The 72089-nt window shown below is 41.9% G+C and overlaps 1 long non-coding RNA gene and 1 pseudogene across 1 annotated transcript; both read left to right on the top strand.

Moving 5' to 3' along the window:
- Positions 1–28494: 28494 nt before the first annotated feature.
- On the top strand, positions 28495–56319 carry LOC128096096 (uncharacterized). The gene is made up of 3 exons (XR_008213532.1): positions 28495–28583; positions 53223–53393; positions 56239–56319. It is a non-coding gene; the product is annotated as an uncharacterized LOC128096096 (long non-coding RNA).
- On the top strand, positions 46503–46602 carry LOC128098003 (uncharacterized; annotated as a pseudogene).
- Positions 56320–72089: the final 15770 nt, after the last annotated feature.

Here is a 72089-nt window from a genome sequence, read left to right on the forward strand (position 1 = left end):
TGGAAATGGACTTATAAAATGACTATAAGGGCTATTGATTATTAACTGATTCATACATTATTTTTAAGGGGCTAATGAGATGGCTTAGTAGATAAATATGTGTAAACAGGAGGTCCTGAGTTCTGATCTCCAGCACCGAGTTAAAAGCAGTGCACATCTATAACGCCGTGCGGTGCCGGGAGACATCCCGAGGGTTTACTGTCTAGCCAAGGCGGCAGAAATGGTGAGCTCCAGGTTCAGTGAGAGACCCCGTCTCACAATGTAAGGTGGAGAAGCAGGGAGGAAGATACCCAATGTTTACTATGGCCTACACGAGCACACACACACACACACACACACACCACATTCACACACATCACAATCACACACACATATACACCGCATTCACACACATCACAATCACACACACATATACACCGCATTCACACACATCACAATCACACACACATATACACCGCATTCACACACAAACATATACACTACATTCACACACACCTGTGCACCATATTCACATACACATATACACCACTTTCACACACACACACACACACACACACACACACCCCTACACCACATTCACACACACACATATACCATATTCACAGACACACATATACCACATTCACACACACACACACTTTGAAAAAGAATGCTTTAGAAGTAATAATCCATAAGTTTATTAAGCACTTTCAGCTGTTTAAAGTACTTAAAACACACACTAATGCTAATTCCTCAATCATCCTATAAGGGTAATAAGGCAGGGTAGATCTTGCTTCTAATGCAGAAAAGGAGACTGAAAATCCAAGGGCAATGTAGACTCTCAGGATCAGATGTAATTGTCAACAAAGGCCTGAGACTCCCCATTCCCAACCTAGTGTAGCTGACAGGACCAGATTCTGATTAATGAAGTTGAGCAGCAGTAAAAATCATCAGAGTTTGATATGGAGGGATGTAATAGCTAAACTCATATGAATATTCAGTCTCTTGTTAATTTATGAAGAATTAGGACTTTAAAAAGGATGCAATCTTACTACGTTATTAGGTTAAGCTCTCCTAAAACAAACCAGCAAACAACAAAGTATTGTAAATTAGGCCATTTTGGAATTTGTGCAATTTAAATGGTTGAGTTATTTTATGTTAGGAAAGTGACTGCACAATATTCATTAGCTAATTTTCATGATGTTTTGTTGTTGTTGTTGTTGTTGTTTTAAGCACATCGGGCCAAATTACACTTTCAGAGATGCTGACAGAATTTTAATTAACATAATAGGTCTAAATTCAGTTCTTTCTATGGTGGCTTCATTTTGATTCAGGGAGGTGTTGAGCATTATAATTTTCCTTTTTGTAAGGGAAGAAAGCCAGTCTTTCTAGGCTGAATCATGTACCCACAACCTGACAGTGAATAAGCCCAACACAGGTGTGAGTTTACACCAATGAAGTCCAAGTGTAACAGTGTGGCCAATGGTGGTGCAGCTGACGACGGCCACACCTGTCCTGCTGTGGGCCTTGGCTGTACCCTCTTCCCCAGCCCCGACCTGCTCTTTTTGTGGTTGTTATTTTGTAGAAGTTTTAGATTCATGGAAAAGACAAATATCTGAGTATATTAAATGGTTTTGTAAAATATGTCCTTTAAAAAATATTGCAAGATAAATATTTTATTGTGTGTCTTTCCATGGCAGCTTGTCCCTCCAAAGCTTTGCAAAGACTAACGTGGTTGCCACCCCCAGGGAAGAAAGCAACAGCGTTCATTAAGGGGGTCCCAGTGACCCCAGTGTTTGCACGCCTATGATCTTTATGCAAAGCAGTTCAGTGAGATAAACAACACGCTTTAAGCATTACCTGTCTGACGCATTCTGCTGTCTGCCGGCCTCAAGGATCACATGTGATTGTGTAGCACCACACAAACTGAATTCTAAGGTTATCTTTAACATCTTACAGCTATTATCACTTGTCTTGTGATCTGTGGTTTCAGAAAAAAAAATCTGTTAGCAGGAGCAAGGGGGCACTCTGTACTTAACACAAGCAGCTGTTAATTATAAAACTGCACTCATTTGTATTTTACTAAAAACGTTGCTATGACTCTCAAAGAACTTTTAGGAAGACACTGAATCCCCTTCATCTCTGCAGCTGATTTCTATACTTGCCACTTTCTTCCCCCCAAATAATGCCAATTCTCCCTGTGGAGTCCTATTAAGGATCATAAAACCCAATAAAATATCTTTTTGGAGAAAGCCAAAATATATTTGAGGGAATTACGGCTGATGAGGGAGATGCAATGCTGGATATTACAGCAAATTAGTTCTGTTAAATATGAGGAGGTTGAGCGTTCTGTACATCTTTCTGCAATAAACTACATGGACACATGTACGCACACACACGGGGTCCACTTACACAGAGAGATGCTGGCACCTACCCCTAGGTGTTTAATCACAGCCCTGCTGCAAGAGAGAGAACAGGTTGACCAAAGACAGGACAATTTCCTGTAGAAGCTGGAGACATCAATGCAGTGGAACATATATTTCTTGCATTCAAGCCTGTCTTTTTATTTTGTTTACACAACAAAGTTATTATGCTAATTACGTAGTGATATGCCGCCCCTGAGGACGTTCCACGATGATAGCATCTACTTTAGGATGCAGATTGGGAGCCAATATGTGATTATTGCTATTTCAAAATGATTTGATCAGTATGACAATTTTTTCCTTCGGAGGGAGTTCTCTGTCTGTACTGCTTGATATGGATTTAACAGCACAGTGTAGAAAAAATAATCAGTAGAATTTGGGTTTTTTTTAATGCTCTTCTCAAAGAATATCAGTAGATAATATGTTGGAGTGATGAATCAAGACTAAGGGGTGTGTGTGTGTGTGTGTGTGTGTGTGTGTGTGTGTGTGTGTGTACATGTGAGAGTGACTGAGAGCTTACGTTAATATGCGTACAACTTCGCTAGGGGGAGCTCTTGACTGGCTGTTCAGTAGCCTGACTATTGTCTGTAGGAGACAATTTTTCTTTGTTTGAAAATTTACAAGTCATCAATGAAAATGCCACAAATACAGTAGAAGTTTAGGGGATAGACACACCACTGGCTCCCAGTTCTGCATTCGGGTGAGGGTGGGTCGGCATTTTCCTTCTTAGTCCCTTTGCCCAGCAATTATATTTCCACATCCCATCATTGAGCAGATTTCAGAGCTACTGTAAGAATCTTTTTGCCACAGGGCTTTCTGTAGCCCGTTCCTTCTGGGAGTCTCTTCACTGAAGCTTGGCAATAACAACGAAGACTTTTCAAATGCCAGGTACTCACATCAATTAATTAAGCAACGATGCAAATGTGATTACAGTGACTGACATCGCATTGTTGGGTTAAAACTGGGAAGCTCTCTGGTCAGAGATGCACCCATTCCAAAGAATTACGGGGTGGGGGCGTTAACCAGCCAAAAAACCTGCAAATATTTGCAACATCTTCATAAGACAATGACTTTTAGAAGAATAGCAGAATATGCCAGCCCTAAGAGGGTGGTATGATTGGCTTGGACAATTCTCATTTTATTATCCTTATTCTGCAAAACTCCAACCTCTCACGCGTGTGTGTGTGTGTGTGTGTGTGTGTGTGTGTGTGTGTGTGTGTGTGTGTTTAAATCGGAGGAAAAGGAACTGAAGCCAAGTGCCTCTTTCCCTACCGGGTTCCTGCCTTTTTCTCCACTCTAATGACATTTGGCTGGCTCTGCTGTGTAATGCTTGACTGGTTTTATTGTTGTCTGTTCCCAGTGGGGAACAGTTGACACTGCTCTCTGTTTTCAATTGATATCCATTTTCAACAATATTGCTTTCTATTAGATTCCTGCACAGTTTGTGCCAAGCAAACTGAATATTTACTGGGCTGACCTCAAAGCCTTCAAATCAACAAACACTAGAATAAGCAAAAGTATGCATTTTTAAGATCAAATGTTTTTGAATGCTCCTTTCAAAATTATTATTTTTAAACGCACCCTGAACTACAGATTAAATAATACTAGAGTATTGGTTCTGTCAGCCCACTTTATTTATTTTCACATATTAAATAATGGTATTAAATGTTAGAAAAATGGTTATATATATTTTTTTACTTAGTCAGGGATGAAAGCAATTCATTTTTTCTGTATTTAGCAGTCCCCCCTTGTAAGCAACTGAGCATTTTTGCCCATTACCTTTTAGTGTAGACATAGTGTATAATGTCATATTGCACAGAGCAACTGAGTTTGACAAAACAGAAGACAGACAACCACCTCAAGACTCCTTTACTGCAGGGGCTCTGAGTTAGAGCTGGAGGGGCAGAAGATTGCATTTAACCATTGAAAGCCAAAGAGCTCGTCAATGACAGGGTTGTTTCTAAACATCTTTGCTTCAATGTGCCAAGCAAAGTTGTCAGAATCTTAATCATACGTACTACCCCCTATGTACAGTGCACCAGGCTGGACATGGCAGGTAGGAAATTTTAATTTTGGAGAAAAGAATTTGAAAAAGAAAGGATTTTGATATTTTGAGAAGTACCTAGAAATGATGGCAAATTTAGCCAAATATGCCCAATTACTTAAAAAAACAAAGCTTGTTCTTTCACATGTAGGTTAAAGTTAGCTGTAATAGGATATGTCTGCATAAAATTCCTCAGGTAACCCGAGGTAGCTATTGACTCTTCAGGCAAAGAACATTGCCCAGTGGGGTGACAGATGAGTGTTCACTGCATAAGCATGAGGACCTACGTTTGGATCCCCAGGACCCATGGCAAGATCAGGTGAAGTGAACAGTCACCCCATCTCTGAAGGTCCTGGGAGTTTGCTAGGCAGCCTGTATAGCTGAAATAGTGAGAGGCAGTCTCAATAAGAGAAACCCTCGCTAAAAAATAAGGTGAAGAGAGATAGAAAAGCCTGAAGTCAACCTCTGGCCTCTTCACATGCATGAATACACACACACACACACACACACACACACACACACACACACACACACACACACACACACACACACTCGCATGCGCTCCCATGCACACACTCACACACACATGCACACACGCACAGAGCTGGGGGTCTAAAATACATTTTCTAATAGTGTTCAGATGATCATAGCTACCATGTTACAGAACGTAACCCATTGTGTGTAGTCTGACTCCTACTCATAAGAAAAAAGGACAATGAGCTAAAGTTTCTAATGCAGACTTCTCTTTCCCAGCTTCCTTAATTTCATTCCTTTCACCCCATATTTATTGAGTCTGAATCAGCATCCCTATTTCTTTTAAGCAGAGGTGATGTCTCTCTTACCATTTCCTGAGCCCACAGTGCCCACCAGCATCTTAGAACCAAGCGCTTTCCAGTATGCATTGTTCACTCTCAACACAACCCTTGCCGTACTGTCCTTCAAAGTCCGTGTGCACTGCATATGACACACAACAGAATCTAGTGCTCAGCAGCCCTTTGGGGCATCTTTTCAGAAAATGTGGCCACCTAGACATTGGCTAGGCCTGGCAAGCAGTGATCTGCCAATGGTTCTGGGAAAACCCCTTACTCAGCTTCATTTCTTACCATCTGTGAATCAGTTTTTCTATTTATAAATCAGGCGTAATTAAAACTGCCCACTGGGCCTTTTCCAGGACTGTTGGGAGGCTTAGCAAGAAGCTGCTAGCTTCCCTTAGCTCTTTGAGGGAGCAATGCTATAAGATACCGAAGGCAGAAGCCTTGCATGTGAGGCGTTGGACACGTTTGCATTTAAACCTCCACTTTCATAAATCGAATATGGCATTCTTTGGCATGGACACAGAACATAATTAATCAGTAGAACTTCAGTCAAAAATACAATTTTTATGGATTCCAGGAATGCCTGGAAACTCATGGCCAGTATAGATTGATATGTGGCTGAGTGTTGATGGCTTCTCAACAAACTTGGTTTCAGGTCCAACCCTGTCAGTAACTAGCTGTGTCCACCTTGGCAGGTGATTTCCCTTCCCTCCACATCCTCATTTGCAAAATGAAAGGACTTTCTGATTGCCTTATGGGAATAAAAGTGAGTTTTAATGTGAAGAAGTGTTTAGAAAGATGTTAAGCATCTTTTCTGTATAACACAGGCTATGGGCTACTAGTGATTTTAAATATGGGCTGTGGTAACTCCAAACTCTCTTTTGGGCTAATTGAAATTACACACACACACACACACACACACACACACACACACACACACACACACACACACGGCACATACAGGCACAAGCAAACAATCTCTCTCTCTCTCTCTCTCTTTCTCTCTCTCTCTCTCTCTCTCTCTCTCTCTCTCTCTCTCTCTCTCTCTGCATTATAATATATGTTGTTTAATGAGGAAGGAATCCCATTCTCCCTGTTGTTTCTTGTGCGACTTTCTTGTCATTCTGTGCTGATTGTCTTCCTAGCTCACTATGGAGTCAGCTACCAGATGAGTATTTCTCCAACATTTTGTCCTGAAAAGCACCCTCCGATGAAAGACATTTCATTCCTATGAAAACTACATGATGCAATCTGAAAGTGTTTTATAAACCTTGTCTAGGAATCTTCAGATAAGATAGAGTACACTACACAAATTATTTTCTTAGTCTCTTTTATAACATCTTAATATTCTCACATCCATGTCTATATTTCCCAAGTGGCATCAAAATTCAATCATGTTTTACTTGATTTTTTCCTTCTGCAAATCTGAATGATTGTTTATCAAAGCAGTGAGCACACAAATGACAAAAAGAGAGGAGAAATTTCATTGCTATCCATTACATTGGAGACTGTGATTTAAATTGGATTAGTGAGATAAAAAGGTCCATTTTCTCTGCGTGAATTGCAGACTACCTTTAGAAATTACACTTGAAACAGTTACCTGGAAAGAGAGATGCCCCACAGTACCTGCGATCATCTGGGTGATGGATGGCGCAGGTACATTTGTGTAAGGACAAAAGAGAGGTAATCAGGCAAGGAAATAAAGACAGGAGAAATCACAATCCTTAGCTCCATTTAGGTAAAATTCAGGCTAAAATGGACCCCTCCATCCTAAGTACACATAATGTTGAGATTAATACCAGATCAAAATCAAGGGTCGGGGGAGGAAGAGCTGGAGGAGATAGATAGATAGATAGATAGATAGATAGATAGATAGATAGATAGATAGATAGACAGATAGATAGACAGATACACAGAGACAGAACACGTCTCTCACCTTCCCCTGCGTATGCCATGGTCCTGTATAATTCCAGTTTGCTGAAGTGTCGTGATACATCCAAGTCATGGAGGCTTGTTTCCATATTGTGTGTTGGTGGCATTGAGGGTCCCAGGAACCTCTAGGGAAGTTGGGAATGATAAGTGTTATGGAATATGTGAACTCACTCTATTCATATCATCCAATAATGTTGCTAGGTCCTGTAATGAAGCATTGCACTTGACAATTGCAGGAACCAGGAAGGGCAGCCCGAAAGGTCATCAGTTGAGGCAGCCCTCCTTGTCCTTGGTCATCAGGCTCATCTGTGGGCACTTGCTGTGAGTGTCTAGGCCATACCTCTTCCAGCTTCCCTCTGGCAGGTGCTGATGGGACAGTGTGCCCCAATTAATAAGGAAAGAGAGACTGTGGGCACATAACTAATGGTGAAAACAGCTAGGGGTCAGGTTTTTGAGATTGGACCCTGGAACCTCAGTCTTAAAAAAACCATCCAGGAGGGAAAAAAATAGATGCGTTTTAAGATGTTTTCACAGAGGAAGTCGTCAGTCTAGGGACAGGTCCTGTAACCACAGAGTCTAGTGTCTGCGGTTGGCTGGAATTTATAAAATAAGGAAAAACAAACCAGAGGTCTGTGTGCAGAGTTGAGGCAAGGTTGTATTTTTAGTTGTCTTAACTGAATAAATCCATCAGTTGACAAAGAGAGGAGTGTAGTGGATTAGACAGAGAAGGTATGATTGAAGACTCCTAGGCAGGGTCAACTTGAGACCCATTGATCATAGTCTCATTAGGCCTGGAACAGAAACAAAAATGAATTTGAAATGTGGGGGGAGTAAGCAGAGGTGGGGAGAAGAAGGAGACCAAAGGGAAATATTGGTATGCTTTCCAACAGTGTGATTCATAACACACTGCTGAACTCAGACACTGGGGGACAGAATTTTTCGGTAACCTCCCTGACAGACACTGTGCCAGGGCAAGCATTTCTAGCACCCCAGATCACTTGTCTTCTTTAGTAAAATGCCCCTGAATAATATTTATAGCATAAAAAATGGCTTATGCTTTAGAAAAAATGCTGCTAGTGTTGTAGTGCTGACCAATATACCCCAAGTAAAGCCAAATAAAGGAAGAGAACTGGGAGAGACCCCAGCAGGATCCCAGACTCTTTATTTCTACTCATGGGTCCTCTCTCTGATTTAGATAGTGAGAAGCATGTATTAGCACTAAAGAGATCCATAAAAGGGCTGATTGTGTATTTTATTAAATTGGAAGTGAGGCTGATAATAAAACTTAATATTAGAAGGAAGCAGGATAATTGGAGCAAAATTAAAGTAACTATTATTAAAAACTTAAATTTAGTCTTCCTGGCCCTTCATCAGCTCTTCCCCCATCAAGCTCCAGCCTTCGGTGGCTTCCTTCTCTCGGCAGGCTTAGCTCTATTTCTCAGACTCGTCTTCCTTGCTTGCAGTATCCTTCTTTGCACACGCTGTCTTTCTCAGCCTGACTCCTCACCCCTCTGTTCTTTTACCCCCTTCATTACCATCAGCAACAGGCAGAACCCTTTCTGATGGGGCCTTCTTGAGAAAGCCTCTCAGGGGTTCAAGGGAGCCCCACAATCAATATTGTCCTTCCCCACTTGAATTATAAAACAGTTGACAAATAGACAGAGTAAGGCCAGACTGTGAACTTGGTTCTGACAAGCTTAACATTGAAAATCCTATACAATATAGAGGAGGGTATGCCTGGTCTCAGGCAAAGCCTGAGCATATCGGGGTAGGCTGTGGAGGAGAGCTGAATGTGGGTCCATGGTGGTCATGGTCCCTCTCAGTGAAGGGACACCATTGAAGATCTTCTTCCTTATCTGAAAGTCATCAATAGAGAAGTGAGATCTGGGTGAGGAGATGGTTGGAGGGATCACTCTCAGAGCGCACCTCATGGAAGGAAACAGCAGCCGCGGGAGTATCAACTGTTTCTGCAATATTGACCTTGGTTAAGAACATAGAATCAGGGGCTAGCTCTGTCATGTATTTACATTCTTCATTCAGTTTCAGCTCAGCCATGGAAGAAGTGCCACACAGCTACTAAGGGATAGGGGACTTGCTGCAGATACTCGACCTTGTATAGCTACAGGAAAACTGTGACATGTAAAATCTCAGAGAAGGAGCCGAGGCTTGGAGAAAAATCACTAAGTGCTCAGCCCTAAGTACCAGGGAGAGTGAGTGGTCAGTCTGAGAAGCTTGGGCATCTCGTGGTCATGAAAGGGGTGCATGGAAGACCCTGAGAAGCTCTTGTCTCTGGGTGGTGCTACCTCTGGAGTTCTGTCACCCAGTATCAAGTGGGGGACCTGGGGCTGCTGTGGTCAGGATTGCTATCTGTCAAGGACAATGAGGCCTACACAAACCATCCGAGAGCCTCCCAGCTCTTCTGATATGTCCATCACTTCCTGAACTGTAAAAACTCCCGAAGTAATGGGGATTTCTGCTTTTCATCTCCTCCTCGGCTGTCTGTGAGCCACACAAGGGAGGGGATTACAGGAGGACCATATCTCAGCTTCAGTATGCTGACTATAGAATAATCTAACAAGGCTACACCTTGATAATCTAGCTTGCTAACAAAGCAAGGAGGAAACTCTGGCCTCTGTCTCACACAACACAATTAAAATCACTGAGTTAATTCTCCAAGAGTCAAGAGATCTTGTGTGTCAAGTTGCTCATTGGGGGATGTTCATTGTTTGATATCTTATGATGTACATATTGATAGAAAGTATTAACCACTTCAAACACAATTTATGATGGATAGTAGGATAACAGAGAGGAGAAAACTATCACCAAATTGAAGAAGAAATAACATCAATATAGCAGTCTTATTTTCTGTAGTGGCCACTTGGTTGTGGTAGTCTTCACTACTTCTTTTGTTCAGTAATTTTGCCTCATTCCCTTGCACAAGCAAGCTCCTTAGCTCATTATGATTCATTGGCTGCTGGTAGTGAGAAAACCCCATTTTCACTCCTGAAAGATCTGTGCTGTTAGCAGTCCCTGCTGATACTGGGTTGATGTCTGTTTACTGATTTTGTTGTTTGCTTGTTTTATTTGAGACAGGATTCATTGTATTGAGCTTGCAAGCTTCCTGCTTCTGCCTCCCAAGGTCTGGTTCTTTTTTACCTTTATTATAGAGAATAGGAGCTTTAAAAGGTCCCCATTCCCATTTTTGTATAGATTTGACATAGTAAAAATGGTTTTGTTTTCATCTTTAGTTTTGGATGCAAATTTCTTAATATCTTTGCATTTTTTATTCATCAGGAGTATCTTTTGTTCTAACTGGATGCCTCTTGGTAGGACCCTAGATGGGCGATCGTTGTCAGGCACATCATCCACAAGATTGGAGGTTTGAACCTTCATCCTGACTTCCCAGCGTTTTCACCCATGATCAGTGATTTAATCAACAACATCTGCACAGTGGACCTCTACAAGTGCCCCCAAATGACAGGGGTCAGGGAGCTTCTGGGCTAGTGGACACATTCATGACAGAACATGGCAATGTACCACAACTCCACTGGACAGAGGCTACTGCACTTGAAACCCTTCCAGTCTCATCCGTATGTATCTTCCCATGACCATTATTTTTAGCTTTTGCAATAAATCATAACTTAAGTGCAGCATTTTCCCAAGTTGGAGTTGTCGTAGCAAATAATCTGATCTGAGGGGTGTATCATTTTCTTTTTCATTGCCATGACAAAACACCAATACCAAGACAAGTTAGCAGAGAAAGGGTTTATTTAGGACTTACAGTTCCAGAGAAAGAAGAGTCTATCACCTTCATGGCAGGCTACTGATGTGGTGACTAGTCAGAGCTAGAAGCTGAGACCTGAGGGTTCACATCTCAAACTCAAAACATGGAGCAGAGAGAGCTAATTAGAAATGTCTTGAGTCTTTTGAAACCTCAAAGCCTGCACCCAGTGACTTGTTGCCTCTGGTAAGGCCACATGTCCCAATCTTCCCCCAAACAGCCACCAACTGTGAACTAAGAATTCAAATGCCTGAGACTTACGGGGGACATCCCATTCAAACCAGCACAAAGGGACATATGAGAAGCTGTGATTCCATTGTCAAGTCAGGCTGAAATATATGTGTGCTGAGGACCTCATACTTGTGACCCGAGTCTAAAGTGCAGGAGATCCTGAGCAACTAAAGTCCCCCAAACCTGTGACACTTAATGACTGATTATAGAATTGAGAGATGAATTAAATTTTATATCACTCAGGTAGTAAAATAACACCCAAGTGACTAAACAATTTCTTCTGATCAAGTCCATCACCCAAACCAATAAGGGAGCCCCCTCACTAGATTACTGGCAGGAAGCACTCATGTAAATCATCATCCTTCTAAGCTTCCAATTTAATAAAACTTTCTGTTGGTGGATAGAAAGTTTTATTAAATTGGAAGCTTAGAAGGTTCCTTCAAAATAACTCCTTAGCAACAAAACCTCTAAACTACCAGAGCCCAAATGATTTCTGCGGCTTGTAAGGGCATTAACTCAGCATCTTGAAATACTTCTCATATGTAAAAGGAGACAATAGCAAAAGCAATTGTAAGCATCTTTGTTGATAGAGGTAAACTGTAGACTGATCCTTAGGAAACCCAAAAAGTTCTAAGGAAAGGATTATGCTACCTATCATTATAAGAGACTAAGACAACTCAAAATTGAAACATGTCTTTGGGTCCCCTAATTTTTGGGGTGCAGGAAGCTGGATGACATAAGCTATTCATGTGTAAGCGAGGGTTATTCTGGCCATATAGACATGACTGCTTTTCTGAATTGCTTTGTGGCAATATCTTCACGCTTCCCCACTTTCCCTTTTGATTGAGTGTGCAAATGATTATCCTGTTCCCAACTCATCACTGTATGCTGCGAGTGGAAGAGGCGGGAATTTCATTGTGTTTGCTTGTCTGTGGAGTTCTGGAATAGAGAAGCCACTGCAGGGATCTCTGATTGAGGAAGCTCATCAGCTCCTAAGCCAGATGAAGTTCCTGAGATCTGGGACTTTATTTTTGATCACATAATTGGGTTTGAGGCAGTCTTGGGAGGAGGAATTCATCTGAATTATACAGTGATGACCACAGGGAAACTAAGATCAATCAAGGAGGGTCCCTTATTTTTTGTAGCTTGTTCTACCAAGAGATGGGGTTGGCTTTTCCACCTCTGAATTGTAGTTAACTCATGACTTCATTTGATCAACAGATTGCAGCAGAAGTGATCACAGATTGTGAGCATATCATCAGAATCCTGCCATCTCTGCCCCTACTGTCTTAGAAAGAGCTCACTCTGAATAACCCTGCTTTCTTTTCTAAGGATCCACCCACCTGAGACTTCTCAGCTCTTGGAACAGGGGCTGTATATGCAAAAAGGAACTCATCCACACAAAGTGAGCAGAGAGTGGGTGACTCAGCTAAGTTCAAACCAAGTTGCTTACCTGTGAGATCCCAGAAAAGCAAGTGATAGTTGGGAGCCATGAAATGTTGGGGTGGTTTGTTACATGTTCAAGCAGACTTACTCTAGCGGACATTTTATAAATAGGTCTTCTGTCTTTCTGCTGAGATTGTAAAATTGTTGGGATCTATGACAGTATTTCCAACTTTTGTAACTCTAACACTTAGCATAAGGCAGGGCACAATGCTGCTTCATGAGTGATTTTTCATGTGATAAAGCTCTTAGTCCTCTATTGGTTGTAGTATTAAGGCCACTCCACGTACTTAAAAGGGAAGTTTATTTTGTGGGGTAATTTACAAGAAAAGGGATAGGTTACAGGGCCTGGGAAAGGTGTAGCGCAGTCCAGCGGTGTTCTCTGGAAAACTCTGCTCAGTCTACCTCCAGCGTCCAGGATCCAGGAACCAAGAGAGCCGGCACATCCAGATCTCGGGTCTTAAGAGTTCCTGTCTCGGCCCCGCTTTGTAGACATGACAGTTACCAAAGCCTCAATGGGGGTAGTACTTTCAGGTCAAAGCTGGAACAGCTACCCACTACAGTCCTCCATTTGAAAAATAAAAGACCATCAGAAGAAAAGCCCTGGGTTGCCATAGATAGGCCATAGGCTCTTGCTCCCTGTTGTTTTAAACACCTGTACTCTATGATAATTTCCAACAAGCATGAGATTTGGTTTTCAACTGTCAGCTTCTCAGTCAATAGCAAGGACTGTCCAGTATTGAGGGAGGAAAATTAAAAAAAAAAAGCAAAGAAAAAATGAACTACAAAGGAGATAAGGTAAGAGCCAAAACTTTCTGGAGTCGGGGAGTATCGGGTGCTGCTCGAAACCTTTTAGCCAATATCCCCACCCATTACTGGCCTTACTAACCAAATCACCAAAGCAACCCAAGCAAGCAGAGAGAGCCAGGACAATTGCTGGAGATCATTCTGTTTCCTTCCTGACTTGTTACTCCTATTTCCTCCTGACTCCTGACCTCTGGCTTCGTGTCTCGTTTGCAAAGCACACCTTTCCTTTGCACTTGGCATTGCTGCTAGTGTCTGTTCTGACCTGGACCTCTAATGAGTTGTGCAGCTGCTGGCACAGCCACACCCTTCAGTTGCTTTTGATTTGTCTCAGATAGAGCACCCTAACCTCACTTCGCTCCTCATTGATTTCTCCCAGCAACGAAGATGAGGGGAGTCTGTCCACAATCCTTACAAAAGAAGGTGCGTTGGAGTGAGTCCCTGTCTGGGCCCAGCTCCTTCACTCAGGATTCCAGAAAAATCCATGTTGGGTACAAGCTTGAGGCTAGAATGGTAACAAGATGGGTGTAATTTAAATCTATTTTCTGTCTGTTCTTCCCAAGCACTTAGGGAAGAGATTCCCCCATCTTGGCTCTCTCTTGCTGACTCTGGAAGGGGCTCCAGCAGAGATGCTGGGAGAATGAGCGTCCCAGGACTGATTTTCTAAACTCTCAGGTTTTCCCGTTATCTGGCACTGGTTAAGCTGACTAACCAGACACAGAGAAGGGAAGAACTCTGCTAACACATCACAGTTAGGAAAGTGATGATTTCGTGAAATTATTACACGGCATTCGTAATGAATGCTGTCTACATTGAGAGTAGCTGGAGTTCAGAGAATTACTTCTCTGGCTCTTGGAACAGCAGCTGTCTGCAGAGATGTGCGGAGAGCCCCTGTCCTCATGGCACAGGCAGCTGTGTGGCAATCTGCTTTGAACACGAGTGATGCATAAAAGGTCCCCATGAAAGGATTCTACTGGCCTGGAGAGTCCAGAGAGAGGTCCAAGGCACAAATTTCCACCTGCTCCATTTCTCAAGGCCGGTGAGAGAGTTCACAAAAGCCTTGAGCGGCAAATACTTGTGGACCAACTGCTTTGGTGTCTTCCCACTCAAATGGCAGAGCTGCTTAAAAGGCTGCGCTGCAATTTTTAATTTTGTAATAATTTGGAGGGTGGCTCATTAGCTTTATGCTTGTCTGGAAGAGTCACACATGAATCTCTAAAGTAATAGTTACCAAAAATGTGGGTGGGCAAAATAAGTAAATGACAATATTGCCTTTCTGTGCGGGAGACCTCATTAATAGTTCCATGTTCACCTAAGGAGAGAAAGGTGTGTGCCCCGTCAATCCCCTTGCCTCCCATTAAGCTTGTGCTTGATGACTGCAGGTGTGTGAAAGCCTTTTCTGTGTGAGGCCAATGCCTCTGCACGGGAGCTTGGGGCTTGGGAGTACATTTATCAAATGCATGCCAACTCCAGAAAACTCCCAGAGAAAATTGTAGAGCACCTGCATACTAATGCTTTACTGTGGAAATTATTTTATTGCACAGTGAAAGCCCTACAGTCGTGCCACAGAAACATGCTACATGACTCCAAGTACAGAAACCGACTGTGAACTTCATGGCTGACACTTTATTTCTTGTAATTAAACTTTTACTTTTATTTCACCTATTTTATCCTATAAACAGGGAAAGTCAATAAAACATATGGTGGGAACTGCAGGGTTCGGTGGTTTATTCCACATTTTGGTGTTTTCAGCTGTTCCCAGAAAAACTATAGGCCTTAAGCTTGTATTGAAAAATATATCAAAAATCAGTTATTAATTGAGGAATATTGAGGAGCTGTTCATATATTTTATTTGGATTTTTTCATTTCTTTTTCTTATGAAAAGTAACCTCTCATATTTACCTACATTTTCTTTGCTCTTTGAAACTTCTGCTCCAAAGACCATGAACCTGAACTGAAAAAACAACTCTTTCCTGCTGGTGTGAGAAAATTCAGTCTCCGTGATGTCTTAATCCTGAGCCTCCCTTAATTGACTTCTAACTGTGCTGAACCAGAGCTGCTCAGGACTTTGATGTGGATTGCAATTTACAAGGTGCTAGAGTTGGTTCTCATCTTCAAATTAGTCCTGAGCTATAGTCAAGAGAGGGACAATGTGGGAGGAGGCTTCCTTGAGCTTTCTTATCACCTCAGAAAGGGTGATTGTCTTCTACTAACTTAGGGGTGGAAGGCAAAAACATTAGGCTGCCAATATCTGGTCAATCTAGTCTTAATAAGGTTTTCTCACATGGTTTATCTCATCCTAGGGAACTGGAGAGGTCCTAGTGCTTTTAAGAGTCCTTGTTTCAAAATCTTATTCTCTAGATTTTAACAGAGAGAAAGAATTACTACATTTTGCTTCTCCATGATGCCTGCAGCATGCATTTGGTAATTAAGAAGTCTTCTAGTTCTAAGAAGAAACTAGTAAAAGGAACACATTTCTTTTATGACTGGTTATGGTTATCTATCATTTATTTCTGTCTACATTCCCTGATTTCCTTTCTTCCATCTTGGGACCCCAACTTTGATGGCCTCAGTTTAGACACTTAGATACAGATGGTCATCTATCTCTGTGTGAGAAGTAAGATATGATAAAGTCCTCAAACAAGTCAATATAGCTGGGGTCAGAAACACATACATGACAGTGATGGTGCAATTGTAAAGATTCATGTGAAGAACAGTTGAGGAGCACAGGGAAAGGGCAGCTATCAGGCTGGGGGAATAAAGGGTAGTTTGCTTGAAGAGGTCATGATCTTTAACAATGAGTCAGACTCACCCAGAAAGGATATGAAGAGGTGATTGTTGGGGAAAGGAGATAGATGACAGATGTGTGTGGAGGTGGCTTGTGGAATATGAGCAAGAAGCAGCAACAGGTCTTAGTAGCAAACACAGAGAGGGAGGCTGCTGTGGGGACTGATATCAGAGCAGACTGGGCAGATCAGGGCCGGATTTGAGTGGTTCAGAGTACATGCCAGTGAGTTTGGACCTCATCAGGCAAAGTGTAGTGAGGTCCTCAAGCAGGAGTTGGGACTGATCTTGCTTCAGCCTTCCATTTGCTGAAGTACAGGGATGAGCAACCATAACCAACTTAAAACTCTGTGTTTTTTAATTTAATTTAATTTAATTTTATTATTGTACTGGTGGAAATTGAACCCAAGGCATTCTGTAGGTTAACAGTCACTCTACTACTGAACCACAACCCCAGACCAGATTTATAGATTTGTATATGCTGCTTAGGCAGATGAGCATCGGATCACTTTGGACAGAGGAAAACTAAGGTTGTCGATCAGCTTGGGGCCTGGAACAGTTGATCAGGACAAAGCCTTGAGTGATGATAGCAAGGTAGAGAGGGGTTAGAGTTGAAAAAGAGCTACCAGGTTAAAATGACAGGACTTGGATTACTAACGTGCCTAGAGAATGACCATACAACCTACCACTTCAAAGGACCTATGTCCTCAATTTGAGACCTGATGATGTTTGATGAATTGCTTAAAGCAGATGGAATGTCCATGGCTGTGTGGCCAGATTTTTATGGCTGGTATTGTGGAACCAGGAATTATCTAACAAATGTGCATTTGGGTATGAGATTGGCTAATATAAGAATTCCATGAACCATGACTCTTCTTGTTTTTAGGAATCATGGGACTGAGAATGAATAAGACCAGCTTTTAGCTATAGAGCCCAGGATTTCTCTTTTAAAGTGTTTCCTGACAGAATCCTACCTTGGTCATGGGAATTCCATTTGGCTACCAGAATAATACTTAAAGCTTTCAGGAGAAAGTCAGACCTGGATTTTGGACCCATGGTCCTCTGAGAATCTGTTCTTGTTTTCATTTGTGTCTTCTGTCACTTTACACATGAATCCTCTCTCCACGCCCTATTATGTCTTAATTTTTAGACCTTTGCCAGTATCACTCCTACTTCTGAAAATTTCTCCCACAGGTTGTCATCTAAATATCTTTCACTTTCCTTAAAAAAAAAGCCACTTGTTTTTAGGAATTTTTTTCCCCAAAGCCCTGATATTGTGGAATATTAGCTAAAGATACATTACATTCATTTATGCTGTGGAATATTTGTTTAATGATGCAAAGGTGTGTTGCATTCTTTTATGTTGCATTTGTTTAATTCTGTGAAACTGTGTTACTTTGCCTGCCTAAAGCACCTGATTGGTCTAATAAAGAGTTGAATGTCCAATAGCGAGGCAGGAGAGAGAAATAGGTGGGGTTTCCAGGCAGAGAGAATAAATAGAAAGAGATAAAGAAGAAAAGGGAGGAGTGAGAAAAGGAGAAGGAGAGGAAGATAACAGGGGCCAGCTGCTCAGCCACACAGCCAGCTTTGGAGTAAGAAGTAAAGAAAGGTATATAGAATGAAAAATGGTAAAAGCCTAGAAGCAAAAGGTAGATGGGATAATTTAAGTTAAGAAAAGCTGGATAGAAATAAGCCAAGCTAAGCCTGGGCATTTATAAGAAAGAATAAGTCCCCCTGTGTTGGTTTGGGAGCTGGGTGGTGGACCCCCAAAGAGCAAAGAGTAAAAAAATAAAGCCAAATGCATCCTGAATCTGTTTTATTTCTTTGGCTCCATGTTGGACTTGCTCTACACCACTATGCTTTTTGTTCTTTTTCTGTTGGTACTATTATGTATAAAGGACTTTGAGGAAAAAAGCTGTGGTTGTGCACTTCTGGATATGTGTGTGCTTGTTGGATATACATGTGAATTCTCAATGCTCACAAGCATGTTTGAATAAAATATTTCTCTTGTTATGTAAGGGCTAGTATTGGCAAGGTGTTATAAAATCACAAGTATAATTTAAAACATTCAGCAACAAAAATTACATAGAGAAAATAAAGTATGTGGTTTTAAGGAATATCAAAAATAAATTATTAATGTATATTCTATTGTAATGAATGTCATATTATCCACTTACTCATTTAGAAAATTCTTATTGGGAGGGGACCTAAGCAAAACAAATATAAAACAGGTCATGTATGTTTAGCAGACTTACTGCTTGAAGTTCAGATCTTTGGAGAGCTGTGAATCCAGGTATGATGTTATCTGACTGACTTGTGATAGTCAGTATAGTATTGAGCTTGTTAGGTAGGACTTCTGAGCTCAGCCTAGTTGATTGACTGTGAGTGAAATATATCTGAGATTTAGTGTCCTCATGTGTAAAATCCTGCCAGTGTTCTGAACATCTAGGGTTGTTGTACAATTCTGTAGAAGATGAGGGCAAATTTGAATGGAAATACAGATGCAATCAGTGAGTTTTGAGGGTGTGTGATGGGTACACTGAACAGGGCCCTACTTTTGGTATAACCCTTTGCTTCAGTACCTTGAAATTTTTGTATTAATGAGGAAAGGTTCTTATGTATTCATTTCGTCTGTCCCTCTTAAATTTTCTATCTAGTTCTGCTGACTCATAGGAAGCATATAACTGATTTCAAGAGATTCCTGTGTTCTAAATCTGATGTTCACAAGGGAGCAAAACAGCCTCTTCCAATGAGCGTTGGGAAAGTGAGCTGAGCTCTGCCACTCCCCATGCCCGCTTCTTGTGAAGCTTATCGATTTTCAATTCTGCCACCCACTTTCTCTTATTTACTTAAAATTTCCATGTTGCGATCATTGTTTAACCTTAATTGCTATTTTTATTCCCCATCCCACCTTCTCTCCAGCCGTCAGCTATCAGCTGTGTACAGCATTAAAACAGAAATTCCTTCCTGATCCCACCACAGTCCAAAGGACAGTTTTGTTTTGTTTTTATGACATTACAATACAGTTTTAAATTGTGGTGGCTTTTTGAAAAAGATAAAGTCATCGAGATAGCTTGAATTTTGCTCCTACCATCTAACCAAGACTTTAATATCTTCTTGGTCATACATTGACTTTGTTTTGCTCTGACGAAAATGACTTGTGCCAGAAAGTCACAGTGGATTGAAGCATTCTGCCACAGTAATCCCTATGGATTAGAACACATGAAGCACAGCCATGGGAAATAGAATGCTTCTTTTAAACCATTGAGCCAACAAATGAGGTCATTCGGTGCTGAGAGACTGCACATCCACCAAGGGGCTGGCTCCCCAGGACCATTAAGCAGGTTGGCTGACATATCCCTTGGGTGGCGATGGGTACTACAGTGCATTTTCCCATCAACCCTCTTTTGCTTTTCTATCCCTCTAAATTACAGTTGTTAACAAACTTATAAAGCAGTAAAATAGATGGCTGGCTCTATATATGTTTAAAAGCAAGCCAGTCTTCCCTATAGATTATTTCCTTGCAAACTTTCTGAATGCAGAAGGGCAGAGTGTGAGCCATTCTAGTGGAGATTTCCGGTGTGGTTTCTAAAGGACAGCTTGGAAATGTTCATTTTGCATTCATCTAAATGCTCAGAGTAGATGGAAAATTGAACGAAAAGAAAAATAGGAAAACAAAACAAGTTGGAGTCATGCCTGGTGTGTTTACCTTAGGAAATCTCTTAACACTCATTTTAATCAATTGAGAAGCGATGGTTCATCAGATCATAGCATTTTAGAGCTGAAAGGAGCCTCAGAGGTCATTTCATCCGAAGCACTCATTTTATGGATGAGGAGACAGGATCCAGTGAGGGGAACAGGTTTTCTTAGTGTTCTGTGCCTAATTAGTAGCTGAGCAGAGAACCCAGGTCTCTAAATGCTCAGCTGGAAGACACTTCATTTTTATACTTATTTAAAGATTTTTATCTATTTCCAAATTCAAAAGTCTGGTCAAAGCAAAGCAGTAAGTATAGGTAGAACACATTTTCCATTGAATGGAAGCTTTCAAATGTGTTTCAGAGTACTGTCATACTGGGTATTAGGCTGCTGGTAAACGCTCACTAAATATTTCTCAACTGATATAACTGCTCAGCAAAAGCTTATTTATTTGGAGTGCTTTGGAATCAAACCCAGAGTCCAAAATATCACCAAACACTGTACTATTGAGTCACACCCTAGCACAAAGCTAATTTAGTTTTGAAGAAGGAAGTACTCCATGCAAATAAGTCTAACACCATGCATGTAAGGAAAAAATTCTCGTGTTTACTATAGAAGAAAATCTCAAAGGAAATTAAAATCCCAAAGGACATTCCTGATGACATTTCCCAAAATAAAATAAAACTATAACTTTGAGTACTTGTAGATTTAATTTGTTGATCAAACTGGGCCATATTTGAGTGAAATCAGTCAGTATATATATTATTGTTGAAAGAAAGTATAAACTGAAGTTGTTCAAGGAAACAGGAATATCCTGGGTAACTATGCAAATGAAAAGAAAATGGTTCTATTAATAAAGTCATTACTATGCTAGGCAAGACCTTGGTGACTTCCATGTTTTAGTGTCTCTTCTACTGGCTAGGCAGATGTCACTGGTCTTTATAACAATATAAAATGTTCAATGACTACATTAAGTCAGGATATAGAATCTCATAACTGTCACTTCATACAATAAAAGGCTTAGAAATCTTTTGTTTTCCCAGGTAGAAATCAATGAATGTTTTCTGTGTAGCTCACCTCCTATCCCATGACAATTTCTTGAGCAAATCCTCTTTTTTGTACTTCTATTAATGACAAATTTCAAGGATTATTAGGTAGTGACTATGTCTCTGGACATAGCTTTGAGGTGAGAACAAGGACAGCTTCCAGAGCATGTCCAAAATCTGGGTCAATTAGCAGTTTCTCAACTTCATTATATTAGCTTGTAATTGCTTCCCATACCTACACAGATGGATCAGCTAGTGATGGTGAGTTCTCCCACCTACCTTCATCTGCTTCCTCCTCTTCATTCTTTCTGAGGAAAAGAACAAGACACATCTCTGGAAAACACAGGCTGAGAAGGACTGACTTGGAAACTGTAGGTTTCTAGATTGGCTGGAAGACCAACTTCAAACCTGCTCTTTGCTTGTTTTTTGCACTGCCTCCAAGGGAGCTGGGGGCATGCCACCACAGCTCTTTAGGGTTTTAGACAGCACTTAAATAATAATCATGGGCTGTGATCCGAGGCACTTTTCTCCCCTCCTCCTCATTTCCCTCTTTCCCTTGAGACAGCAGCTCATGTAGCCCAGGCTAGCTTTGAACTTGTGATATAGCCAAGGATGAACTTGAAATTCAGATAGATCTCCCTGCCTCCAGTGTTCCTCCCTTCCTTCTTTCCTTTTGTGTGTGTGTGGGAGAGTGAGCCTAGGCTATTGCATGGCCAGACTTCAGCCCCAATATCTTCATTTTTCTTACTCTGTCTTCACAGCAACATTATGAATGTGTAAACCACTTTTCACTCCAGTTTGTAGGCTGAGGATGCTGAGACTCGGAGGTGGCACCAGTATCCAGCAGAGCTGTGACTTGCAGCCATCTTGTCTGGCTGCAGTACTGAATTTGCAAAGGGACATTTCTCTCCCGCCTACCTTTTCCCAAATAACTACTCAGAGGCTTATATCAATTGCAAATGCTCAGTCGATAGCTCAGGCCTTTTACTAACTAGCTCTTACATTTAAATTAACCCATTTCTATTAGTCTATGTTTTACCCCATGGCTTGTGGTTTTACCTGTCCTCTGTTTACCATGTCTTGTTCCTGGCAGCTGGCTGTCATCTCCCTGACTCTGCCCTACTTCTTCCTTTCCTTAGTTTGGTTTTTCCATCTAACCTTATCCTGCCTAGAATTGGTCAGTCAGGTTCTTTATTAAATCATTCAGGGCATAATCTACACAATGTACAGGAATATTCCACACCAGGATTCTTGCTTGTTAATTCATCACTCTGCAAGGCTCTATTTGAAAAACAAACAAACAAACAAACAAAAAACAGCAAACAACAAACAAAAAACAATTCCAGAGCTTATTTCAGTTTTGAAGGGCATGTCTCCAACTCTTCACTGATCAGTGTGTTGTACGTGACTATGAATTTGGTTGATTTGTGAACTTATGTGTTGAAGTTAGAACCCCAATATCTCACAATATGACTTTAGTTGTGAAAAGGGTTTTATGTGATATGTGAATCAAGTTAAAATTGGGTCATTTGTATGCCTCTTAATCTAAGAAAACTGGTTTATTCATAAAAAGGAGAAATTTGGGCACACTGAGAAGGGGACAGTGGGAAGCAGCACATGAAGAAGGTGGCAATTGGGAGGTAGAGGGAGTTAAGAAAGAAGCCTGGACAGGTTCTTCCCACCACCCCCAGAGGGGATCTGGTCCTGCAGACATCTTGACTTGATCTAGATTGATATGCAATAGGTCTCTGATTTTAAGCCAGTGGGATATGCTACACTATGGCTATCTTGGGAAACTACACCTAAGTTTTCTCATCTTTCACTGACTCTGACTTGCTTCTAGGTGGCTGGCTACAACTCTGACTCCCCTCTTGGATTGTTGGTGGAGCAGGAAGCAGGGTGAGACTGGGTCCAGGCTGGCTATCACACGCATGTGATGAGGGCAGCTGCATCCATCTATCCCTAGGTTTTAGGACTGAGGAGACTTCTGCAGCCACAGCACAGCCAATGGATGGGAGGAGAGGTGGTGGTCTGTGTGCTGTTCTCGATAGTCCCTCTCAGAAGTTGTTCCAAGACTCCCTCTCCTTTCTCTCCTACCCCAAGTGGCTTCTAACACTCCCCCCAGTGACACTAATCGATGGGAGAATGACGGGGCACAACTGAATAATGCACATACTGATGATTTCTTAATAACTTAAAAGCCCTCATGATGGGGCTAGGAGAGGGAAGTCAACCCTGGCCAGCCTCCTCCAGAGGGGACCGAAGGAAAGCTTTCATTCCTCACTGGGGAGAATCCCTGGTGCTGCCAGGTGGAGATGTGGTCATCAGCTTCAGGGAAGTGACCGGGTTTTATGCAGCTCACCACTACTGCTAAGCACAGCCTGAAACACAATGCTGCTATTAGTTAGAAATAATAAAATGCTCAATAAACCCAAAATTATGAGAGCCAGGAAGCTCTCAGACACTCATGTTTACAGCACACCTGGCAAGTATTTTTACAGATAAATGTTATCCCCCCCCCCCCCCCCCAATCCCTACCCCTAAACAGCAAAGCAGCCCGGACCTGGCACAGTTGTCCTCTGAGCTGTGAGCCAGAACCTCCAGCACTTACAAGCTCCTTAGAACCCTTGGCTGTCATAAGAAAGCCTGTAAAAAAATAAAGCAGTAGTTTGGTATATGGTGGATGTCAAAAATCTGTTTTTCTGAAGAGAAGAAAGCTGAAGGCACGTGACTATTTCCTCCAATTACTATTGGCGAAATTATTAAGGCCACTCCACGTAGTTAAAAGGAGATTTATTTAATGGCATAACTTACAAGTTAAGGGATAGGTAGGTCGCTGGGTCTGGGGAAGGTGTATCGCAGTCCAGCGGTGTTCTCTGGAGCTCTGCTTGGTCCACCTCCACCGTCCAGGGAGACAGACTATGATGGCGGTCTTAGATAAATTCCATCTTCTCCTTGATTTCTCCTGGGGAGCTGAGGACAAGCCTCTAAAGAGCCACTCTTGTCACTTTCAAAGTGACTAAAAGAATGATGACCTGGGCGGACAGCACTGCACCTGCTGATGAGGCTGAGTGCAGCTGTTCAGGGCCTCTACTCCTTAGTTTCTGCGGTAAGGATCCCTGTTCTTGGGGATTTTTCTGACTGTGGGATCTCACACATCCACTCTTGAGTTCAACGGGAACTTGGTCCAGCTGCTATCTTCAGTTTGGTCTTTGGTCTCTAAGTTGACATGCTAACAGGTCTCTTGTTTTTAAGAGAGTGGTCAATGGTGCTATGCTATGGACGTCTTGAAAGACCACACCTATGCTCTCTCACCTTTCACTGGCTCTGACTTGCTTCTGGGTGGCTGGCTACAACTTTGACTCTGCTCCTGGATTGTTGGTGGGGCAGGGAACAAGGTAAGGACTGGGCCCAATTCCACCTTCTGTCCTCATCTTGCAGCCTGCTTCCAATTTCCTCACAAAGTTTCCTGGCACTGTCACTGAGTCAGGGAGCATACTAGAGGTTCCCAAATCTCTTTCCTCTTGTTCTCCAGAAGCCTGGTGATTCTTTTGTTAGTTTGTATTGTTTCCTTCGTCAAATTCACACATGTGTGTTACATATTTTGGTCATTCTCATTCCCAATTACCCTCTCTTGTCCCCTCTATTCTCCAGAGTTCCCATCATGTTTTCATGTCCTTTTCTTTGCTTTGGTATCCATTGAGTTTGCTCGCATTAACATGGGTAAGGGGCTGTTTTCTGGAGATGGGGATAGCTTAACAGTGGGCACACTACTGAAGAAAGTGACTCCTTCCCAGAGCAGTCATTAACTGCCAATAGTTCTTGAGGGTGGGGTCTCACGAGCTCCTCTTCCATTCATGACAGAACATCTTGTGCAGGTCCTGTGTACCAGGCGGTTCTTTGGCAATGGCAACACACTTTTTGTGAACTCTGTTTCAGTTTGGTCCTAGCAAACAGGTTGAGATGGAGACTGAGAAGCATGCATGATCGGATTCTCTGAGGAGTCAAGGAAGTAAAATATAGTCAAAGGAGTGGTGGTGATTGGGATGTACCGCAGCTAAAGCGGTCCCGTGGAGGACCCTTAAGAGTTGTCCCTCAAATGAGGCAAAGGGCCAAACTCTAACCCAGTATGAAACTGCCCTAGAGCTAGGCTGTCTTGGTGAAGAGGGTGAGGCTGCCACCTTTGGCTGATGGCAGTGCATTCTTGGGAGAGGGCTTCCTGTGAAAGTCCTTTGCTATTGATACACCTTGTCTCTGGGAAGATGAGTGTTTGGTTTTGAGGAAAGCAGTACTTTCCAGAGAACCAAAAGTTGTAAATAAAGTTAAGAGGAATTGCTTGGTTAATTTGTACATGGACTGAAATAACACAATGAAATAAATGCGTTAGGTATCAGTGCTGATTTAAATGTTATCAGTAAGTAATAATAGTATTTATTTATTTATTTAGTTAATTAGTTTTTTTTTCAAGACAGAATTTCTCTGTGTAATAGTCCTGGCTGTCCTAGAACTAGCTTTGTAGACCAAGCTGGCCTTGAACTCACAGAGATTCGCCTGCCTCTGCCTCTGGAGTGCTGGGATTAAAGGCGTGCGCCACCACTGCCTGACATCTGTATTTATTTTATTAACTACTTTTTCAGGCCTTATTTATACCTAAGCTTAAATAAGATAATGTTTCCTTTGTAGTAAATTCTTGAGGAGACTGTCTTCAGTCTGTGGGGCTCACGTGCAGCACTTTGCCAGCCCCGCACCTTGCTCTGTGGAAATGAGGTTTTGGTATCGCAAAGATGAGTCTGGGTGGGAGCCACAGTGCGGACCGCACTAACACAGCTGCCATTGGCTGAGCACATCTTCGAGTTCAGATGTTTACTATTCTGTTTGGTCTTTATAAGACATGTAAGAAGGATAGCATCTTCCCATTTTCTAAACAAGGAAAGCAAGGTTTCAACTTCTAGCAGATTCTGGAAATTTTTATCTCTATTATGCTGCATTTTATCCTAGTAAAGGATTTTTTTTTTGGCCTCTCTTTCCAAATAGCTAATGACTCTCTGATTTCTGTTTTACTCTGTTAGGAAAAATATCCATTACTAACTATGAAATATGAATATAGTTCCAGAAATAAAACCATGAAAACAATGTAGAGCATTCACAGGTCAAGGACTGTCTGCTCAGCTTCTCAGATGCCCAAATCTCTTGACATTGTGCTGTACAACCTCCACCACATGCGGGCATTCTCCTCACAAACAGCTCCTTCTACTTATTAGTAGGAATGTCCACTGAAATGTGAAAATTCAGATCTGAAGGTCTCACAATAATAGAAAGAACAGAGATATGTCATTCCCACATCCTAGAAGCTTAGACACACAGAAATGACTTACAAATGATCCTACCCTCACTCCTTCCTCTCTCTCTCTCTCTCTCTCTCTCTCTCTCTCTCTCTCTCTCTCTCTCTCTCTGTGTGTGTGTGTGTGTGTGTGTGTGTGTGTGTGTGTGTGTGTGTGGTTTGAGTACTTTTACTCATTTCTGTCTGTTTGTTTTGCCATCCTGTGGATGCAACCCAGGGTCTTGTCCATGTTAGGCAGGTGCTTTATGACCCCAAATTCCTAAAAGTTAATACTTTGGGTTAAAAAAATATTCATGCCCATCATCTTAGAAAGTGAAAGGTCTAAGGAAATGGCCTGGTGGGTAAGAGCTCCTGTTCTTCATGCAGGAGGAGCTGGACTCTGGTCCCTCGTACCACATCTGCACATGCTTGTGACCTCAGTGTTGTGGAAAGGTGGCAGGCAGATTCTCCGAGCTTGATGGCTAGTTAGTCTAGCCAAACAGTGAGCTTCTGGTTCAGTGAGAGATCCTATGTCAGGGGAAGGGGGTGGGAGTGAGGGAGGAGAGCACCCAGCTTTCTCCTATGGCTGTACCTGTATGCTTACATGCATATATGCTTATAGAACCACATACATGATTGTGTAATATGCACATACACACACAAAGAAGAAATTTGAAGTTAAATACAAATACAGTCAATTATTTCTATACATATTTCCACATAAAATATGAATTTATATGAAATATATTTTATATATCATATTTGTTATCTTTCTATATAAAATTTTTATAATTATAACAAAATGAATCTGATTGAGCTGCTGTATCTCAACTTAAATTGTACCATGTAGGCTCTAGTGAGGAAGCCAGAATGGGGTTCCTAGATGAGACGCTTTTAATATTAGAATAGTAGAATTACAATCTCCCTTTTTGAAATAAAAAAAGAATAGATTTTCATCTGCTTGAGATAATTTAATATAACCTACCTGGAGGCAGAGGAGAGTGCAGCAAAAGCTTCTTCTAGACATTTCTTGCTCTATAATTATATTTTCCGAGGCTGAGAATAAAGACTCCTGCTGCTCCACATATTATTATACATTTTGAAGAGGATTCAAAGTTTAATATTTGTCATTCAGTTACTTTTCTAATTTTATGTCTAATTAGCCAAGAAACTGAACTTTCAAAAACATTCTTGAGCTTCTAAATTCCCATATGTATTTCCATTCAACAAACATTTATTACATCAGTCTAGGTGTGAGAGTCAAAGAGAGGAAGTTGTGTGTGTGCACAAGAATGTGTGTGTGTGTGTGTGGGGGGGGGGTAGAAATCTAATGAAGAGAGAGGTGTGTTCACAGTCATCCAGGCAGAACAAGTTGCTAAGTAGACAGTGTGCACTGAGTGCTTAAGGGATACCCAAATGCAGACCCTGTGGAGTCTGTGGGACAAAGATCAGGAAAAGCCGCCCAAGGAATTGCTGTCCGAATTGGGCAGAGACAAATGCCTTTTTCTCCTAGATAGAAAAAGGCAAGCGCTATTCTGGGGGGACACGGATGTTGCCTTTGCCGGCCTAGGTCGCCACACTAAGAATCGAGTTGCTCCAGAATGTTGTTAAGACCCACAGTGGATTTTGTGGCTGTAAGAAGGGAATTTGACCAGATGAAAGCACATTGGTTTGGATTCATTATTGTTATTGAAGATGAGCGAGCCTATTTTAGATTTATTATAAGAGACTCGTGCCTTTCCCATTGCTCCTGTTCCAAAGCGAGCAGAATTAAGTGGCTGCACCTGGTGAGGTGGAACTGGCTTCCTTCCAGGCCTGGGCTGGGAAGCTGCGTTTGTCTGGCCTCGGACAAGGAAGGGGTGCCCCTTTGTCTTTGCTTCCTGATTGTTTCCCCTCGTTTAATTAGCAGTTTTTGTTATTGTACTTGTGCTAAGAGGCTTTAGGAGCAAGGGCCGTGGCTTTCATGATAAATGCCTCTTCAAACATTCCCAACCTGAAAATAAAATAACATAAAACCTAGCAAATGAATGTGGTAGCACGCTGCAAATGTCAATTCTGCCATTGGATGTGCTTAAACTCAAATGCAAACAATGCTTGAGGAACACACTGACCTGGATCGGGTGTTTTCACACCGTAATTAGCTCTCCAGTAGTAGCTCTGGCAGAAAACCGGGTCAGTGCCCCTCACCCAGGAAGCCAGGCTGTTTTCACTGCAGCCAGTCATGAGGTGGGAGCCCTGGGGACGGTCTGACACTCCGCCCACTTCTGGTAAGGGGCAGGTTTTTGGTAAGTGCGACTGTACCTTCACTGGCAGGGCAAGTATGGGAATTAATTAAAATAGAGGGCTGCAGGGGGGTGGTGGAGATGTGACCCTGCATCAGCTGAAATGCTAGGAATCAGAAGGCAGACTTGCCCAGAGTCAGGAATAGCAAAGCTTAAAAGATCTTAGTTTAGAAACAGTAAGTGTCAGGATCACATATTTATATATTTTAAAATTTAATGCTCTAGGAATTCGACAACCTGCAAAGTTCTTATTTTGATTTTTATTGTACAGGTTCTTCAGTCATGAAAGCTGACAGAACATTCTCCTGATTCATAAACAATGGGAAAGGATAGATTCTTTCTCTTTCTCTCTCTCTCTCTCTCTCTCTCTCTCTCTCTCTCTCTCTCCCTCTCCCTCTCCCTCTCCCTCTCCCTCTCCCTCTCCCTCTCCCTCTCCCTCTCCCTCTCCCTCTCCCTCTCCCTCTCCCTCTCCCTCTCCCTCTCTCCCTCTCCCTCTCCCTCTCTCTCCCTCTCTCTTTGGCCATTAAATTCCCTTCTTTGAATTTTCCACAGCGATCCCTGTCACTTGAGGCCTGGGAAACGCAAGTCAAATTGTGTGTAAAACGCACAGACCTGTAAAGAAATGAGAACCCTGTCCTCAGAACTGTTTCTCTGAATTGTGTGCAAACTCAGGCCCATCCTTGCAGAGCATCAGGGCATCTCAGAGCTTATTTTGAGAGGCGTGGGCCATGAAAATATTCTCAGACTGTCAAGATTTTCTTTTCTGTTTTTCACTCAAAGAACTGCAAGAATATAAAAATAGTTAACGAGGTAGAAAAATCATTTAAAAATCAGATAAATACAGAAGACTTCAGCACGAACAATTTGTTACTGTAGTGTTCACTAACCTTAGGCAGGCTGGCTAGGAATGCTCTATAATGCACTAAGCAAAGAGAAATTAATGATTTCAGTTTAATTCTCTGTTGTATCGAAGTCGAATCTGGAGAAAAAAACCCATCAACATCCATTATACTAATGGTCTGAGTCTCAAAAGCAACTCTGATCTTTAGCTGGAAAAATAAAGTATCAAAAAATGTGTCCCAAGCTTATATGAACATCAGGACTGAACAAGATTGGTGTTATCACCAGCAGATTCTTGTGTTAGGACAGTAAATTAAAATGCCATTCTTTACGAAGAAAAGGAACAAAGCAAGTACATGTAAACAATCTGACAGTCAGATCTTTGGTTTGTGCTGCATCCTTTCTTGTGCTGAGGCCCAAGTGTGCCAACCCTCAGATGGGTAGGGCAGAGGGGACCGTGGCGTGGCTCTTACCTGGGCCTTGCTTCTCCCTCTTTTAACTCATGTGACTTTGCTCATCATTTTTTTCAGGTCATTACATCCCTTCTGGATTAATTTCTTTCATATCTCACTGGCTGGGCTGCCAGAACTCATTTCTTCATTACTGTGCTTTGCTTAAGGGTGGCAGTTGCTGCGTCCTTTGTCATATGCCCTTTGCTCTGTCTTGTTTTTTTTTTTTTTTTTTTTTTTTTTTGTGTGTGTGTGTGTGTGTGTGTGTGTGTGTGTGTGTGTGTGTGTGTGTGCTGTTTCTTTTTTTTTTTTCTTTGTTTACCCCAGTGGCAGAAGAGGAGAATGACTTGTTTCTAAGAAGCTGGTGCTTGCTGGCAAATGGAGACTCATGTCCCTGTTTGCTGCCATTACTACTTGCAGGGCCTCTGCAAAGGGGAAGAGTTGATTTAACCTGTAGGTTAAGAGTTGACTTAACGCATCTGTAGGTCTTAAAGCCAAGTCCTATAAATGGGGAATCCCTGCTTCCACGTGCCTCCAACCTTATCCCAGAACAATCTTCCCAATGCACAGATGACATTGTACCACTTTTAGATCCATATGTTTTCTGGACTCTCTGATGCCTTCGGGGAAAACCCCAACTCTTTGGAATAGTGTCCAATCTATGCTGTCTCAGGATTGCTTCATTTCTTCTCTTTGGGAATCCCTCCCTTTTTGTCAAATCAGCAGAATATTCACAACCGTTGAGGAGAGGGGAGCCCCTCCTTAAAATTACTCTCCTTTGTCCAACACCTATGGCTTCATTGCCCTAGACCACTGTTAAGCCCCAGGTCTGCTCATCATATTAATGTCGCTGTCTACTTGCCTCCATTGCCTGGGTTTTGAGGTGCATAGGGACAAGCTCTCTATCTCTTTGAACTTTGGGGGTCTCTTTACCCTATTAAAAACTCTGGTATATTACCGTGGCTCAAAAATCTTGAGTGCTCACTAAATAATAAGTAAATGAGTGGGTTGCAAAGGAACTCAGTATATCTCATTAGTTGCAAGGCATTAATTATGAATCACTCTAGTTTTATTTTCCATTTTGGGAGATAATAAAACCATCCTCAAATTCAGGTACTTAATGGTTGTTATTGATATTGTTCTAATTAATTGAAACTCAGATTTGAATAACATGTATTGATTGTTTTCATTGTCTGATTTTTTTTATTTTGTGACTTCATTTTATAATTTTGTAGAAATCCACGTTTATCCTTGATAACAAAGTCGTTTTATCTTTAATGCTCTAAAGGGGAAAAACACATAAACAGTCTTCCTTCATCACTATAGGGTTGGGTTAAAAGTTAAGCCTTCATCAATTGTTGCTCTTACAGAAGATCAGGGTTGGATTCCCAGCATCCACATGGTGCTACACAACCATTCACAAGTCCAGTTCTGGAGATCTGATGCCCTCTTCCTCCTCCACAGTGGTGAACAGACATATGTGCAGGATCAACACTCATACATACACTTGAGCCTCGACTCATGCTCTTTCTAAGAGGTCCCGTATGCTCTTTATGCATTTTGTTACACTATTTTGGTGAGCATTGTACCAGATTATTAAATGAACTGGGGGAATGTTGACTGCAGAAGACATCCTGCATGCTCGTGCCCTTCCTTGTCTTCAGGCTTTAGTCATGATGCGCTGAAGTTAAGAATTACCTCAGTGAACTCATGCTTTTGCTCTGCTGTGTAAATATCCGTGTCTTAGGGTTACTATTGCTGTGATGAAACCGCCACGACCAAAAGCAAGTTGGGGAGGAAAGGGATTGTTTGTCTCATACTTCTACATCATTGTTCATCACTGAAGGAAGTAATGACAGAAACTCCAATAGAGGAGGATCCTGGAGGCAGGAGCTGGCGCAGAGGCCATGGAGGAGTGCTGCTCCCTGACTTTCTCAGCCTGTTTCCTGTAGAATCCAGGACCTCCAATGCAGGACTGGCCCCACCCACAATGGGCTGGGTCCTCCCCTATCAATCATTAATTAAGAAAACACCCTCCAGGCTTGCCTGCAGTCCAATCTTATGAAGGCAGTTTTCAATTGAGGTTCCCATCTCTCAAATGTCTCTAGTCAAGATGACATAAAACTAGCCAGCACAATTGGCCTTTTTGTGCTGTGTCCTGATATAAAATGTTTTTCTTGTCATTGAACTGGATCAAGACGATTTGGATAACACTGAGTTACTTTTAGGGTTGTTCTCTGGCCATATATTTATCATCTTTCTCTGTCTCTGTCTCTTTCTGTCTGTCTCTGTCTCTCTCTCAGTTTCTCTCTCTCTCTCCCTCTCTCTCTCTCTCTCTCTCTCTCTCTCTCTCTGAGTATTTACAGGTTTTTTTTTTTTTTTTTGTGTGTGTGTGTGTGTGTGTGTGTGTGTGTGTGTGTGTGTGCACTATTATATCTGGAAGCCAGAGTAAACATGGGTGTTTTCCTCAATTGACTTCTACTTTTTTATTCTAATAGACAGGGCTTCACCGAATCTGTAGCTCACACGTTTGTTTAGACTGGCTGGCTAGCATGTCCTAGAGACTACCTGTCGGTCCCTCCCTAGTCTTGGGACTGTAGCTGTGTATCCCAGTTCCTGGATTTTAAGTAGGTTCTGGGACCTGAACTTGGTTCTTTATGCTTCTATGGCAAACACATTACTGACTGAGTCATCTCTCTTGTCCCATCTACCATCATTTTCTTATCTAGGCAAATCAGGACTTGGAAAGGTTGATGGTATATATTCCAGAGTTGGTATATCCTTATCATATGGCAGATGAATGATAAAGAAATTGAACATATTTGATTTTCTTGGATGATTTGTCGAAACTATGCTATTATTTTTAAATTCACTGCCAGACTTTTATTTGTCTCCTGATTCATTCTGCCTCACAGAGTATCTGGCTATCTCTAATTTACCACAGCAAATTAAGTAACCCTGACAAGGAGCCCAAGGCAATGGCCTTGGTTCTATCTTGTCAGGTGTGGTGGTTTGAAAGAAAATGGGCCCCCAAAAGGAGGGGCACTATTAGGAGGTGTGGCCTTGTTGGAGGAAGTGTGTCACTGTGGAGGCAGGCTTTGAGGTCTCTTTTCTCAAGCTTCCCTCAGTGTGACAGTCAGTCAACTTCTTCTTGTCTGAAAGATGTGGCACTCTCAGCTCCAGCACCACATCTGCCTGCTCGCGGCCATGCTCCCCTTCATGATCATAATGGACTGAACCTCTAAAACTGTAAGCGAGTCACCCACAGCTAAATGTCTTCTTTATCAGAGTGGCCCTGGTCACGGTGTCTCTTCACAGCAATAGTAAGCCTAACTAAGACATCAGGAGGTGTTTCTACCTAGTCCTCAGCTGCACCCTCTGCTGTCCTTTCTACTGTGTGCTACCTCATGTCAGAACTGAGACAAGTCTCAGAGATGAGCAGCTTCAGTTGAACAGTTGAAAGTGATGCTCTTCATTTTAAGAAATCCCTTTCTGTATTTCTGCAGAGTGAGATGATTATTGATACAGAAGATGGACATTTGCAGAACTCTTGGATTTTATTTTTCTAGGGTAACACCTGGCACACTTCACTGATTCACAGCCTGGCATCTCCTCTTGGGTGATCTTTCCACAATTCATCTTTATGATTCACCATTTCCAATGTTAGTAATTTACAGTAATGAGCCATAAGTTGGCACCCAGGCAGGGTGAGACAGAAGCAACTTTCAGCGTACTTGAGGGATACATTCTCTGCCTTCTGAAAGCATCTTAATGATTCTAAGTGGTTTGGATATTTAGAGGAAGTTCAAAGGAACTGAATCAATTGTACCTCATTAAAAAATACAGTACTTAAGATGGGGGTGAGGGCATCTGTTTGCCTCTTTGATGGACTGAAGGGTCTGAGGGGTGGCAGTGTAGAGAAATGTTGAAGCAATGCTTCTGCTCCCTAGGAACACCCAGTGAATGTATGTCTTACATTGTGGTAATGACTGGGTTCCACATTTGCTGAGATAAGGGTGTGTGAATCCAGGAATGTTTGGGAGTCTCCAGATATCCTGACTATTATTGTTTTTCAAATAGTGTGCATCTTTGTCAGAATACTACATCACCTTTAATTTTAAATTGATGTGTATGTATCAGAAGACAGAACCTATGTTTCCAAGGTCTAATTTACAACAATATGAAGAGTAATTTAATATGTTTAGAGCCATGTTTTTTATTCTAAATGATTTCTTTTGAGATAATGAGAATGAATATCCATCCATGTACATTATCAACCACGTAGATTGAATCATACCACTCAGAGGGTCAGTGTCTTAATATAAGAACAAAAGCATTCTCTCTAAGAGTAGACCATTTAATATAGCTTCATTATTAAGTGGAGTGAAGAATTCTAGTGCTGGGAAATTCCTGCCACCTATTTTTAGATCCACATTTATGTTTTTCTCCAGTACTCAGAAAAGGCACCTGATTATGCACTTAGTGGAAGAAATATGGCCGTTGCCTTTGGGCAACACGGGATTTAATCTTGGCCTTGACGATGACTGTTGGAGTGTCTCTGGCCCCTCACTTTACTTCTTTACAATGTACTTGTTTTCACTGTGGAAAGGGCATGATACCATTTCTGGCTGTGTTCTTGTGAGAAGTAAGTATCTAGTGTGAGGAACCTGTCTAACACAGGTTCTGATGGGAGCAGAGACTCAGTGAATACAGCAGTTATCTCCAGGATCTGCCCAAGTCATGGTACAGTGTGGAGAGACCAAGGAGCATGGTCTGTGCTTAGCTCTGCACCTAAAGAAGGAAGCACTTTGCTTTCCATATTTACCATTGCCTTGTCTTTACTCCAAGACTACTGCAGATGTGCCCTTCAGATATCACACAGACCTGAATCCAATTCAAGGTCAGCTGTGTCCCCTCTGTATTGGGGAGGGGCAGCATAAGGACGTGTGGAAGTTTAGGGGATATGCTCAAATTACATTATATACTAGGATGAAATATCCATAAGAAGCACAGTACCAATGCTGTGTACAATGGATACACAGCAATTAAAACACTATGCCCTTTCAATGGATCCACAGCACAGCTCTCTCGGCAGAGCCTAGTCCGAAATTTCTACCTCCATTTTCTCTGCCTTGCTTATTTTTCTCCATCACTTCATATTTCCAATCTGTGGGCAGATGATTTCCTCTCCTGAGCTGAAGCATGAGGTAGGATGAGAAAGATAAGGGTTCCTTCTCTCTGTGTCTGCACTGATTAACTTTTCTGTGTATTTACAAAGACAGTAAAGCACAGATGTGAGTCATGGTGTCTGTCCAGCCAGCAGAGTAGAGGAGGACAGAAGGACAAACTCATGCAGACTACTGTTGTCTCTACCTGTTGTGTCTTGTTAGCACAAATCTAGTCTTGCTTTGTTTATTCCAAAAACCTGACCTAGAGGAAAGGTCATTCTTAAATACAATGTTATCATGTGACATGATGACTCCAGCCTCATCATTCAGAGTTCACATTTGTGAATTCACCTACTCACTAAAAGTTTGAGTAACCACAAACAATACAGAAAGTTTTTATTTTCAGCCACCCACAGACATGTTCAGATTAACCATTTGAGTTCCCCCTAAAAACAAGTATCCAAATGATACTTGAACTTAGGCACCTTCTGCTTTTCTTTCCTCTCAGAAGTGACCAGAGGATGAAGACAGCAGGGGGCAGTGTGGGGCAGGGCAAGAAGCTTTGGTTTTGGGGTCAATGGATGTGGGACTGAATCCCATCTCTCACAGTGAGTAGGATAGCTTCATTCAAGTCACTAAGCATTTCCTTGTTTTGTTATCTGTCTGTCTGTCTGTCTATCATCTATCTATCATCTCTGTCTCTTCATACCATCATCATCATCATCATCATCATCATCAGCCTACCTGCCTTTCTATCAAAGTATATAATTATTGCTGTGGGCACACACACACACACACACACACACACACACACACACACACACACACAGAGTCTCACTCTTAGGAACAATGGTTCAGTATTCACTAGTTCAGTATTTTCAAAGGCATTATAGATGACTATGAATAATAAATCATGAGTTAGTGATTGTATATGTCCATTTGTCTTTGTATGAGTTTTGTACACAGATTGAAAAAGTAGGCTGGGATGATAAATAGACCCTGACATAAGTTCTAATTCTACCAATGAAATACACTGAGGTGTGAACTTGGATATATTACTTTATTTCCTATGTCTCAAGGCGCTCTGATATTTAAATTTGGAGCCAATGTGTCTACCTTGCACCATTACAACCTTTTTATAGGAGAAATGGGAGTTTAACATACCCAAATATGCCTGAAAACTTCTTAAGTATTACATTAATGTAAGCTACTATTATGTAGCTCCATGGAGCTAGAATAGCCAGGAGTGTGAGATATTCATTCTATAGAGGATCTAGTTATAGTGGAACTGTTTACATCTAGCATCCATTTCATTTATTCATTCAGTGAATCAATTATTCAACTTTTCAATGAACTTGTGTTAAAATTGATAGTACCTAACCCCATGCAAGATGCCTAGGCTGTAGCAAGTCACTCAGGTCTATCTCTCAAGAATCACAAGAGGGAAGGAGACAAGGATGCTGTTCAGATCCTAGAGTTGGGGTACACCAGGCTTCCAGGCTTCTATCAGTCTCAAATTCTTCTTATGACCCTAGGTCTCCTGACTGTGGACTTTGGAGCTCCTGTCTACTAGTGCTAGCTGTGTATTTGTGTTTATTTGTGCCCGTGTCAAAGAACACAGATATGACAATGGAGAGATGACTCTTCAAACTGCCCTCACGGAGGCCCTCAGCTCTGTGCTGAGCACCCACACTAAGTGGCTCACAACAGCCTGCCACTGCTGCTCCAAGAGGATCTGACACCTCTGGCCTCTGTGGGTACCAGTCACATGCACATTCCCAACACAGACACATGCTCGCGTACATAGTAAACATAAATGTTTAAAACACAGAACCAGTGTGTGACAGGTAATGGGGATGGGTACAGTGTGCTTTGATACTGTTCTGCTCCCGGTTCCTATGTTCCTCCTTTGTTCCCCGGTCCCCTTAGAGCCTCATGGATAGTGAAGTCCTTTCTCTGAGCTCACTCCTACTGCATCATGCCTAGAATGAACTACTATAGAGATCCACATATGTTCAAATAATTCTTGAGTGTCAAGCATACGTGGAACAAATACTTTTGCTTTGGATGTGCTCTGCATTTCCATCGAAGATAAACACACTGAAAGGATTTCTTCATGTCAACATGTGTATATGAGCCCTAAACATTGTTTTAGGGTATCATAATATAGGTAAATTTCAGATTGCCTTAATGGCATATAAACTGCAGACTCTCTGGAAATCGCTTTGCTATGAGATGCCAGTGGCCATAGAATCTGTGTTAAAGGGGCTACAATAGAGCTCCAGAAGCACGAGAGCCAGGCCTTTCCCTTAACAGCTGCAGAGTCTGTCTGGATGATGCAGATGATTTGTATAAAAGCGGAATGCAATTGGGCTAAAATGCAGTGCGCTTTCCATCCTCTCTCCCCTCTTCTTTCTTCTTTTTTGTTTCCCTCACCTCTTTGAGGCCCCTTACTCATCCATCCTTCCCTGAACTTGTTTATTGATGTGGATTAATTGGAAGGTGCTTTTATAAATAAAATATGCCCAGTTGGAATAAATCAAGTGTGAATCTTGATGCATAGCCTCTGTGACAGTTTTTGGTAGGCTGTACCTGCCAACTTCTAGAACACTTACTCATTAAAGGTATCACGTATTTTTCTCCCAGTCTAAAAACGGTAGAAACAACTCGGGCAACAGGGGCTGGGCTTTCTGTTCTACCACCTGTGAGGTTTCAGATGCCACCTGGCCATGGCCTCTGGCAGCACGGTGAGAATGTTAAAAGCTGGAATTCTGAAGACAGGCTGCCTGAGCCCAGACTCTGTCTGTAACTTCGGGTAAATCATCTAGCTTCCTTCCATCTCAGTTTCACCATCTGCAAAGTGAGACAGACGCTATCTACTTCACAGAACTTTGCAGAATATTAGGTGGAAAGTCCCACAAAGCACATAGAACAGCACTTCTGTTACACCCAATATTTTCACTATTTGATAGATGACATCAGCTGTTATTGCTGATGTTATCTAACGGAAACAACTTCGTTGTTGGTTTCTGGATTGATTTGTTAGTGTGCTGACTATTTGTCTGACAGAAATTTTAGATTTCTATTAAGACATTTGTTTGGATAATATAGAACCCCAAAATTAATTATTCCTCAAGCCTCAAGCGCCAGGATAGGACTGTAGAAACAATGGGTTCTACGTTTCCTAGTGAGGGTTTGGAGAATTATCTCCTAAAGTTTTATCTCTAAAAGACATTTTATCTCTAAGCTACAGAATCTAGAAATGGCGACATACAAGGAACAAAACGGAAATTTCAGGTATATTCTTATTCTTGTATCAAGAAATGCACTGATTGTTTTAAAAGTAGAATTCCATCAGGATCACCTGGGGGATTTTTTTTTTTTTTTTTTTTTTTGGTTTTTTCGAGACAGGGTTTCTCTGTGTAGCTTTGCGCCTTTCCTGGAACTCACTTGGTAGTCCAGGCTGGCCTTGAACTCACAGAGATCCGCCTGGCTCTGCCTCCCGAGTGCTGGGATTAAAGGCGTGCGCCACTACCGCCTGGCAACCTGGGGGATTTTTAATGATACAGGTTTCTGCATTTTAATTGGGGTACTATAAATTTGAATTCCCATTATTTTCTCCTCCCCAGTAATTTGTATGTAGCTAGCCTGATACCAGCATTTGAGCACTTGCACATACTAGAGATGGCAGTCTATATCCAAATCTATCAAAAGGTACACACTCTAGAGCAGGTGGGAAAGATCATTTTCCACTTCATTTTGCCTCTGTAAGGCATCTGGGGCTCATGTGCTTCACTTCTGGGTTGGTGACATCCCAGAGCAGCAGGCAAGGAAAGAGGGCCATTTGTGTGGCCCTCCCCCTTTTCCCGTGATTCTATTCACACTTGGAACTCAGATGTGGAAGATCTAGGAAACAGTCTGTGGTTATAGTACTTGTTTTGACACAAAACCACTGGGCTGATGAAAAAACAAACAAACAAAAAACAAAAAGTTGAAAGACAGAAATAAACTACCATTGCTATAAGGAAATAGTCTAAATGGTTTGGATGCTTGATGCACAGCTGAGCACCCCTTCTGCCTTGAGTCTTAGCAAGCTCGGAGCCAGGTCTGTAGCCTCCTTTTCGCTAGGGTGGCATAGGCTAACATGCTGGACATCGCTTGTATTTGTCTCTCTCTTGAACTCTATGTGATCCTTTACCTAGATTTGCTCTTTTCTATGCTTCATTCAGTTATTTAGTTTGTATTCTAATCTACTATAAATAGCAGAAAGCAAATAAAAAAGGAAGCTGGATTTTTTGAAATGATAATTATATTTCTTCATTCTATTTTTCTCCCTCCAAACCTCCCATATAGCCCTCCTTGCTCTCTTTCAAATTCATCGCATTTTTTCATTAATTGTTATTGCATTCATATACGTGTATGTATATAAATATACAGATATATACATATATTCCAAAATATGACCTTCTCAGACTGTATAATATTACTTGTATGTATGTTTCCAGGGCTGGCCATTTGTCACTGGATGATGAATCGGTTTTCTCTTCCATGGGGAAGACTGTCTTTCCTGCTTCCAGCTTTCCTCAGTTGCCTATAGTTTCTGGTGTAGCGATTAGGCTTCATGAGCTTTCCCTTGTCAGTTTTGTCATGTCCATTGGTGTCATCCTCTTTCATCTCACATTTGGGCAGTCATGTTAGTGAGACTTTATGGATATAGCTTTGACATTACTAGGAGACACAATCTTGTAGCAAACTCCCTAGTCCTCTGGCTCTTACAGTCTTGTCCCCTCTTCTAAACTGTTCCCTGCAAGCTTCCAAAGGCAGGATGCAACCAGTAGTCTTATCCAGCTATGATGCCCATGCTGCATCAATGACCAACATGGCACACTAATTCTAAGGATACAGTGGCACCTTAGTGGAAACCAACAGCTCTCTAACTTAACTTAAGATCTGCTCCACAAGAGGGAAAACATGCCTAATACTGGAAACTAGCTAACTACTCAGTGTTAGTGAAGTCATGACTATTGGAGGAGAATTTACAACCAATAATTTACTAAATCAGCACAATCCCTAACAACAACCTATAAATATTTGTCCTTATATCCACAGACATATATAGTCTTTACTCTTCAACAAGCTGGATTTTCAATCCCTACATGACTAGATACTGTAAAATTGGCATAAAGATGGGGTTCCTGTCTAAAGAGTTCACACAGAGGAGTAACAGTCCACATACATAAATGGTAATGCTGCTTTATTAAGTGATATCCAGGCAGCACTTATCACATGTCTTCTATGAGCCACCAGTTCTTTTAGAGACTCAAATGAACTCTGATGTGTCTATGATCATGTTGGGTTGTAACTGTGTGACTGTACCTGAGTAGCTCTGTTCAGTCCTCACACACTTTTCCAACATATTATAAGGGAAAAACAACAATTAGAGTGATAGGTGGAGCTTTACAACCAGACCACAGCACCAGCAATGCCAGGAATGTGCCAGGCAGCCCTGATATCAGCTTGAGATAAACTGGCTATGTTCCAGCTTAGATGAAGTCAGTTCTGTCTTGACCATTATATACACCCCTGTTTCTCACTTAAAGCATTTTGATGATAGCCAGGACCACATTTTTGTAAGTAAGTTCTCAACACTTGCAACCCTGGATATGACTGTTTCTTTCTTAGGTCTCATGCACCTTGAGCTGGCTCTTACACAATGAAACTGGGCTGTATTGGAACAGCCCTGAAGATATATATATTTCCTCAGCCAGAACTCAAGACTACAAGAAGACAAATATGTAAGGAAATGACTACACTAAAATGTGATTCATTCTCAAATCGAGTATGTATAAAATGCTGTGAAAACACAGATGAGGGCCAATTAATTATATCTGGGATAGGAAGTCTCAAGGAGAGAGAGTTACAGAGAGGTGATGACATTTCAGCTTGATCTTGTGCATAACAAATGACTTCCTATAAGATATTCTCCACCTGTTTTGAATTAACTAAAATGATTAGGTCTTAGGTTTTTATAAAGGTCATCTCTACCAGAATGAAGAAAGTGGAAGGCTCTTGTGAAAATAACCATTTAAAATATATCAGCCTGATTTTGAATGGCTACCAGAACAAATTAGCGCTAAAGTTCATGAGAATGTCTCAGATTGGGAGAAAATTTCCAGGGATTTGATAGACAATACTGCACACACACACACACACACACACACACACACACACACACACACACACACACACACACACAGAGTCTACCCAGTATAATTAATATAAAGCGGTAGTATTAGTTTCCTCCTGTACTATATTGCCTCTTGGTCTGTGCTTAAGTATAGCAGGGAAGGAAAGACAGATTAATGGGATGAAGAGACTTGATTTGCTTGATGGAAGAAGCAATGCTCTGTTTTCCAAACTGCTTCATTTTCCTTCTGTGGTTCCTGTTTCCTACCGCCCTTGCTGATGTCTGCTATTGGCTGTAAAAATCGCCTCTTCTTGGTCATTTACTCTCATGTCTCCCTTCCATGAGGATGTATGTAGAGGTACCATGTTGAAGTCTCACTTGGGAGATGGAAGGAGCTTGAGTCACTGGGGCGGCAGAGAGAAGAGTTCTTGGGGAAACTGTTTAACACAGGACATCCAGGCTGGATTTCACATGAGCGAAGCTTCAGCTTGTGTTGTGCAAAGTCCCTGAAATGTGAGGCTGCTTGTTACAGCAGCTATTCTACATTAGTATAGCTATCATGTGGTACATGATGGAAGTCCTCATCCATCGATGCTAATCTCCTTCGTCTCCCTCTATCTAGCCTCAGAATCATGTAACACATACTTTTTAGGTCATTTAAGGAGTATTTTCAGAATCCACAAGTTAGGACATTCTCTTCAGATATAGAGAAAGGATGTAATACAATCGCAATCTATTAAGTATGCACAAAACAGATCATGAAAATAAACAGATCATTCAGTTCTCAGAGGAGGCTATTCATGTAGCACATGTGTAGAATAGCTCAGACTGGGCCAGATGTGACCAAGGGTACACACATGTAATGCAAGGTGATCATGTTTGTATGAATGTTTGGCAGAGGGCTTCCAGCATGCAAGGAATGAATCGGGGCATTAGCCTTAATTCTAGGAGGCCTATATTTGTTTGGCTGAAGGGTATGGATGAGTTAGGACTATATATCTGTGACATTTTCGTGGAACTGAACAATTTACTCTGTCAGGAATATTTCAGAAGCAACCTCTGTATAGTAAGCAAGGCAGACCTATGTTTTGCCCACAAGAATCTTGCACTCTAATAGGAAAAGGTTAGTATTTAATATGTAGCAATGGGTGTAGTCAAGAAGGTGGGGCAGGGTATATTACATCTATAGTCAGCATTTTCTTCTCTTTCTGAGCAAAAATATATGGTTATACTTCTGTTTTTTTAAAACAAAAGTAACATCAAAATGAATTTTGTGTAATGTGCAAAATTAAATTTGGTAGTTAAAAAAATACCTGTGATTTATCTCTTTGGCCATAATGGATGAGATGTAAAGGGGGAGTTGAGGATAAGGCTTGGGAGGGCAGGTCAAAATTCTGTCACAAATGTGATGATTTATGAAGGTGCTGATGGGGCTGTTAAAATGCATTAATCTGTGAATAGGTAGCCATATATCTCTATGGGCACTCATACCCAAGAATTTCCTTTTGAAACCTATCACTAGGTTTCTTTACTGCCTGAGGCCTTTTAAATGACTTAATAAGGTGTCAAAATTAGTAAATTATTGAGCCTGTAATTATTGAATTGGTTTTCTTACATTTAAATCCCCTTGCCTCCAATCTACTGCTCATTGCTATGAGATTAGTTTCCTTCAACTCGGTCCATTGTACTTAGTTACCCTGTTTAAAACACTTTTAGTGGCTCCTGGGTTTAATGAATTGTATCTGCTCATGAGAGTATTACAACATCCTTTGTCTGGCCCCATGTGGATTTCTAATTGCATCAATAAGCACCCTTGCCCTGTCATCCCCCAAATCCTGACTCCTCCCCAAGTCCCACAGGGCACTCCATGCATGCCATGCTCTAGTTTACTTCTTCCCACTCTCCCAAGGCTGTGCACTGGCTCCCCACCCAGTGTGCTTCCCAAGCACCATTTGGTTCTGTCAAGTGTGATGTAATAGGGGTTGAAGCTGAGCATAGGATCATTAATGCTTAGCATCATATTGGTTGCTAAAGATGATCCTAAACGGGGCATCCAGGGGGTGTCTGCCAATCTTGATATAGCAGTAGTATAGCCTGTCTACCCAGACTGCTTTGGAGACACATCTTTCCCAATCAGCTTCCTCTGATGTGTGTTCTACAGAAGAACAGGGCACAGAGACTGGTCCATGGATTCCTAAGATTCTGGAACTGAGGATTTTGCCTCTTGATTTGGTAGCTGTCAATCATCCATCATCCTACCACTTACAAGATGCAGAATTCCAACAGGCAGCTAACTACAGCAGAAACCCTAAGAGTAAGGATATTTGCAATTTTAATTTTATAAAATTTTGTTATAAAAATCTTGCAAATAAATAAAAATGCCACACACCAAGATTAACCAAAGTTTTAAACACTTATTCCTAGGCTATTCCACTCTGGGCACCACTACTCCATGGTGGAACAGACTGTGAGACAGTCTTGGTGTCACTGTGGAGTCCAAAGAGCGGTGTAGTTAGGGAGAATAGTGGATCCTTTGTGGGTACAGTGCAGTCTTTGACAACTGCAAGAACAGTTAGATGTTGTGGGGAGTCTGGGGACAACTACGTGAATACCTTTAATATCCACTCACTGTTTTCTTGAGCGTCAGGTACTGGTCAGGCAATGATGAAATGTCTATAGTTCCTAGTGCTCCGCCCCTTTCTCCCCCACCATTACCTCTATTCTCTCCTTCTCCTCTTCCCTTCCTTTTCCTTCCCTCTTGCTATCTTTTGAGACACCATCTTGCTCATGTAGTCCAGACTGGTCTCAGACTCTTGGTCCTCCTGCCTCATCCTCCAGAGTGCACCTAGTTCCAGTTCTATTTTTACAAACTTTATCCTTGTGTCTAAATCTTGATAATGTTGCTGTCACTGGTGGTAATATGTTCAGAGGACAATTAAGGAATGTCTAATGTACTTAATGTTATTCTTGAGAATTTGACTATGGATTGTGTTTCATAATGTACATGATATGTAGTAGAGGCTCTATATGTATACATACCAACATGGATATATTCATTCTGAACATTCACTTTCATTTAACTGTTCTGATGCAATTTTAAAAAACAGCTTACTTTAAGTGTTTTTACCATGCAGAAACCTGATTCTCTAGTCTTTATTTACTAACTGGCTCCTCTTTCCTTATAGCTCAGGTCTGGGAATCCCATTTTGTAGACTCTCTCAGGGTTTAATGAGTTTCCTTTTGACACTTATCCATGGAACCAGCAGTGTTAGTTCACATTTTAAATATCTCCTTTTATTCATCTCTTTCTCATTTCATTCATCCAATGGAACCAAAACTGTCCTTTGACCTTTAAATTTTTGATCTCAGTGTGTGACCTTGTAGGGTGTTGTTTTGAGGTAACCAAATCTTGATCCCAATCTCATGAGCTTAGCCTTACATGCTTATTGCCATGGTCATAACCCATTGACTACATCAATTATTTGTATATTGCCCCAAATCTGAAAGCTAGCCTTTAAAGTTTGGTCTTGTACCTGTGATCTCACTAAAATTACTTGGTATGCCCTTACAAATTTGAAATACAAAATTTTATGGTCTTTAAAAAAAACTACCAGTTAAATATTTCAGAAACGTAGTAGCTACAGAATAACAAATACCTATTTCTATGGAAAAAGTGTGGTGTGCAGGGGAGCAACCTAGAGTTATTTAATTTCTTTTTTTTTAAGTTGGACTCTTTTGGGTTCAAGATATTTTTGCAATGGATCTAAATTTGTATCAGTTGGCTCCTATTTCCAGGACGGCCTTGTCACAGCCACACATCATCTCATCTCAGCAGCTCCAGTAAATAATTGGGCCCGTGAGACACAGTTTTTCTTCTCTGCAGCGCCGCCCTGCAACCTCTGGCTTCTCCCCTGGGTCTGCAGGGTGATAGGACTGTTGCCTCTGGCCTTTTCATTTATTATTTATTTCATTTATTGCAGGGCTCAGAACAAATTGGAATTGGCAAAAATGGAGAGTGAGACTGTGGAATGATGATAGCCAAGGTCCACATGATTACTCAAAACTGCAGGAGAGCAGAGAGGCAAGAAAGGATAGAGAAGTACAACAAAAGGGTTCAGAGCAGCCGGCGTGAGATGCTTTTAGAAAATTTTTGTGCCTCTGTGAAGTTTTCAGATCTTCATACAGTCAACTGGCTGAGTAAAGCTTTTTCTTCTTTTCTTTCCTTTTTCCCTCTTGCCGCTCAAAATACGGCCTCCATGACAGAAGAGTAGGCAGGAACTGACCAGGAAGCAGACACATCTGTGAAGCCTGCTTCCCACAGGCAACACCACTCTCCAAGCTTCAGTTTCTCTACCAAGCACCCATAGATTGCTTACTCTTTCCAGCCCCTGAAATTAAAAAGGGTCAGCTTACTGCTTAGCTGTAGTACACTGTTTTCAGTGGTTTCCAATTTTATCATACAATAATCATCTTGGATCAATTCTTGAGAAGACAGGGAGATTTTATTGTTTTTTAAATTCTAGTTTTGTAATGCTTGGGATTAAATACAGGACCTCACATAGTATATGCTAAGTGAGTGCTCTACTACTGAACCATTTCCCCAGCCTCAGACAAGCAGGTTTTAAATTGTGTGATTCCAACCGATATCAAGGAAGGCATTTTATTCATAAATGAGAACATGTAAAGTGACTGTCTCACCTAATAGCCAATTTAGATGGTGCTTGATACAAGTGATTGCTTTTTCTTCTGATATAGATATAGATTAAATAAGCATGCGAATACACATATACACCCTCACACTCACTGAGAAGCAGGTGAACATATATTATGTCTCACAGGATTTTTTCATTTGCACATGGATCTCATGCTATGTATTCCCATAATGTGTGATCCTGGGAAAAGTAACAGACAAGCATGCTTACTACTGGTATTCAGAGGAGGAGGAAACAGATTTAGAAAGGAAACATAATTGGGGAAATAACTTACCTAAGATTCAAACCCAGATCTGCCTAACTCTGCTATTTCTACTCCTAACAACTATGTAAGACTGCCTTGTAGGCCATGCATATAACTCATGCCATCCATTTGAATATATATTTATATGGTGCCATGTAACACAGCTCCACTAAACACAGTTAAACAAATAAAGAACAACAGTGGCTTACTCTTGCTCAACTTCTGTGGGCAGGAGAATTAGTGGAGCCCTTTTTAATAGTGTGTGTGTGCGTGTGCAGGTGTCTAAAGAGGCCAGGAGAGAGCATCCAATTTCCCGGAGCTTGTGCTCACTTCTGCAGCCCATATATTAAAATTGGAACAGTACAGAGAAGATTCCCCTGCACAAGAATGACACTCAAATTTGTGAAGTGTTCCATATTAAAAAAAAGAAAGAAAAAGAAATTCCCTGGAGCTGGCATTATGTGCCATTGTGGGCGACCTGACATGAAGTCTGGGAACTGAATTTGAGTCCTCTAAAAGAGCAGTAAGTGCTTAACTACTGAGCTGTCTCTCTGGTTCCCAATTCAGACGTGTCTTAACTAGGCAGGTCTGACTTGGGGTCTCCTATTCAGTTGCTGCAGGGTTTTGACTAAGACTGTGGTTTTCTGAAGGCACAATTTATGCAGGGAGATTAACTTAGAAGGTAGATCATTTACATGGTTAGTAATTTGGTACAAGTCCAAAATGCGTGCCTCTGTGCTCTCTGTGTGGCTCATTCCAGGGCACTGTTGAGTGTCTCTTAACATGGTGGCTGATTTCCTCCATAATGGATGACACAAGGATCAAGGCTGAATTAGCAATACCTCTGACAAACTGGCCTCAGAAGTGACATTACCCAGCTTACCTCACTGTATTCAAACATCCAACTCTGATTTGATGTGTGAAGATCTATGTATGCCTGATAATACCAGGAGACACAAGTCATTAGGGGTCATTTATAGATTGGCAATTCTCGCTAACCTGGCCCTTTTCTCTTTCTATAAATCCTTGTAGCCAAATCTTCTACTCTTGCTCCATTTTTCCATTTGGTTATCCACTTCAGCAACCATTGCCTGATTCTCCTCAAGCTGGAGTCCAGTGAGTATGTAGGGAATTGTGATGGATAATATTGATTTCCAATGTGACAAGATCTAGAATGGCATAGCCAAACTGTTAGGTGTGTCTGTGAAGACGTTGATAGACTGTGTTTATTGTGGTGACATCACAACCTGGAGTGTGGGTGACCCCAGTCCATGGGCTGAAGTTCAGGATTGAATAAGGAGAAAGTAAGTATCAGCATTTGTCTCTTGAATTCTGGACTGTAGATGCGATGTGACCAGCTGCCTCATACACTGCCCGTGCTGCCACACCTTCTCTCCCAGGTTGAACCGGATCCTCAAACTGTGAGACAAATAAAAAGCTGTTCTTAAGTTGCTTTCTCCAGGTTCGTTTTTTTTTTTTTTTTTTGTAATCATAGCAACAAAAATGGTAAGCAATATAAGAACCTGGCAATCAGGGTTGTTTTGTCTACTCTGTGGAGATAACGAGAATTGATCTGACAGAGTGGTCCTTCTCAGTGGACTGGGATCTTTTCCCAGTGATGTGCTTGGGAGAACTTCCACAGTAATATCTAATGCAGTAGATAGCCGTGGCACAGATTTCTTTGATAGTCTTCTTCAGAACCAGCACCGCAAGTCAGTTCTGCAGTGTCTACTGAGCTGGAAATACGTGTTAATAACGCTGATGGGTGGGCACAAAAAAACAAAGCATATTAGTGGGTGTCTCTTTGGGATCAAGGGTATTTTGTTACTTTCATTTTACTAATATTCTACATCTATATATTGTTTCTTCTTAAACATAACTTAATGAAGATGAGCAACTAAAACACTCTTAAGACAGGAACTCTGTGTTCCAGATTCTAATGCCTGGTGTGATTTTTTTTTAATGCAATGCACTTCCAGTCTTTGCGTCTTTCTTGTTCCAAGGATGTCATTATCAATACTAATATAAAATTTTCATTGCTTGAGCCATTACAATATACAGGGAATGGATTTTTCAATTTGTCAAGTTCCAGTGAGTATATTAGCAGAATCTTCTGTCTGTCAGCAGGCACGTGGTGATGTCAGTAGCATCTCTAATTTTGATTGTTCTGAGTCTTTGTGTTTATGCAGGTCTCCAGTGCCTGAAGGCCTCTCTCCCCTTTCCCTCCGGCTGATTTCCCTTACATCTCTTCTCATCTTAGCTGAGCCTTTAGAATGATACATACTGAAAGCAACCTGTGAGATAGGAAATATATTGATAAAATATGGGTTTAAGCTCTGGGAATCCTGTTGAAAAGAAAGAAGATGGATTGTGGGAGCCAGAGGGGTCATGGCAGGAGAACCCACAGAGACAGCTGACCTGAGCTCATGGGAGCTCATGGACTCTGGACCAACAGCTAGGGAGCCTGTATGGGACTGACCTAGGCCCTCTGCATGTGAGTGACAGTTGTGTATCTTGGTCTGTTTGTGGGGCTCCTAGCAGTGGGATCAGGACTTGTTTCTGATGCTTGAGCTGGCTTTTAGAACCTATTCCCTATGGTGGGATGCCTTGCTCAGCCTTGATGCAGTGGGAGGAGCTTGGTCCTGCTTCAACTTGATAGTCTATAATTTGTTGACTCCCATGGGAGGCCTGCCCCTTTCTGAACAGAGGAGAAGGAGGAATGGATGGGAGAGGAGTAGGTGGGAGGTGGGGGGAGGAAACTGTGGACGATAGGTAAAATCAATAGAAAAAAAGAGAATCATGCTATAGAGCTACAGCCGAGAGCCATGTCTGGATCAATGGCTCTATCTCAGCCAGGGTCTGTGTTGATGTCCCAGGTTCCTTTTATCATCAAAGGCCATGCTGATGCCCGTGGTCTGGGCCACCACTTGGGGCCATGTGGGTGTCCAAGGATCATGCTGGGGCACTGAGTGGCATGTGCTGCCACCCATGGTGACATCTGGGCCCACACTGCTGCCAAGGAACATGTCTGGGTCCGTAGTCCTACTGCAGCTGGGGTCTGTATTGCTGTCCATGGCCCCTGTTGTTATTAAAGGCTACACGGATGCTTGGGGTCTGGGCCACTACCTGTGTCCATATTGGTGTCTAAGGGCTGTGCTGCAGCTGGAGCCATGCCAGTCTGGGTGACCTGTGCTGCCATGTCTGGTCCATGGTCTGCTGCAGTGGGAATCTGTGTTGATGTTTGTTGCTCATGTTACCACAGGGGCTCACGCCAATCATGCAATCATGAAATTCGAGGGCCATGCTGAGCTGGGCCTGCCCTCCACTGTCCCATATAGGAGAGCTAGCTCCAATGATTCAGGCACAAGATAGCTGCCCCTGCCCCTCAGGGGAGAGCTGGCCCCCTCAACTTAGAAGAAAGCTGACCCCGCCCCCCATTCAGGAGAACTGGCCCCACCCCTCACCACAGGCATGTGAGAGCTGGCTTTTCCCCTGCTTGAGGGGGGTGGTTCCAGTGGCCTGGTCTGACCTACTCAGCTACCATCTAGGCACTCATCAACATCTGTCCCATCTATGGCCTGCTGGAGCATGTAAAGGAACTGGTCTTGCAGAATCATAGCCGCAGGATCGCCATGATTTGGAGCAACAGCAGGAGAGGAGTTTGGATGAGGGTCCAGTATTGATGGTCTACCAGAAGCTGGAGACCTTGAAGCAGACCAACAATTCATTACACATTGACATTTGCAAATACAGCTGATTGGACAAAAGGGTCTACTGCATGACACACTGCAGCTCCCAAAGAGCTGAATGAAGAGGTGAGGGAGAGGTCGGAAAGATAGAGGAGCAAAGTGATGTTTGTTTTGCTTTTTTGTTGTTTTTTTAATTAATACTGTTATTTATTTATTTATTTATTTATTTATTTATTTATCTTTTGAAGGGGTTACTATAAGGGTGAAGGACAAATATGGAGGAATTGGGAGGTGGGTGGGATTGGAGTACATGATGCAAAATTCCCCCAAAAAAATCAATTAAAAATGTGTTTGAGCCGGGCAGTGGTGGCGCACGTCTTTAATCCCAGCACTCGGGAGGCAGAGCCAGGCGGATCTCTGTGAGTTCGAGGCCAGCCTGGGCTACCAAGTGAGTTCCAGGAAAAGGCACAAAGCTACACAGAGAAACCCTGTCTCGAAAAACAAAAAACAAAAAAAAAAAAAAAAAAAATGTGTTTGAAAAGAAAGAAAAAAGAAGGACTCAAGCTTTAGGGTGATTTGTTTCATTGGTTATCTTTAATTATCTCACAAGTTAATGAAGGTGATTTATCAGTGAGAGGTTCTTATTTTTTCCCAGAGCTTTACTAAACTTCAGGGGCAGATCTGTGGCCTCATAGTTTAGCGATGATTCTGAACTCCTGTGCAATGATGTATGGCAGCTTCAGCCCCGCCTCCTCTGTTCTCCTCATGAGCTACACTTTGGTGGCTGTGGGATGAGGTGTGGCAGGATGCAGGAACTTCAGGAGGGCTGTGCTAGGTTGGACAAATTAGAATATTGTAAGCATTCCTAAAGGAAGACTTGCAGTCTGCTGGGCTTCATAGCAACACAAGATTGGCTCTAGCAATGCTTTGGACTGCTTTCAGATTAGAATGCAGACAGAGAAGGCAATTGTGCAGCTCATATTACATGGTTAAAAGGTGGGAGGTGTACCTGAAATTAGTATATTTTTTTTTGATGAGATTAGTAATACAATTATGTGTTTTTAAATTGGAATTATTTGGGGATAGTAATTAAAGAACAGATTTCATTTGTTTGTGAATATGTCCAATTTAAGCAAGTAACTGCATGGTAGTAGTTGAACAAAAAAATCCCTTTTGCCGGGCGGTGGTGGCGCACGCCTTTAATCCCAGCACTCGGGAGGCAGAGCCAGGCGGATCTCTGTGAGTTCGAGGCCAGCCTGGGCTACCAAGTGAGCTCCAGGAAAAGGCGCAAAGCTACACAGAGAAACACTGTCTCAAAAAAAAAAAAAATCCCTTTTGGTTGTATGCAATTTGCATTTGTCTAGTAAACTTGAACTCACATTATTTATTTTTTTTATCTATTTTTTTTTTTTTTTTGGTTTTTCGAGACAGGGTCTCTCTGTGTAGCTTTGCGCCTTTCCTGGAACTCACTTGGTAGTCCAGGCTGGCCTCGAACTCACAGGGATCCTCCTGGCTCTGCCTCCCGAGTGCTGGGATTAAAGGCGTGCGCTACCACCGCCCGGCTGAACTCACATTATTATGTCTATATTACTTTATTATTTCATCATTGTGTAGTAAACTTTACCCATGAATGTGAGGTCCTTTAACATCTCTGTTACCTGTTGCTGCTAACAGATTCATGAGGTGAATTTACTGTCTTCAAGCTCTGATGGTGTGAAGTCTAATAAACAGTCTTGTACAGCTAAAATCAAGAAGCCAGCAGGATGGCATTCTTTCCCCAGCTCCATCCCTTATACTTTCTACCTTCTAGAAAGTTCTACCAGAAGGTCCCACATTGCTGGCCTCTTTGACCCCTCTATCAGTGGTATCATTCTGACCTCTTTCTTTGTGGCAATTCCTTCTCTGATATTGGCACTCCTTCCTGTTTTAGGAAGACCACTGTGATTATACAAGACCTCCTTGGAAAGCCCAGGGCAAACTCTTCATCTCAAGCCTTTACATTATCATACCAGCAAAGCCCACTTTTCTATATAAAGAAACAATATTTTAGGTTCTAGAGACCAGACTGTAAAACCTTTGAAGGAGTTGTTAATCTCCTCATCACATCTATATTTTATATTCTGTTAAAAAATAATATGTTAGTTTGATGCTTAAAGTCTTGTGGATCTCAAAGCCTTCAATTTGACTTAGACAGAACAACTGCAACTTTTAGCAACTTGATTAACCTTGCAGAATGTTAATATTTCAGCTGCAACTGGAATGTTTAGATTGGACCCAAAGTATATTATGTACTCAGTACAGTCACTCATTCCCAGTTCTTTAAAAAGATTATGTCTTCCTACATGTTAAAGTAAAAGTCTAAGTGAACACTGGCATGGCGGCATCTCCAGAATCTATAGGCTAGTTGAGGAGGTCATTGCCAGACATGTAATCCCTCAGAGAACACAAAGCATGGTAGAGAACCATGTCCCACTTAAGAAAGACCTGTGTTATGGGAACTTGTCTTGAAGAATTTGAGTTACAATTAAGTTTGGTGAAGATTTCCTAGGAAGTGACTGGGATATGAACAATGTAAAGAATTGAACAAGGGCCACAAGATGCTCAGTGGATAGTGAACTGAAAGAGGATGGGAGGGAAAGGAAGTGCCTCCTAACAGGCAGAGGATGGACAGGTACAAAGGTTCATAGGATAAGGGAAGAGAGTGAGTTGGAAGTGCTGGTGATGGTGGCATAAATAATAACTACATCAATATAATTCTGTAAGTTGGCATATGAACCAAACTCTTCCTTATCTAGGCAAGTGACTTCAGATAAGTCACTTACCTTTTCTATGTCACAATTCCTTCACTGATGGAATTGTGACAATTACCGTAGTTCTTAGAGACTGGATAGCTCAACCTAGAAAATAATCTCTGTGCACACAGTGAGCACTCCATAAATTTTACCACTCATTCTAACATTCTCAACCATGACCTTATTCATCCTTACATCAGCCTTATGATGTAACTAGAAACTGAGGCAGAGTACAGTAGATAGCTTGTCCAGGTTCCTGCAGCAAGTACCTGAGAGAGCAGAGATGTGAGAGAAGGCACATCTGCCTGCATGAAGCTGGAGCTTTCCCGCTTGGGTGTCAGCACTCCTGAGGTGACTTCCCCAGACAAATGGGACAACACTGAAAATGTTTTGTACAAAGCAAACCTAACTCCATAAATAAAACACTGATCATTCGCAGTACCTGCCCCACGACTGTTTCCTGCTATTTTTAGTTATACAGTTTTATAACAAAGAACACATGGGGCAGGTAAAGTTGACCTGTTTCATTTCTTCTCCTGTTCATTTTCTATGTAATTTCAGGAAAATAAAAGGCAAGAAGAAGCACTGGATTCCAAATGTGTCTGTGTCTCCATTGACTCCCTGGCATCATTCTGCTTGGCCTGGGTGCTAGAATTGGTATCTGAGGTACCAGTGAGTCTTGAGCAGCCTATTCTCTTCATTCCTTTAGATTCTGGATATCAAGGATTTGAGGTAATGATAAACAATGATAACCACCACTTGAGGTTCAACTAATTTCAAAGTATCAGAGTCTAAAATTATTTCACATTAAGTCTGTGCCAACTTATTTGACCCTCTTTTAATCAAGGAGAAAACATTTCAAGAATGGGGCTTCTCCTAGGATTCCAAGCCTCCTCTTGTTGATGGTGTTGGCCCATAGAATGCAGGACTGCTGGCTTAACAGATATTTTGAATTGGCAGAGTGCCAGATCTTCATCTCTTCCTGGAAGTTGTCATAGATTGGAGTTTAAAATTCATTGATTAATTTTGGAAGTTTGGAATAATACAGTGAGGGTTTTTTAATACTCCCCCTTTTAATTTTTATCATTAATGTAAAACAATAAAAAGGAACACATCTTAAGTGGAAAATGTTTGGTCCTACAATTCTTTCCTGGCCAAATCAAACAGAACATACATAAAAAGGTAGACAGAGCTTCTATTTGTCAAATGATGGATTATTCTTTTCATTCATGTAGACATCTGGCAGTGTCAAGATACATGTATTGAGTAATTATGATTCCACAAAGATATTGTATGATAGAATTATTTTCACAGATAAGCACAAAAATCATATTTTTTCATGAAGTTCTTGTATGATGGTTTGGCATTGAAGAAGTGTGCAATACCAATGAATATCTCTTCATTTGTTTGAGCCTCTGTCTTCAATCTCTTTGATAAATTCAGGGTAACCATCCAACCCCTAGAAAAGAGTGATGTGAAGCATTACAATGGGGTATATCATTTTGCAATACACAGATTTCAAAATCTGGCCAATGGTTAACTGGACTAATGAAAAAAGATGGTATTGGCAGCGTAGAGCTCTGCTTTCAAAGTCAGAACCAACAGCGTGTCTTATGCATTGACTGAAATAATGTAGTGAAACCCCTTTATCTCTTAACAAGCTACCTCCAGTCATGAAATTCCCTTTGCTATGCTGCAGCCTCAATGTGAGAAGGGAGAACATGTTCAGATATTGAAAAACTGTAGGCCATTACCCACTTTATCACTCATATCAAAGACACTGAAAAGATAGCACATGTGCAATTGATGGATTATTTTCATCATGAAAGTCTGATGACCCCACTTGGGTTTTCAAACAAGGCATTTAATAACCACTGCCTTGTTAAAAGGTGGAAAATGATCTGGCTGGTGGCCTGATAGGACGAGGTTTTATTGATTTTACTGAAGCCCTTGGCTTGGGAGATCACAGGCTTCTTAAGGGCAAACTTAAAAGGAAGCATTAAGATGGATGAGTAATTACCTGTGTGATGGACGTCATTCTGCAAACATCAGGACTGGGAAGTTTTCCTTTGGGTATCAGTTGATGAGGGAGAGGGAAAGCATGGGCCAAGCCTCATTTCAACCACTTTTAGTCTTCTTGCGGACTTGTGAATTGGCTTTGCTCTGGTGGAGGGTTGGTGTAGATGACTTTAAAAGGCAAACTTAATTGTCGATTTATAAGGAGGAAAGAGAGACTGTTATGGATACTAGAAAAAAAATCGTGTTTCAAATGCTATGAAAGAGAGAGAAAAAAGTAGATAACGTCATGCATACTGTTAGTTTTGGTGGCTCTGAGTCCCTTGGAATGAAGAGTGAAGATCTCTGAGCCTGCAGCTCCTTCCCAAGAAGCCAGACTAAGCTTGATGGGACGTTGGAAAAGAGGCGTAGATGGCAGTCTAGAAGAGGAATGGCTGTGTAGGAGTCAGAATCACAGCAGAGCTCTGAGGATGTCACAGGCTGATGCACGGTGGAGCGACAGAGCAGTGCTGAGGGGCAGCACAGGCTGCGGTTTCACTCCGACGGTGGGTGTTCTGTGGACTGGCACGTGGCTGCTTGAGCTACTTTAACAACGGTCTAGCCCCTTCCCCATCTCCTCTCTGAATCTGTGCTGCTGTGACTTAACAAGGCCACAGTGAAGGTGGGTGGAGCAAGGGGGAAAGAGTGAGGCTTACTGGGATCTCAGGTGTTGGATCTTAGCTGTGCCAGAAGTCCCTTCAATGCTGTTAAGCAGAAGTGAGCAATTCTCTTAACGAAGACTCAACTGAGTGTTGTTTTGATACACTAATTATAGTCCAGTGCTATGCTATCATAGAATAACATATGGGAGGTTATTTCTGCATGACGAAGCACTCGTGGCTAGAATGCATTTTTCCATTATATGAATTTTTAAATATTTGTGCAAATGGGCATTTTCCCAAAGGGGGAGAAATGATACATAGGTATTTTGCTTTGTCAGAAGCAATCTATACCGAAGTATTGTTATAAATAATAAATATTTGTGAAGGGTACTTGAGTCGTTTTCTCTCCTCTCTTATAATATAAATTACAACTCTACCATGAGGTAACCTGTATGGGAGACTTCAAACCACAGTGTTTTCTTGATAACACACACACACACACACACACACACACACACACACACACACACACGAGGGATGTCGAAGACCAATCAATGCACTTTTGTTATTTTAAGGCACCCTCATTCCTTAGCTCAGATACTTGATTCGTTTTTTATCCACAGGCTTTTTCCTGATTGTTCAGACCTGTGAGATAGAGTTCATCAGAAGCCCCACTAAAACAGCTGTGATTTCATCCAGGAATATAATTCTTTCTAATGGATTATTTCATGTTTTATTCATGTAGAAATAGTACATACTGGTGAGTGGTAGATCTTGTTACAAATATATTTATAACAGTTTGAGAGAACTTAAACTATAAAGATATTTTGGGACACACACTTTATGAACATCTGAGTCTGAGCACATGCAATGTTCATTTTTTTTAAACTTTCTTTTTACTTACTCTTTGTGTCTTTCAGATCATGCATCTGGATCCCATTCATTTTCCCATCCCTTCATATCAACCCTTTGCTCTTGCAACCTCATCCACAAAATAAAATAAAATTGAAGGAAAAAAAAGAAAAAGTCTGGTTATGGAAGCTGCAGTGTGACACAGTGAGTCATGCAGTAAACCCTTTTGTCCATGTATCTTTACTGCCAAGTGTTCTTTGCAGAGTCATTGGTCAGGATCAAGGCCTCTGGTCTCTGCTACACTATTGATGCTGGGCCCTCACTGGGGCTCCTCTTGGTTATTCTGTTGTTGCCCTGTGTCATGGAGACCCTGCTGCTTTGGGTCTGCAGGACCAGCCCCTTCATGTGCTCCTGCAGATCATAGATGGGGTTGATGTTGGAGTGGGTCAACTTATAACCCTGGCTCTGGGCCTGGGTAGCTGCCGGGTTGGTCAGTCCAGCAGCTCTCCCCCATCCTCACCACCAAAGTGAGCTCTCCAGCATTGCTCTGGCTAGTTTACCCCTTGCAGCAATGAGCGAAGTGCAGCGCCAGTTCTGCTTCATGCCCTTAGGGTCATCTTTTGTAGATGAATTTCTAAGTGGTCTTATTAAATAAAATCTAGGAGCCAAATATAGGGGTGAAAATCTTAGAGATCAGGGAAATAGGACTAGCCACCAGCTAACCTTACCTCACCACTCCACAGCTTCCAAAGTGAGTTACTTCCTCTCTACCCGTGCCTTTATTGCCTTGCTGTTCTGCCCTCTCATTGGCTCTTAGCCCAGCTACCTGACTTCCTTGTCACTGCCTGTCTGTACAGACCTCCAGGTCTCCATGGTACTGGGATTAAAGGTGTGTGTCACCATGCTTGGCTCTGTTCCCTAGTGTGGCCTTGAACACAGAGATCCTGCCTGCCAAGTGATCAGATTAAGGGCATGTGCTATCACTGCCTGACTTTTGTGTTTACTTAAAATGGCTTGCTTGTATTTTGATGAATGAGGATTATAGTATGAAGGTGCTAAGACCCACAGCCTTAGCAGAGATAGACCGGAGCTCGTAGAGGCCGGAAGAGGGGGGTCTGATTCCCTGGAACTGACATTACAGTTTTTTGTGAATATTGGTGCTGGAAAATGAACCCAGTTGCCAGCGAGAGCTGTACAGGTAACCATTGGCTGAACCGTTTTTCCACCCCCTAGTGTAAAATGAAGTTATGCCAATTGTTCTCCTATAAGCAAGTGAATCATGTCTTGAAAAATAGACTGAAGTTGCCTAGCTGTGGGGTGATTGGCAACTGTTAGCTGCTTAGAAAGAGACAGTTTTCTCTAAGATGTAGCCCCTGGCAAGTCAACCACGCTCCAGTGAAAGGCACATATCCAAGAGTCTATGGGTCGCACAAATTGGTCTTGAAAAACTTTTAGGACACAAAGTTGGGTGGGGGAGGGATGTGAAACATTGTAGGAAACTCTCAAAGAACTAATGCTACTGAAAAAAAGGATGTTGGTTCTGTACTATACAAATGTTTATCATCAGAGTACATGGCAGCCTCTGGGTTTTTACTCTTATTCCAGCAGATGCAAACAGTCCTTTCTCCAAGTAAGTTTTGCCTTCTGCCCATCCCTCCTCTTCTCCTATCTGCCTTTATTTACATTAAAACTTGTTCCAAAAGAGCTTGAACTGGCTACCAAGGACTGTGTTTCAACAATTCTATCTGCCATTAACACTCTGTGCTGTTAGGTAATTCTGCAACCCTTGCTTCAGCTGACCTCTCTAACTTGGTGCATACCTGAGTGGCCATCAAGAAGCAATAGATTCAAAGGAACAGTATTTTTGAAAAGTGCAGAAATGTTATCTAATTTATAAAAATCTGACTCCTCTGTAGCTCTCCTTTCTAAAATTGTTCTCTCTCTCTCTCTCTCTCTCTCTCTCTGTATGTGTGTGTTTTGTAGGCAGGTATGTGTGCACATGTGTATGAGTATGCTTGCCTCTGGGGATGGACGTAGAGATTAGAGGTTAGCATCTGGATGTCTTTCCCAAATTGCTTTTTCCCCTTCCTGTTTGAGATGGGGTCTTGCTGTGGGATGGTCTGTATATCAAATGTGTGCTCTGATTGGTCAATAAATAAAACACTGATTGGCCAGTGGCCAGGCAAGAAGTATAGGCGGGAATAACAGAGAGGAGAATTGAGATAACAGGAAGGCAGAGAGAGACACTGCCAGCCCGCAGCCATGACAAGCAGCATGTGAAGATGCCGGTAAGCTACGAGCCATGTGGCAAGGTATAGATTTATAGAAATGGCTTAATTTAAGATATAAGAACAGTTAGCTAGAAGCCTGAGCCATTAGGCCAAACAGTTTAAACAATGTAAGTATCTGTGTTTACTTAGTTGGGTCTGAGCGGCTGTAGGACTGGCGGGTGACAAGAGATTAGTCCTGACTGTGGGCCAGGCAGGAAAACTCTAGCTACAGGGTCTGTTACTAAACTCGAAGCTCACAGTTTTGGCTAGCCTGGCTAGCTATCCAGTCTCCATGATCTGCATGTCTGCACCTCCTGGTGCTGGGGTACAAGCATGTGCTGCTGTACTCAGCTTTTATTTGAGATCTGAGGATCTGGACTCAGGTCCTCATGCTTTTGTAGGAAACACTTTATCCACTGAATCGTTCCTCCAGCCCAGTTCTATTTCTTCTTTCTCTAGCTTTGGTATAACACACTTGTGGAAGACTATAGCTGTAGATCTCTAAGTTCTTCTCTGACCATTCCAGGGTGATCAGGAGGCTTCTGTCACCAACTACATGCCTTCCACACTTTGACTTCTGTTCCTCTTATGTTGCCATGACTTCCATGTCTGCTGATACCCATGCTCAGTTATGCCAGGGCCACTGCTGATTTGCTATACTCAAAAAGTATATAAAGTAATATAAATATAAATAGTAAATAAAGTGCTTCTTGCTAAAGCATGACAAACTTAATTTAATTTGTAGCACCCATACATAAAAAAAAAAAAAAGCTGAGTGTAGCTGGGCATTTCTATGATCCACGTGCTGAGGAGGCAGAGGTCAGAGGATCCCTGGAGCTTGCTGGCCAGTCAGCCTAGCTGAATTGGTGAACTCCAGGTTCAATAAGAGACCTTATCTTCAAACTAAGTAGGAAGTGATTGATGAAGACATATAATATTGCCTTATGATTTCCACATGCAATGATACACACATAACACACACACACACACACACACACACACACACACACACACAGAGTCACCTCAAATGTCCCAGATCTTCAGTCATGACGTCATGCTGTGGAAACAACCTGCTGATTTTTCTGTATGTATCATTTGCCCGTGGTTCCAACAATCCCATGCTGAGCTTCTTCACACATTTCTTGTCACCTTGAAGTGCAACATGAGGTGATGCATATCCCATGTCTCCTGGGCCCCCTTGGCTCTTGCTAACTTTGGTCTTCCTTAGAAAATTCCACTTAAATGACTCTTATTCCACAGTATCTTTACTTCAATTATTTGGATTTCTAGCTGGATGTTAGGTAAAGAAATCTGTATGAAAACAGTAAAATTAGCAAGTAACAGATGAGCAAATCAACAAGTGTGGTGTTGACACTCTCAACAAACATTTGTTAAGTGCTCAATATTTGTGAGAACCTCCAGGTAAGGTTGAATGATCCCTTAAGGACATTTACACTATTCTCAGATTACCATCTCATGGTAGTATGACAATGTCAATTTACCAATACCGCCAATACCCACACTGGATCCTGTACCCCAGGAGGCCAGGTTCCAGTGATTCTTACCCTTATAAAATCCACAGCACCTGAACGTCAGACCTAAACACCTTAACATAGATATTTGATAAACATCTCAAATACAATATATCCAAACTGAACTTTTGGTATTCCTTCCCCAAGCTTACTCCTTTTATATGTGCCTTGAGGATGGTGTCCTGATTCTGGCTTCTAAGGTTAATGACCCCACACATACATTCAGTATGTACTCCTCTTTTTCACCCCCCCCTCCACACCATCAGCAAATCCTGCATGTTCAACTTCCCCTATTCTCTGTTCCCACCTGGTCATTTATGTGCAAAATGAGGGTGGAGAGGTGCGCAAATCACTCTGACGTCACTCTCAGAGCACAGAAGATGAAGACCCTCCTGATGTGACATTGGGACAGTCCTGACACAGAGCACCTCTTTACTCTAGGTGTCTCGACTTAAACCTTGCCCTGTCTCTTGGCCATGTCGTACCTGGATGGAACCATAAGCCTCTACTTCTCCCTCAGCCCTCCTGTGGTTGTTTCCAAGGCAACGGGCAAATAACACTCTCACACAATGGTGGGATCACAGCTACCTTGTCCTCCTTCAGTCCAGTGGCTTCCGATCAAGTCAAAGTCGATGTGTTTTGTTGGGTGACGGCTGGCCAGCCTGCCCTCACCATTTCATTCGGAACTCTTCTTCCCTCCAACCCTTCACTCCACTGAGCCTTGAACATCTCAGACACACTCCTGATTCAGTGATATTGCACTTGTGCCTTCTTCCGGGAAGACCCTGAGCTCAGATGCCCTTCATTTCTTTTTAGGTCTTATTCAAATAGAGCTCTGCCCCGGCCAACCTTCCACAGTGTTGGCATATCCTTCACCTTATACTCTGCTGATTTTTCCCCTTGGCACTTCTCTCCATATTATACAGATACATGAATATAATTATAGTTTTTGTTCCCCCTGCTCCTACTCTGAACATATTGTAAGCTCTAATCAGGCAGAGATTTCTGTATCCTTCATGGATGTAACCAATGCCTGTATTCTCAGTGCCATATTAATAAATAATTATAATTGACTGAACACTGTATCCACAGATGGATGGCTGTCCTCATCTCTTTTTAATAAATTTACTCTGTTTTATTGTATATCCCTGTTCTGAGGTCTTAGGCATGAGGCCAAGAAACCTGAGGCAGTCTCTGAGCTCAGAATGTTTAGGCTACAACTTCCCTCTTCCTGTGTTGTTCTGGAATGTGTTTCCTTAATCACATGGTGCTCCATAATCTTCTAGACAATACCAGAAATACCCAGATTCTGGGGTACACAGTAACTGAGGTTCCTAGTACATTAGAGTTGAAAATGAATGGCCATGGAGCCAATGAGATGACTTATGTAAAGGGTGCTGTGGCCAAGACTGATGATCTGAATTCCAGCCCCATAATCCACATGGTGGAAAAAGAGAACTTGTTCTTACAAGTTGTCCTCCTACCTCCACGTGTACATCATGCATGCCCTCATTAAACAGACACATAAAGGGGTAATAAAAAGGAGTGAACTTTTATATATCAAAGGATAAGATTCTTTGGTAATGAAATTTAGAAATAAGGAAACAATTCTGACACTATCATCTGACTTGTTAAAAGAACATTTGCCTGGATATGCAGAAATGAAGGGGAAACTTCAAATACTAAAAATTTCTTTCACAGTGAGAAGTCGTTGCTTCCCATCTTTTATTCTATTAAGGAAAAAGCACATATGCAGCCATAAAAACATGCAGTCTGTTAAAATACATAATGATGCTTTTGCAATGCTCACACTGTGCCCCAGGTATCCCGTTTTGATGGATATGGTCAGGTTGTATCTTTCAAACAGAATTCATTTTTGAAATTCCTATGATGTGGGTGGAAATTGCTCACTACTTTCTTCTTCAAATGGCATCCTTGGCTCTTGAGAAAGATTTCTGAAAGCCTTTATTTGACTCTTGACAGCTACGAATTCTTCTGGGGTGCTGGAAGAGACTCCGTCTTGTCTAAATGTAAATACCTGGTTAGTTCATTCTCTGTCATGAGGGCAGTTTATTCCTTTTGCAGGAAGCCTTGATTTTCAAAGAAAAAGAGATCAGGCCTCCATTAGCAGGCAGGCTTCAGATTGTTCCCAGGATCTTTGTTTACTCCTACAGGGCAGACTTTGCTTTCATGCCCAGTAAGTTTGACCAAGCAGTAAAATCCATCTGCTAAGTGGGTCACTGACTCAGTGGCAGGCTCTCTACAAAGTATAAAGGTGGTGTCTCAGGACTTGGCACACCACAAGGATCACCGGATGTTCAACATGGAAGGGACCACTTCAATAGGAGCAGCATGGAGTTAGTCACCCACAAAAGAGCTTGGACAAGGAAACCTTACAAAAACAACAACAACAACAAAAGAAACAAACAAACAAACAAAAAACCCGGAAATTTCACATGCATCTTTATAAAGCCATTAAAAACCCATGTTGTTTTCTTTTCCCATGGGAGGGCTGTGTGAAACTGCCCGATTTGTGCCATCATCTCTCAGCACTTCTAGCGGGGTATCTAGATGTTTCCCTAATTTCTCCATCACAACTTCCAAATCACAGTCTTCTTGTGTTGGCTGAAAGCATTAAAACCAGAAATTGCCACAGTAATGCTACCCACCCCTCGTTTACAGAGCTGCTACTGTTATTTTCCCTCTGATTTTACAGAGAGCTTTTCAGCCACCAGTGCGTCTGGTCTACTTGATGAAACTCAATTGTACTTAAAAAACATAGTTAAGCATTGTGTCAGAGGACTAAACCAGCAGGCTTGTCGTTTCCCAAAAGGGACTTCCAGAGGTTGCAGCTCCTGTAATCAGAGAGTACTTCACTTAGCATGGGAGGCTGGGGGACTAATGCCTTGTTTCACAGCTAATCACCTCCATGTGCTGATGTAACTGGACCTGGATTTGAGTGAAGACTGCACCTTCCAGCAGCCCTGCAAATAGACGTAAGAAGCTCTACGTTACTCAGTGTAAAAACAGACCTAAATGGGGAGGTGGGCTATAATCCTGAAAGTAAGTGTGTGCATGGGTGTGTGAATGCATGTGTGTGTGTGTGTGTGTGCGGGAGTAGGCTGGGGGAAACCCCGAGGTGTTAGAGCAGCAGTTTTACTTCACTGATGTTTTCATTTTCACCCACAGCACTGGGAGACTCTCTGAACTCCCAAGCAGCCTTCATTACGGCGTTTTTTGACACTGCCACAGGGTCTCTGCATTATTTATCCCAGTCTGCTATACTCACCCAGCTTCCTGGGAATATTTTCAGATGGAATCACTAATTAGCACATATGTGGAAATTTCTCAAAGCAGTTGGGCCCCTTCCTCATTACTTCTTAATTCCTTTTTCTATTGGCCTAATGTGTGTCAAAGAGAAATTTTTAAATGATGAGCTGGGGGAATTTCCAGACTGAATCACACACATTACATGATAAAATAATTAGCAAAGCAAGGACCTTTTGTATGATCAGAAAGAAAAGCCACCCAGATGCTTACCAGCGCAGAATGAAGTTGGCTTGGCCTATAACATTCTCTGTAGCATTCTATCAGCTAACCTCTAGGACAACTTTCTACAACTGCCTTCAGATGTTATCACATCCTTAGCAACTTTGTCTTTAATTCTCAATGCGTTCTTGACATGCCACTTCCTTTTACCTTTCTCGGCTTTGGATTCTAACTATTTGGGTACAATATATTCTTTATTAGTGTACGAGTTTTGTCTTAATCTTACTTTCATCTTAAAGCACTAGTAATTATTTGAAAACAGTCTCTAGATCTCTGGATCTCTTTTCTAGATTTCCTTTAAACATTTCCCCCCAAATATGATTATTTCCATGTTTTATAGTAACTACATACGTGAAATGAGAATTATTAGGCAATGATATCTTTAGTTTTTAATTTAATGTTTTCATGTAATTAAATTATTATTTGGCAATTTTATACATGATAAGAGTTTTTATAACCTATCAGCACACACCTTTGTTCCCCACTCTAATTCATCCTAAGTGCCCCCTCCTGACTTCATGATTTCTCCTTTTTCTTTAAAAAAAAAAAACAACGGAAAAATGTAAGTTTAGCCAAAAAGGAAATTAAAAACTTTACTAGGAGGTAGGGAACCCATAGAGGTATTTAAAAATAGACCAACACACATACAGAGAGAGAGAGAGAGAGAGAGAGAGAGAGAGAGAGAGAGAAACAGAGAGAGAGAGAGACAAGAGATAGATAGATATAGCTATCTTCATCAAAGAATTGTTAAAGTTAGGTTAAACTAGACAGGATGATATTTTTCTAGTAACACGAACTGATACATGTAAGTTTTGTTAGCAGACCTCCCCACCTGCCCCATCTCTGTGTGTATGAATTGTGATGTGTTCAGATGACCAAGTCGCAGTTGTTATGTAGAAGATCAAGATCTAATAAATGGGATTGATGGGAGGTTTTCTTTTAAGCTATGCTCAATAGCTTTCTTTTCTTTGTATTTCTAGTACCTAATACCAAGTGTTTAAAGTTCAGTCTCAATGGAGACTCAAATTTGTTTTGTTCTAATCTTGAAGGAGTGCTTAAGGGCCCCAGAAAAGGGGCAGCATTTGGATTCTTCTGTGCAAGTTCCCATCCTTAGAACATGCTGCATGAAGTCACAGTCGGTGTGTTGGTATCTAGCAGTAAGGCCTGCAACAATAACCACACATACCAAGCATTTTCCTTTCCCCATCTAGGACCTTATATGCAGTAATGAGAGCTTTCTGTTTTAAAAATGGACACACACACACACACACACACACACACACACACACACACACACACACATACACACGCACACACTAGCATTTGACTCAAGTTTAAGCCAACACAAAATGCCCTAAGTCTGTTCTGTCCAATATGGTAGCCATCAATTAAATGTGGTATCGAGCACTTGAAATGTGTGAGGTATATCATGACTGTAAAAACACTTATCGGATTTCAAAGAGCTAGCGTGAAGAAGGAATATAAGCGTCTCACTAAAGTACAGTTGTTGTTACATGTTAGAATGGTAATAGTTTGGATATCGGGTCAAATAAAATAAATCATTAAAATGAATTTCACTTATTTCTTTCTACTTTCTTTTTCGGTGTGGCCATTAGAAGGCTTGAGCGTGGCTCCCAGTGAACTTCTGTGGACTCAGCTGCTCTACGTTCATTTCTACTCCTGTTTCATTACTTTTCCTGTTTAAACTTTAAAGACAGATTGTGCTTTCTTTTCTACAAAATCTGCAGAAAGAAACTGCCATCTTCTTTGAACATATTGGATGAATTTTCAGAGCTGCCTGGGCCTTTGGCCTATGCTTGGGCTTCTCCTCCTCCTCCTCCTCCTCCTCCTCCTCCTCCTCCTCCTCCTCCTCTTCCTCCTCCTCGTCCTCCTTCTTCTCTGTTTGGGTTGCAGTGTGCCCTTGTCTGGCCACGTTGCCAGAGCTCAGTCACTCACTTCCATTCTTGCTCCAGTGAAGGCTTGAAACCAAGGCCTGACAGGATGTGGGACCTTGACATCTGCTGAGGTTGCATGGCCTGACTCCATGACCCTTTCTTCTCTAGCATAGTCCCTGAGTACCAGATTCATCCACAGCAGCCTCAGATGCTGCTGAGCCAGCCAGTCACCTCTTCCTATGAAAATGGGGGTAGCCACCCTCTTGGTACTCCAAGACTTTTCACAGTTTCTGGTTGTTGACTGCATCTAGGGAGGGGGTCCCCTGTGACTTTGTGCAACATTTGTGCCTCTTTGTATGGGATGTGAAGAAATGATTCATCTGTCCTTGTCAACCATTGAGTGGCCAACCACTCTCACAGTCATTAGTAACAAGAGCAGAGTAAATCCTGAAACCTCTCTTCTCCCTTTGCCAAGGTGGCGTGAAATGCACTCTCCTTGGTCCCCCTCATGGCACACTGTGGAGAGTCTGTCCTCAAACCTAGACCACTAGTCCTGACAACCCAGAAACCACTTGGAAGGTGCAATCATTTCTCATGTGGTTTTATGTTTCTGGTTCTGAAAACAGCTCCTGATATACAGTAGGTGCCCAATAAAAGTTCCTTGAGTGAATGAATTTGAAAATCAGGGATCACCTCTGAAAAGGCTCTAGTATGAAACCACCTCCCTAGCTGAGGTACACAGCCCTTGGTCCAAAGGACCTCTGGGATTCAGATAACATGCATCCTGATGGAAATTTCTCAGCTTTGGTTTATATCACAACGTGCAGACTGCCCTCCATTTAGAATTAAATTAACTTTAAAAGAGAGAGTAAGTGCCTTGTTTGAGAATCTCTCTGTCTGCCTGGTGATTTAATTTTCAGCCCAGATGTGATCTGGCATCCCTGGTAGTTGGTGTCTGCTTTTCATTTACTGGATACTGTTCACAGAGTTCTGGGATGTCACAGGAGGCTGTCCACTGGAAGACCAGCCCGATACATATTGGTGACTTTAGAATCACAGCCCTTGCTTCTCAGCCTGCTGTAATCACCCCACTTCAGGAAGGCAGGCTGGTTGTCTGTTGTGCAAAATGTCTTGCATTAGTTTTTAAACATTTTGCTTTGGCTCCACACCCCAGCTCCACACATTTTTCTCCCTTAATTTTTAAACCCACGTACACTCTGAGGGAAATTGAATCCATATGTTTCTGATTCATTTACACACAACTCATCAAAATGTTGTTTTAAAAGAGCTAAACTCAAATCCCAACAGGGGCTGAGGGGTTTTAGCGTTGGCTGAAGGATCTCGACTCTGAATGTGGCTGGATGGGCTTGGGCACAGCAGGTGTGAAATAGGAGTCCGCCTATCTCCCACGTCTGAGCTGAATAGCATCTTTCTTAGAAGATCAGCTCCTACCTCTGGCTTCTCACCTTGCTGTCCGTCCTCCACTCCACAACTGCTGTGGCCCACATTTAATTAGTTTGGAGAACCAAAGGGAAAGAAACTCCTAGGTTGTTCCGGCCAAACTGGAATGATCAAGCTATTTATGTATGTCATCCTGCCTGATGGGGGACTAATAAAATTCTCACAGCTGACAGGGCTCTGAAAAATTGTGTCCTTTCCTTCAAATGGTTCCAGAAACCCCAAGGCAGATAGGAACACGTCCTGTATCACTATCGGAAAAAAAAAATACACAATAAGGGTGGGGCTTGCATCCTTTCAGGTAATCTCACCCAATCTCAGTAACTGTCAAAATTTGACTCCTAGACAAGGTTCATATTACCAACCACAACTAAATTCTTGAGTTTCCACTGCTTCTGAGACCATGAACTGATTGTGCTATGGGGTCCAGGTAACCCTCTAAAGGGGCATGGACACTGACAAGACAGGCAGCAATGAGATGTGTTCCTAGTGTTCAGAACTTCTGTGGTCCAGCTGATCAGGTAGCTCAGTTGCAATGGTTAAAAGAAGAGGTCACACAAGTTTCATTGTAGTTATAGCATCCTAAACCCTTGTTTCTATTTTATAATAGAGACAAGAATACCGTTTTTGTCTGTGCCATGAAAAGGATGGGTAGGTGGCTGTGATACACCAAAGTGAATAGGAATTACTGAGTCCAAAGGAAACTGAGGCCTCTGTTTCCTGTTGGCAGGGCAAGGTCCTCACACATCTGTCCTGATTGACAGCAGTATAGGATGGGTGAACATTGCAAATGACCTTTAGATTAAAAGCAATGATGGGGAAACTGTTTTCAAATGGTGGGGTCTCATTAGTATCAAGAAATTTGCTGGTTGGGGACAAGATGGCATCAGACGCTCAACTAAATTCTGGCTTTCCCTAGGGCACACAAGCCGGCTTAATTAGCCTGAGGGCTTTAATTCAACAATCTCTTCCAAAATGAAACAAGGGTACCCTCCTGGGTTTTCAGGACATGTGTTTCTTTGCAAAAACATGTGGACCCAATATTATTAAAAACATATGGTATTCTTTCTCTTCTACACAAACTTTCTCTGGACTGATTTTCACTCTTTTCGAAAATCCACATTAAATGTTCTACTTAGCCTGACCCTAAAACAACACTACAATTTTTTTTAATTATCAGTTTTTCTCTCATCCCTCCCATAAAAGTCATAATGATTTGTGGCCCTGAGATAGTCCCTTGTGTGACCTATCACAGTAGTATCTAAATTTGTTATGATGGGTTGGTTGGTGTCATTAAAACTGAAGGTACAGTGGGATGTGTCACAAAGGACATTTTGTATAGCTTATCCAAACAGCTTTTAAAATTAGCTGAATAATTTATTTACTTGTTTTCAAAGCAGGCATATTTATTTCTGAGCAACCAGGGTCAGGAGAGAGTGACTTTTCTTCACAAGATCCTGATATAGCCAGTATATTGCTAAGTGTTCTGAGGGCCCCTTGGAAGAGTAACAATCATAATAACATAACTATTCACTGTTCCACTGGTGGGACCCTGATACCCGTCTCATCCTGTGTTTATGAGGCACCGTACACTATTTTATTAAGTAAAGACAACCAGGTAAGGTAGAAATTGGTGTCATCTATGGCACAGATGAAGAGATAGGGTCATAGGAACAGGCCACTTGCTTGGGTTGCTAAAGTGAAGAAAAGAGATTCAGATCCATGCTTATCTGATTTTAAAGATGGCAAGGAATTGAAATACAAATAAAGTGAAATACAAGAAAATAAAAACAGCCTCAGAAGTATTCTCCAGTATGTCAAATTCTATTTGCTATGTTCTAGGTGTTTTTAAAGAGGGGCTTGTGCAAATGTTAGGCAACTCTTCTTTAGGTAAATATCACCCGGTAAACAATGGGATGAAGCTGAAAACACACATTCTCTGCATCATCTCCAGGCAGCATGTCCTGTCCCTCTTTACATACTGACTCCGCTTACTAGGTCCTTGGATAGTCCCGGGACCTGGTCTAGAGTCCTCCACGCAATGGGTGCCATCCAGTGGGTGTCCCGTGGAGGGGGCATTGAGAAAGCTGATTAGCAGATCACAGACATGGAGGAGGAGGAGGAGGAGGAGGAGGAGGGAAGAGCAGGACAGGCTCTAGTGTGGGTGGTGAATGAAACCTGAGAGTCCATTCCGTTGGAGACTTTTGAGAGATGGTGAGCCAGTGAAGAATACTCAGGAGCAGTTTGATGTAATAGCTTTTCCATTTAGAAAAGTCACTTTGTACAGGATTCAGAAGATAGGCTGGGAAAGGGACCAAGAAGAATAGATGTAATCACAGTACCTAGTTTATGAAAAACTGCAAGGAGGTCCTAAAGGTTCACTCTGCGGATGGCGACAGGAGCCTGTGAAATGGGACTTTTCTAATGAAGCCATGAAGCTGAACTGAGACAGTTAAGGACACTGGGGAAGGAGGACATGCAAAGCCTTCTAGATCTAGATGGGGGATGTACCACGATCAGAGAACATCCTCTTCAGTCTTGGGCCAGGAGACACTGTCATGGGAGTGCTTTACTCTGTAGGTGAGCTTCTTACTCTATGGGCTCAATTCAAGGCTATCACTGCTACTGTATAATTACTGGGGTCTTCCATACTGCCAGCCACCTGAGGACCCAGTAGGGTTTTTCCAACCTCCTCAGAAGAAATTTAGAGGATATCTAGCAAGACTTTTAGACTTCTGCAGTAGTATTCACCATGCATGATGTGTAGAGGTGAAGGGTGTTATGTTTGGAGTACAGATACTGGAATCATTCATTCTGATTTTGCATCTTGACCTGGGTAACTGAAAGGTATTGGGCAAGCTACTGACATGGCTCCTAGGCCATGAGGCATAAAGGTTTGCAAGTTTTGATGTTGTGAACAGTAAGTGAGAAAGTAAGTGTAATCTTCCTAGGGTAGTACCAGGCACACAGGCAATGCTCAACTTACAACACTTTATTGTAATAATGATGATTTGGGGAATGAGAGACATAAATGGTTCTCAAATAGTCAAGAAGGTCCTGTGCAGAAGTTACATGGCCTTAGCTTGGTTAGGGAGAGGATCAGCTAAGGGATGAGCCATGGATTGGGGGATATTTTACAGCATCTGGCCTGGAGGGACAAGTCTAAGGTATCTTCCACAAGCCACGCTCTGTGAGGAGCCCAGGGAATCTTGGCGTGATAGGGTTTTACTGCAAAAGCTACCGTTATGATCTGAATGTGGAACATCTCCCACAGGCACATGTTGGAACACCTGGTCTCAAGCTGGTGGTGATGTTTTGGGAAGTTCTGGGAGCTTTAGGAGGGGGGCCAGGGATAGAAGTAGATCTTGCTGATGGAAGTGGGTCAGCAGGTGTGGGCCTTGTCATCCCCTACCCTTGTCCCAGGATAGCTTCTGCTTCTTGATCCTGTCATTGGGCGAGGAGCTCCTCTACATGCCCCAGCTGCCTCAGCACTGCCTAACTGCCGTGACTTCCTGGCCAGGGAACTGTGAGTCAGAACAATCCTCTGCTCCACAGAGCTGCTTCAACAACAAGGAAAGAAGCTAAGGCAGCCACCCACCCACCGCTACCAACGAACGTGCTGTTGGAAGAGAAGCTTAGGACCTAGCTGTCCACAGGAAATAGTTGGCTGGTATTTTAAACACCAGAAGTAGGGTACATAGCCTGGAGCAACCAGGCATTGCTGTCTTTCCCACTCACACCAGCACAAGGCACCTGAGATTCACTTACCACGTTACATCCCCTTCTTCCTCGTATCCTAGCATATGAGGAACAAGGAGTTTATGGCTCTCTTTTTCGTTGTGATAAAATACACATAACAAAAAGCTTATGATTTTAAACACTATAAAGCATGTAACACTGTGACATTCATAATACATAATGTTGGGCAACCATCAACAGCATCGAGTTCTAGAACTGTTTTGACATCTGAAGCTGAAAGCCCACATCCATTAAGCAGTCATTCCCCATTTCCTCTCCCTTCAGTCCCTAGCAACTACGAATTTGCTTTCTGTCATGGTGTATTTGCCTATTCTGGGCATTTTATAAAATAAATTCATATAATGTGTGGCCTTTTGTGTCTCCCACTCTCACGTAATAAAATATGTTCAAAGTTCGTTCAAGTTGCAGCCTGAGTCAGTTCCTTATTCTTTCCGTGATAGGATAAGGTTACATAGGAGCTCCACTTCCTTCTCCTCTCATCGTGGTTGGGCTTGGGAGGAACCGATCAATCTTTCTATCTGGACAAAAGTAGCCTATGATTGTGAAGTGGGCTCCATATTGTCAGATCTTTCACTTTATTAAGAGTTCCCAGAAACCCACATATTAAGAGGTACTTTAACTTTTAAATGCTGCCTATGATTTTAATTAGAATCAAAGAACAGCATGGGCTTCTTCACTGGGCTAAAGGAAGGAGGACTAGAGGCAATATTAGGGGTTTGAGCTGCAGTTAGAGGACTGCTCTGTCTTCTACTTGAAGAGCCTTTCCTGGTGATATAGTCAGGGTCATTTGTATACACCTAATTGTAACATTTTCCCCATAATCTTCTTTTATAAATACGTTTAAGACATTGTCTTGTAATATAGAATAACTGTGATACTTATGTAGAAATTTCTAACTAACCTCTGGGCCATGCGAACTACAAAGACTGGCATCAAGGCTAAGAGCTTATTTATTTAGACAAAAAAAGATCAAAATTGCACTATGCCATCCTTTGTTAAAAATGAATGCTGTTGGCTGGTCCCAGTACAGTCTTTTGGTACAATCCAATTGACACCCCTCTACTTTCCAAACACAGCACATGACACAGGCGGACAAGCAAACATAATTAAATATTGGCCCAGATAGGGTTTTCCTTAATTAGTTGTGAGTTTCAATAATGAAAATACCTGGAGATTTATCTGACTTCAAAGTCCCATTAAATCTGTGCTGCTTTTGTTGCTTTGAAAGTTTGGGAGTTCAGGACTCCTCTCCTCATGCTTCTTAATGATGATAATTATTATATGATATGCTTAAAAGTGCTTTTGATCCTGGCCTCTCAAAGCACTCAAGTGAGGCACCAATTCCCTCAGTCCCCTGCCGAAGGGGGCCTTCCTTGTTTACAGGCAATGTGTGCTGACGTGTGTCACGGCCATGGATGCTTCAGAGAGGATCTGCCAGCAGCGTCAGCAAAACCGC

The sequence above is a fragment of the Peromyscus californicus genome, unplaced genomic scaffold, assembly GCF_007827085.1.
Source record: "Peromyscus californicus insignis strain IS unplaced genomic scaffold, ASM782708v3 Scaffold_5__1_contigs__length_169319896, whole genome shotgun sequence".
NCBI classification, from domain to species: domain Eukaryota; kingdom Metazoa; phylum Chordata; class Mammalia; order Rodentia; family Cricetidae; genus Peromyscus; species Peromyscus californicus.